This window comes from Lolium rigidum, chromosome 3, assembly GCF_022539505.1.
Source record: "Lolium rigidum isolate FL_2022 chromosome 3, APGP_CSIRO_Lrig_0.1, whole genome shotgun sequence".
Classification (NCBI taxonomy): domain Eukaryota; kingdom Viridiplantae; phylum Streptophyta; class Magnoliopsida; order Poales; family Poaceae; genus Lolium; species Lolium rigidum.
In genome coordinates, this window is record NC_061510.1 from 282,980,027 (window position 1) to 283,052,115 (window position 72,089).

Here is a 72,089-nt window from a genome sequence, read left to right on the forward strand (position 1 = left end):
CAAATAAGATTCCATAGGTTTTTTAATTTTCGCATCAAACAATCCATGTTTTAAATCAGGAAATAGAATAAGAAGCTCATTGTTGTCCATTATGCCAAACTAGTGTAAACAAGAAACAAAAAGATGCAATTGCAGGATCTAAAGGAAATAGCTTCGAGTACTTACAACGGCTCCGGAAAATAGCTTAGTAGCCGAGATCCGGAGTGTGAGTACCTTTTACCTTTCCTCCCCGGCAACGGCGCCGGAAAATAGCTTGATGTCTACTTCCCCTCCTTTTCCTGTAGACAGTGTTGGGCCTCCAAGAGCGAGAGGTTTGTAGAACAGCGGCAAGTTTTCCCTTAAGTGGATCACCCAAGGTTTATCGAACTCGGGTAGGAAGAGGTCAAAGATATCTCTCTCATGCAACCCCGCAACCACAAAGCAAGAAGTCTCTTGTGTCCCCAACACACCTAATATGTGCACTAGTTCGGCGAAGAGATAGTGAAATACGGGTGGTATGAATATATATGAGCGAGTAGCAACGGTGCCGAGAAAATAGCTTGCTCGGCGTGTAGTTGATGGTGGTAGTATTGCAACGATGAGTAACGCGATAGAAACGAGTAAACAAGCGAGCGATAGCGATATTTAGGAACAAGGCCTAGGGATTACACTTTCACTAGTGGACACTCTCAACATTGATCACATAACAGAATAGATAAATGCATACTCTACACTCTTGTTGGATGATGAACACATTGCGTAGGATTACACGAACCCTCAATGCCGGAGTTAACAAGCTCCACAATTCAATGTTCATATTTAAGTAACCTTAGAGTGCATGAAAGATCAATTCGACTAAACCAAGTACTAACATAGCATGCACACTATCACCTTCATGCATATGTAGGAGGAATAGATCACATCAATATTATCATAGCAATAGTTAACTTCGCAATCTACAAGAGATCATGATCATAGCATAAACCAAGTACTAACACGGATGCACACACTTGTCACCATTACACCGTGTAGGAGGAATAAAACTACTTTAATAACATTGCTAGAGTAGCACATAGATAAATTGTGATACAAAATACATTGCAATCATAAAGAGATATAAATAAGCACCTCACTATGTCATTCATCAGTGAATAAGTATTCGTGAAATATAGCCTAAGAGACCCACACGGTGCACACACTTGTCACCTTTACACACGTGGGACAAGGAGTCTCCGGAGATCACATAAGTAAAATTCACTTGACTAGCATAACGACATCTAGATTACAAGCATCATCATATGAATCTCAATCATGTAAGGCAGCTCATGAGATTATTGTATTGAAGTACATAGGAGAGAGATGAACCACATAGCTACCGGTACAGCCCCGAGCCTCGATGGAGAACTACTCCCTCCTCATGGGAGACAGCAGCGGTGATGAAGATGGCGGTGGTGTCGATGGAGAAGCCTTCCGGGGGCACTTCCACGTCCCGGCAGCGTGCCGGAATAGAGACTCCTGTCCCCCAGATCTTGGCTTCGCGATGGCGGCGGCTCTGGAAGGTTTCTGTGGGTTTCGTCGAACGTATCAGGGTTTTCACGACGGAGGCTTTAAATAGGCGGAAGGGCAGCCTCGGAAGGTCGAAGGGGCGCCGACACTATAGGGCGGCACGGCCAGGGCCTGGGCCGCACCGGCCTATGGTCTGGGCCCCCTGTGGGTCCACTCTGGCGACTCTCGGGTGTTCTGGATGCTTCCGGGCAAAATAGGAACCTGGGCATTGATTTCGTCCAATTCCGAGAATATTTCGTTACTAGGATTTCGAAACCAAAAACAGCAGAAAACGAGAACCGGCACTTCGGCATCTTGTTAATAGGTTAGTTCCAGAAAATGCACGAATATGACATAAAGTGTGCATAAAACATGTAGATAACATCAATAATGTGGCATGGAACATAAGAAATTATCGATACGTCGGAGACGTATCAGCCATGAAATCCAAGATAGGTAAATACTTTTTGAAAGTAAATTGATCTATAAAATTGATGGACTTCGATGGAATATCCTTGAATAAGCTCGACTTGTCGAAAAATTGTTTACGACAAAGTTCAAAGAGTTGACTACGATAAGATTAGATCTTCCGTAGCGATGCTTATAGTCTATGTGGATTATCCTAGTAATCGCTATATATTTCTTTTATGAGATATGATAGTAGGATGGCAGAAATACATTCCTTACCAGAAGTGTGTATGAAGAATGTATACTAGATACAAACTAAGAGTTTTGCTAGTCCGTGGAATACTAGATAGGTATACGAACTTCAATTGGATGAAGTGAGTATCGCGGAGTTGGAATCTTCACCGGACGAAATAATCAAAGAGTTGTGATTTCATCAGAAACGATGAAGATGCTTGCATTTGCAAGAAATTAAGTGGGAGCGCTAAGACATATTTATAATACTTTATGTAGATGACATATAGTTGGTTATAAATGATGTAATTATATACTTGATTATAAAAGGTTTCATTGAGAATTAACTTCAATGAAAGGATATGGACTGAAACATATTTAGTTTCAAGATCTATGAAGATAGATTGAAACCCATAATAAGTTTAAGTCAAAGTACATAGAATGGATATTGAAATAGTTCAATATAGAAATATTAAGAAGGTGTTCTTTTCATGCGAAGGTTTAACAAGACTTGAGTGTATTTGACACTCGATGAGTAAAAACACATGAGTGATTTTAGATCACGAATAATATGTACAAAATTAGATGTCCTGTGCTCTAAAAGGTTAGGAGCATATACCAGAATGATTCATGTGATGATCATTGGACAAACAGTAAGAATATCCCCGTGTGCTTTAGAAGAACCACGGATATATATATAGTTTTGTATGGGGTAATTACAAACAAATCGCTGTAAGGTGTTGCACCGATATTTGTTTGGTCACATATAAAAATTAATTTCAAATCTTAATTAGGCTAAGTGTTGTTTAAAAGGTAGCACAATGCTAGTTTTAGAAGAGTTCTAAATATTGTGACGGATTCTACAAACGAAGGCAGAGTATGTCATTGTTTTGACAATGACTAAGGATATTAAGTCGAGGAGTTCTTTGAGAACTTGGTGTAGTTCCGATAGTGTCAGAACTTTGAAGCTATATTGTGTATGACAATATTAGTGACTTATTTCAGACCGCGGAATTAAGGTTCCACCAGAGGACTAAGCATATACTATTAATGCCGACTCATTTGTAAAATGAGTGACGCGTTGAGACGCAAATGAATTGTAAAAATACATACGTTTCTGAGCGTGTCAGATCCGTTGACTAAAACCTCTCCCGTGAGCAAAACATGATAAGCACCAGAAGGCCCAGGTGTTATATCTTTACAAATGTAAACTAGATTATTGACTCTAGTGCAAGTGGGAGAGCTGTTGGAGATATGCCCAAGAGGCAATAATAAATTAGTTATTGTTATATCTTACTGTTCATGATAAATGTTTACATCCCATGCTATAATTGTATTAACCGAAACATTGATACATGTGTGTTATGTAAACAACAAGGAGTCCCTAGTAAGCCTCTTGTATAACTAGCTTGTTATTTAATGGATGATCATTCGTGATCATGAACATTGGATGTTATTAATAACAAGGTTATGTTATTAGGTGAATGATATAATGGACACACACCCAAATGAGCGTAGCATAAGATCAAGTCATTAAGTTCAATTTGCTATAAGCTTTTGATACATAGTTGCCTTAGTCCTTCGACCATGAGATCATGTAAATCACTTACACCGGAAGGGTACTTTGATTACATCAAACGCCATTGCGTAAATGGGTAGTTATAAAGATGGGATTAAGTATTCGGAAAGTATGAGTTGAGGCATATGGATCAATAGTGGGATTTGTCCATCCTGATGACGGATAGATATACTATGGGCCCTCTCGGTGGAATATCGTCTGATTAGTTTGCAAGCATATGATTGGATCATAAGAGATGACATACCACGGTACGAGTAAAGAGTACTTGTCGATAACGAGGTTGAACAAGGTATGGAGATACCGATGATCGAACCTCGGACAAGTAAAATATCGCGAGACAAAGGGAATCAACATCGTATGTAAATGGTTCAATCGATCACTAAGTCATCGTTGAATATGTGGGAGCCATTATGGATCTCCAGATCCCGCTATTGGTTATTGCTCGGAGAGGAGTCTCGACCATGTCTGCATAGTTCGCGAACCGTAGGGTGACGCGCTTAAGGTTCGATGTCGCATAAGTAGATTTAGAATATGAGATGGAGACCGAAGTTTGTTCGGAGTCTCGAATGGGATCCAGGACATCACGAGGAGGTCCGGAATGGTCCGGAGAATAAGATTCATATAAGGGAAGTTGATTTCTAGGTTTCAGAAAAGTTTGGGATTTTTCCGATGAAAGACTGGAAGGTTCTAGAAGGTTCTGGAGGGGTCCACCATGGGGCCCATGACCTAGGGGGGCCTACATGGGCCGAGGGGGTGCTGCCTAGCCCTAATGGGCCAGGCGCACCAAGCCTCAAAGGCCCAGGCCGGCCACCCCTTAGGGTTTCCCCAAAACCCTATGGGGATCAACTTGGGGGCAAGATTCCCCCCTCCCCCTTGTGCCGCCGGCCCTAGATGGGTTTGGGGGGCAAGGGGGCCACCCCAACCGACCTGCCCCCCTATATAAAGAGGGGAGGGGGCAGGGGGGCGCACCCAACCCTAGCCACCACTTCTGGCCGCCCCTCTCCTCCTCCATACGCTGCTCCGGCTTAGGCAAAGCCCTGCATCTTTTCTTCCTCCGCCACCACCACCACGCCGTCGTGCTGCTGGAACTTGGAGGAGATCTACCACACCTCCGCTGCCGCTGGAACGGGGAGAGGACGGGCTTCATCGACACCGTACGCGCGACCGAGTACGGAAGTGCTGCCGGATTGCAGCACCGGGGACGATCGTCTACACCAACAACGAGATCTAATCTCGTAGGCTTTGGAAATCTTCGAGGGTTAGTCTCATATCAATCTCGTTGCTCCGATCTTGTAGATTAGATCTTGGGTGTTCCATAGATTAGATCTTGGATTTATTCGTCTTGCAGTAGGAAATTTTTTGTTTTCTATGCTACGAACCCCATTATAAAGGCCTACATGTCTTGGTCGTTATAGCCTTATAGGTGTCGTGGGATGATAACGGGTGCATATCCATGTACGTAGGGTTACGGTCCAGTTCCACTTATATCCGATAAAGTGCTTTTTTGTTACTTATTACTGAATAATGGTTGACTTTTTAAAAATTAAAATAAAATAGAGTGGTGTTTCGGTGAAGCCCTTGCCCCAATTATGATAGTTATTTGCAATTTTTTTTCTCAGATTAGTTAGAAGAATATCATAGATGGAAATGCAAAATCAAAAAATCATCATTTTGAATTTATAACTCCCATCATATGCAATCGGAGTTCCTCGCTTTCTTGATTGATCAGTAAAACATTGTATCTATGTACTCCGAAGCTACTGATTACTAGTTGTCCGTTACTGGTAAGGATCTGTCCACGACGCGTTGTTGGCTGCAGCTTCCTTCCATTTCCTGTAGAAAATCTACATCTCAGCATGCGATCGCCTCCTCACGGCGACCCTGAAAGCCGCGGCCTTGCCCTCGGTGCCGCCGAGCGTAGTGACTCCCCTGTGGAGGACGTACTCGCTGTCGACGACGCCGACCTTGAGCGTCCTGTCGCCCTGCGCACAGTAGTCGAACTTGTAGTTGAGGCCCCATGCGTGCACGAGGTCGTTCTGGACCAGCAAACAGAGCTTGGCTCTGGTGGTTAGATCCCTTGTGGTGGAACCAGCCCACCTAGATTCAAGTTCTAGACTTAACATGGGTGTTTGTATTTACCTGGATTTATTCCAGGATTTAACCGGCGCTATGCTTTCAGTGGTAGGTGACGTGCCCGTCAACAGCGAGGCGCCAGTGGTGACTTCGTCAACCTCAAGATATGCCGGCTCAGTTCCTCGGAGGTGCTCATAGGGGTAGGGTGTGCGTGCGTGCGTTCATAGGGGTGTTTGTACGTGCGTGTTTGTGAGCGTCTGCGTTGTACTGTGTTCTAAAAAAAAAGAGGTCGTTCTGGACCATGCCCCAGCTGCAGCGCCAAACCACCCGGGAGAACACCGGCACCATCCTCTCCGGCGGCCCCGTGCTGTTGTCGTCGCACCTTCCTCCTCCCAAGGCCGAAGCTGCCTTGTAGAACCTCCGGTGCACGTCGCCCCCTCCTTGGACACCGGGCCTCAGCAGTGCACGCGCCGTGATGCCATGGTGGATCTTGGACGGGCGGTCGAGTGCCGACTGAGATACCTCGAGCCCTTCTCTATTGACGATGTCGAGGTACCGGACAGGGTCGAAGGTGTCCACCTCAACGTCCTCGTCCCACAGCAAGATGTAGTCGTACTCGGCAACAATGTCCGGGTGCAGGAACCGCTTGGCGAACCACCACTTGGTCTGGCCGCGCGCCGACACGTGCACCGCGCGGCGCGACCACTCGAGGTCATCCCACTGCTCCTCCCCGGCGCCGTCGTAGTGGAAGACCATCAGCGTGAATCTGTCGGCCGGGAACTTGGAGACGAGCTTGTCCACGGCGGCCTTGTTCTTGATGCCCACCGGGATTGCTACGAGGCTCTTCGAGGACTGTTGAAATTCGCCCACAGATCTATCACATCAAACTAGACAAACACACGCGAGTATAAAATTTATCGTCAAGGGTGCGTATCGCACCCTCTAGTTTCCCTCTCTTTATTTCTTTTTCTGTTTTCTCGGTACAACTTCTGTTACAAAACTCACGCTGATCCTCGTGTATATATACACACGAGCTGACCGACCTAAGCCAAACTGATAAACCTACTCGTACTTGGACTTCCTAACTCAACCCGTACTAGGACACACTTTCCTACTGGAGTACTAATGGGAGAGGCGTTTTGGAACATGGGTCCAAATGATCCCTATATCTGGACCATTGAGTGTTGTCTTGGGATTGGTGACAGCAAGTAATTACCTGTGAATACATCGAACAGAAATGGGGAAGACATGGGGAATACGCCACAGTTAATGCAGTGGGCCCGTCTATCGGGGTGAACGGTGGTCGAACCAGACGGCCGGTGTTGGTCCTAGTGTGACAGAGCGAATTTGTGGAACAGTGGTCCATGTTGATGGGCACGGTGGAGGACTCGTGCCACAGGAGTAGGTTAGTCCAAGAAAAGGTGTCGTTTTGGAGATCGAAACAATTAAGTGCGATTAAATCCAGGAAGCCGTCCGCCTCGGCGCTCCGCCTCTGCACAAGCGCCGCCCACCGCCCAAGACCCACCGAGCCGCCGGCCCACGGTGCACAACCCGCAGAGCCACCAGCCCCCGCGGAGTCGCCTCTGCTCAAGGCCTGCCCACCCGCCACCTGCCGCGCCGCGTCTGTGCGCCACCGCGACGCCCCTTCTTCCTCGCCCTGTAAGCTAGCCTTGGTGATGCTAATTAACAGGCTGTGAAACACACATAAGCTGACAGTGACTTCCCACTCATGGCTACCATGATCACATAAAATTAAGTCGTCGCCCAGGGAGGATGTTGTCGCGGCAAATCAGTTGCAGATTGCCCACATGAGTTGGAGCAGGATAACCGCCAGCACGAGGAGGGTTGCGAGTGTGTTGGTGACGCGGACTAGTAGATTCAGTCTTCGAAGGTGCTGAACATTTGGAGCTTCTGCTGCTGGCGCTGCGCCCTGCTGAACTTGTGGAGCATTGGCAGCAAGAAGATCAGCGTATTATTCCTCCACTCGAAGAACGGACACTGGCCGCTCTGCAAAAACAGGGGTGCCCGAAAAAAGGGAAGATGAAAAAATTAGAGTGAGGATTAAGTCCAGATTACGGAAAAAGCACACGAACTGAATGGATGGGGTGTGTGGACTCGCGCTGAAAAAACGGCACTTGTAGTATCTAGTGCCGGGACGGGTGCCTTTGCACGAGATCGTGCTGAGACGCGGCTGCCGCATATTGGGCATGGGATGAGCGGCTGCGGGTCGTTGGAGTTCGCCCCTAAAGCTCCGTAGCCATGGATCTAGAACTGGGGGTCTGAGAAGAGGTTGCAGAATGACTTGTGGGATTTGGGGGAAGGGGAACTGTGGGAGGCGACGCGCATGATGTCTGAAATCCCACACAAGTTCCCCTGGTGGTCCGGCATGGTCCAGTTCGTCAATCGACATCCGGACCGAGACGGGATAACGTCTGGGTTGCTTTAAATGAGGACACTACGTGGCAGAAATGCACTGTTCAAAAGTTGATATAGGCTGTGGAATACTACCCAATGTACTGTCTACCACACAGATCACGACGAAAATGGATGGTCCTGATATAGAGATCATCTGGACCCGAGTTTCGTTTCGAATTTCCGAGTACTAATGTACTATAGTTCAAACCGGACTAGACTCACCTGGCTAATTCATCTTGCCTAAACTAGTACGTCAAGGACACTTGCCTTCCCATGTAGTAACCCGGAAACTAACCAAACATCTACTTCATGAAATACTAAGACAAGACTCTAACTAGACTAGGACAAGATTATTTCTAACAAGGACGGCCTGCCACCGTGCTGCTGCTCTGGGTCGCCGACCATGGACACCATCTCGAGGCTGGACGTGCCGTGCACGATGCCCCTCGGCAGAGCCTTGCCGACCGACGTGTGCTTCTTGGGCCCCTGTTCTTCCGTTCCGTGGACTGCGGGTACGTAGCAGTTTACGGGAGATCGCGCCGGAAGCTGCTGAAGCGTGTCTATTGCGCCGGCGAGGAACAATAACACGAGGAGGAATACGAGCAGCACCGGCAGCGAGAAACGTTTCCGCGACGACATGGAAGATGTGCCCGGCGTATTACTTCTGCCAGTCAGCCGATGATGGGTTCGAATTTTTGATGCTGTTGACGCTGGTCAGCACGCAGTATGTATAGCCCTGGACTTGCACGTAGAACAATCCGAAACGGGTCTGGAATCGGCATTGGAAACATGAAATCAATAGATTATACAGCCCGGCCGGACGTGCGCGCAGAGCAATCCGACACCAAGGTAGAATCGGAGATACGAGTAGAAGCAGCGGAGCAAGATGAGTTTATTTCTGACCCCGCAAAAAAAAAGGAAGAATTTGCAACCGAATCGGAGTGAGTACTTTTTGTGTTGAGGATGCCCCACACGATTTCGCGTAAACCTAATTCTGCATATGTATGTAAAAAAAGAGAAGTAATAAAATCCAAGCTAATTTCTGCAGATGTACTGTTCTTAAAAAAACATTCAGGAATAATTTCGTCACTTCACGGACTATAGAAAAAATGGTATGGATAAATGTTACATACTCTTAAAATTATTGATACATGTGAACCATTTTTGTACCATGATCAAACACGCAGAAATCGGCCAGTTAAATAGATCGGATGGCTACGCAGGTGGCTGATAGGTCCTCCAAAATAAAAACAACGATGATCTCCCAGGACCTCCAAACCCTAGCCTATTGGTCATCGTCGCTATGATAGCTGGGTGAGGTCCACAAACGGTGGGATCTCCCATGGCCCATTGGAAACGGTGCAGCCGAAGGGAATGCTGCCGGTGGAGGAGGAGGAGGTGGGGTGCCCGCCGCAGGCGTAAGCCAATTAATGATCCACGGCGATATTAGTGTGGGCGGTGTCTGAGGGGCTGAGGACACCACGGCTCTCTTGAAGGCCTCTTCTTCGGAGATTCCGGGCGGCATGCGGGCAGGGGCGTGCTGGGGAAGTGGCCACGGCGGCTCCGGCTGCTGCGGCATCAAGATGGAGAGCATCATCACCTTATTATCGTCCAAGTAATCTGGCCGCACGGAGAGTTGGCCCTTTGTGCCCTCCACCTTGGCCTTGCGCGCGCAGTACGCGAGGAAATTCAGGTAGTCGTCCTGGATTTCCTCACTCAGGATGTCGTCATAGCCGACGAGCTTCTCCTCGGACGCTAGTGGCTCCTCTGCCTCCTCCATCTTGACGTCTGACGCCGATGGTTTGCCTTAGATGAACTCGTCATTGCCAAGGAAGCCCGAGCTACGCCTCAACGATTCTTGCATTTTGAGACTTCAAAGATCTTTGGGAGCAATGAATTTCGGTGTGCCACCGTCAAGCCAAGAAGATGACCAAAAGGACGCCCTCTTGCTGTCTCCGAAGGTTACCCTAGTTGCGGCATTAAAATGCTTCGAGTCAAATTCATCAGCCGGTGTCTCCGTGCCAAGCCAAGGCTTGACTAGAGCCACCCTCTAATACTTTAGACAGCGCAGCCAGCAAACTTTCCCAAATCAAGAATTCCTAGGAATCCCTCACCTTAGGAGGCAAACCATGGACCATTTGACCACACTTACAGACTCTTTGTACCCTGTAAAATTGTTAAGGACAACAAAGTGCACCGCGTAAACCTGTTAACGATAGTATTATCGTCAGCTAACCGTGCATGTCTTCTATACCTTAGTATGATTACTATTATAAATTCTTAATAAACCCTAGAAGATTTTGGATATCCTACAAATGGATCCCAACGATGTACCATCTAAGGCGGTTTTCAAAGCCTAATCTCTCCACCTTCCTGATATCAACCTAAAGAGCCATCCAATCTCGCTTCCGATGCTGCCATGTACCATCCCTTCAGATGTTGCTACCACCTCTGATGCTGCTTCACATCCTACATAACATCTATGCAAACATCTCAGTGGTCCTGGACTCCACCAACTACTTCTCCTCGAAATAGGTTTTCATCCCGCTTTATAAATAAAGCAACCACACCATATAAAAGCTAAAACAACTAAAAGTGCTGGGAAACATGTCTAACTGAAAAGAAAGAATGGAAAAAAAGCTAATGACAGATCGACGAACGATGGCAGTCCACAACTGCTAACGCCGTTCAAAATTGTACCACCATGCTACAAGCACCACGGATCACCAAGCACCAAGACAAGACCTTCAAAGAAGGGATGTGGCGTCAATACGCCGCTGCTGCTCGGACCAGCGAACTGCATCTAGGGGCGATCTGGATCCAAGAAAAATGGCACCCCCAACCACCTGGTTAGGGATAGCCATTTTTCTTGTTTGGTTGGGAAAATGAGATGTGGTTAGGGATAACCGATTTCTTTGTTTGGTTGGAGAAGGAGATGTGGTTAGGTTGCTGTGATGACTCATTGGTTGAGGTCATTTAATGAACAAAAATATTCACAAGTTTCAAGCCAGTTTTTTACAAGCGTATATGCTCAAAATCCATATATGACCAACTTGCATAGGGGTGTTTTGTACATACATAAATTCATACACCACATCACTAAGGCTTAGAATTGAACACAACCTCCCGAAGTAGTGAGCATGGGCACCAGAGCCGCGATGAGCACGTCGGGGACAAGACGCGTGCGGCTCCTGGCGTAGACGACCGCCAAGATGACGAGGAGAAACGCAAGGCCGCCGCCTCATCGTAGTGGACCCCGCATTGCCGTCGATTCCGGCATGGGAGAGGTCGCGGAAGCACTGTATGAGGTTGAGGTTGCCAGGATCTCCTCGCCGCCTTTGATATCCCGGCGTCGCGCGCCAATTTCTTTCCGCCGCCGCCGTCTCTGGTTTATGGAAAGGAGATTGAGGAGAAATGGGGGCGCGTCGGTGAGCGTTCGGAAAAAATTTCGACATGAGGCTAAAGAGGGAGCCAGAAGTGGTGGCCTCATTGGCAGATTTGGACGGATGGACTGAGCCACCATTTTGATGGAATATTCCTGGAATTTGGTTATCCTTAGCCTCTCTCACCCTCGAAACCAAACGAGTGGCAACCACTTTTTCAGTGGCTACCCCTAGCCACTTGAGGATATCCTCTAAACCAAACAAACCCCTAGTGTTTCCTCCGATAATCGGGTTGAGGTGGTGCAGGGGTACCCACAACGCTCTTCAAGAAGGAATGGCGACACCCACAGGCGCTTTCACGTCGGTGCCGAATGAGCAGGCAAGTATTTCTCCCGAACTCCACTACCAGTACCAACCCTCGGAGATCTGTGGCCTAGATGCCCCACGAGGTCCATACGCGAAAGTGGTAAGGTGCACCAGCCGCAGGATGATGGACAAGACAGATCGCAGAGTGGCCTGCAAAGCTCGGGCCCAACAAGGTCCGTTCCTGGCTGTCTGGCCCGGATCCAGCCCGCAAGCTCGCCGTAGATGCAGCCTCCGCCTCACCGTCTCATCCGGCAACCCACACCATCCCACCCCGACGCTGGGATCTCGTCGCCACCAGCCTGCGTCGCCCTAGTCTTGAGCCACCATCGCCGCCTCTTAGTAGCCAGCACTACCCGGAAGACACCGTCGCGCCGCCGCCGGCAGTTCCAGGCCCACCTTCTGTTGAGCAAGCTTATTCTAGGTTTCAGTGCATTGTTTCTGGCGGATAGTTGTTACAGTATTATTCAATGTAGTCGACAGCATTTCAGTACACATCCCATTGGTTATTGTGGCAACCACTTCTGTTGAAAAAACAAAGAAAGATAAATTCAAAGAGCTTATATATGATACACTTGTGATGCTGTACGAGAACATGTGAAGATCAATCCATCACATACAATCCGAGGTCTGAGCTACACCGGTAAAAATTCATGTGCTACACCTATCGTATATTGTTTGAAGCTACAGTTGACTAGTGGTCGTCGCGGTTAAGGGGCCTGTCTCCTGTCGAATATCTGCTTCTCTGCAAACGATCTCCTCACCACGGCCACCTGGAAGCGTGAAGCCTGCGCCTGCAAGGCAGAGTAGCACGAGGAAGAAGGCGAGCACCACCGGTAGCGAGAAGCGCTTCCTCGACGACATATTGATCTGCCCAGCAAAGCGGTCGATCACGGGTTCAAGTTTGTGATGCTGTTGTAGGTCACGACGTGCTTTATATAACCACTGCCATCCGATCCGAGTCGGCGTTGGGAAGTATGACCCACTACGTATACAGCCCGGACGTTCACGTGAGCGCTCCAAGATCAAGGTGGAAGTGGAATCGGAGGTTATCTTTGAGTTTGCAACAGAGTCGGAGTTGCTTAATCAAGGCGGCGCACGAGCTTTCCAAGTAATGCTATACTACTACTTCTGGACATACCTTAATTATACACATCTGGTGTTCTTTTATCACCAAATACAATCATACTACCTCCGTGCACAATTTAGAATGCATTCTAGGTTTAGTCAAAGTTAATTGTTATAATACCCGCAAAAAAAGTTAATTGTTATAATGTTTAACTAAATATTCAGGAAAAAAGTGTTAACATCTACAATGTATAATTTATACTATTAGAAACGCGATAAACTATTTTTATATTATATGCATTTGATGATCTTACGATTGTCGATGTTTTTTCGTATATGTTTTTTTGTCACACTTGACAAAGTTTAACTTTGACTAAACCTAGAACGCAAATTAAATAAAAACCGAGGGAGTAGCTGATTGCGTTCACTCCACTAGAACAACAATAATGATATGTTTACGGACAACTTCTTACGGAAATTTGCATACTGACGGACGAGGCTGATTCTGCTTCATCGTGTCCTGAATTTGCGGAACAACTGTTTCAGCTAGGGCCAATTGAGCGATGCCACCCTCACTCCTGAAACCCTAGCCGCCTCCCGCCGCCGCCGCCGGTGGCGCCGCCGGGCAAAGACTGCGGGGCGTGGCGGCGGCCTTTCCTCATGGCGCGCAACGGACGGCGGCCGGGATCTTCCCTCGACGCTGCGGCGGCGGTCCACTGACTCCCGTGTGGATGGCTCGGTGGTGGCGGTCGGACGCGGATGGCGGGGCACCGGTGGCCACACTTGCTCTGTGCTATGGCTCCCCCACCTCCCATCGGCGGCACACCGGTGTTGGCTGGTGGTGGTAGGCGATCTGCGCCATCCCCTCCGCCTCTCGCCGGTGCGTGGTGATGATCTCGGGATTCACCCGCGGCACGAGGTCGCCCGGGGCAGCAGCCTTGGGTTCGATGGTGGAGGCGGCCCTCTTCTTCGCCGGAGATGGCCGGTCTGCGGATGGTGGTGCCGGGTCTTTTCGATCTGTCACCGCGTACCGGCGGTGAGGTGGAGAGGCATGGAATCCGGCGACGGATTTCGCCGGTCGACGGCTGGCGTTCGGCTGCGGCGGTGAGCATGGCGTGTGCGGTGTCTCCGGACAACGCGGTCTGCGCTTGGTGTCTCCGGCGGCAGCTGTGTCCAGCCTGGGATGGTCGCCGGCGCGAGGGCCCGACCTGAATAAAGGCGGCGGTCCTAGGGTCTCTCTTAAGCGAAGATGAAGACTGACCTGAGGTTTGCTCTTCTCGATCTGGATGGAGTGTTGAGTTCCGGAAGGCTCCGCCGGCGAATGTAACAGTGCTTTTTGCCTGGAGTTTGCTGGATCGGTGGTATTCGGTCGTGCGCACCCATGCTTTTATTCCGACAGTTTGGTTCTGGAGGGAGCGGCGCGAAGCTCTTTTTCTGTGTTGACATCAAGTGACTATGGATCCATGATGAAAGTCGGAAGAAGAGAATTTCATGAAGGCCGGATGGGAGGACTAGCTAAGGAAGGTTCAAGTCTCCGCGCTTATGAGGGACTTGCTTAATGTTCCGGGCTTCACAGCAGCGGTATGAAAGTGGGGGCGACAACACAGGTGAAGTTCAGAGTTCTACCTTTCAGGGTGAAAACCCAAGGTCTAGCCTTAACTGGTTGTGCCTGGCAATGACCTTGTCGGAGGCATTGTTTTGAGAGCGGGGACTATCTTCATGGTGAAAACCTAAGATCTTTGATCGGGCAACGACGGTGTTAGATCACTGTTTCCTTCTTGAAGGCGTCGTTTTTGGAGAGTCTGTATTTCAGGTGTTGTCTTGGCGGTGAATGTATTGCTGTTGTTAGGCCCGAGATACTGTAGCGGGACATTTGTTTCTTAGTTTTCTTTTCTTTTTTTTGGCTGTGTGCATCCGTAGTGCCATTAGGGTGGTGCGTTGTTGCAGAGACTGGATGTAATTGGTATTTTTTTTATATTAATATATTCCTTTATCGAAAAATTGAGCGATGCCACAACCTGTCCGTATTCTCCATAGGTGTATCATTCTTGCTAGAACATCAGGGGTCATACAAAGCCGGTATGAGAGTATATATTCTGAAACACAATGGCAGCGCCTGTGATTCGTCCACAACTGTTTCTTCACAAAAAAAAAGGAAAAAAATATATATGTGTGACCACTACATTGGGTTGCCGAGTGCCCGACAGATGATACTCGGCAAACACCGGATTGCCGGCGGTATAAGCCAATCCATCGTTGAGGAGTGCAAAACTCGGCAATGGTTTGCCGAATATTTTTGGGCTTTAACAGATTATTATTGATACTCGACAATAAACTGTTTTCCCGTAGTGGACTGTTTTCTTAAACTAGCAGGAAGAACTATACACCCTTTGCGGTTTATGGTAAAAAAATGTCAGCGACATAGTCATTTTTCCTGAAATGGTACGAAATATTTCTAACATCTATGACAGGTTTCACTTCAAGCTATCGTGAATAACTTATTACATTCCACCATCTCAACATAGCCTAAATCCTCAACCTCTAAAATACATGCATACCTAACCATAAGCCTATGTCAAAAATAAAAAAACCTAAGCCCCTTGACCTCTAGAACCTCCTCCTACCTCCCAATTAAGAACTATAGGCGCAACTACTAGCGCACCCCAAGGAGCATCTAAATCACCTGCCTAGTCTGCATCTAAAAAAACACTAAGAAAAGTAGAGGAGAACTTCTGAAAAGTAAGTCCAACTGTGCGTGTACCATGAATGTACATGAGAATTCGTTTGACAGATGTTCAATGTGTTGTTGTACGTGCATGAAGATACTGACAGACCTTGTTAACTGAAAAGGAAAGATCAAGTCTTGTCATAGTCAAATGCTGAAGAGCACCTACAATACTCATGTAATGAGTGATGTCCTCAGAGCCAAGAGGGGAGCCATCTACCAACTCCAAGGAGTCTGTAGTGGAGAGTGGCGTCGGATAGGAGGTGCAAGAGCTCATACCAATTTGGTCTAATAAATATGTTGCATATTTTTTCTGATTTAAAAGCAAGCCATTGGACAGTTTGTGAACTTCAATTCCTAAAAAAATAGTGAAGATCTCCAAGATCCTTAAGAGCAAACTCGGAGCTTAAGTGTTGAAGGAGAGCTGTAATGGCGTGATCTGAAGAGCTTGTCACTATGATGTCATCGACATAAATGAGAATATACTTGGTGATACCTGACTTGTCAAAGAGAAAAAGAGAGGTGTCGGCCATGGAGGTAATGAACCTAAGAGTGTGGAGCTTGGTGTTGAGACGAGAGTACCATGTTCGAGGAGCCTGTTTCAGACCATAGAGAGCTTTATCAAGCTTACATATGTAGTTAGGAGTAGCGTAAGACTCAAAATCAGTTGGTTGCTTCATGTAAACCTCCTCTTTCAGAACACTAGGAAGGAACGCGTTCTTATTATCTAGCTGTCGTAAACTCCAGCCTCGAGAGACAGACATAGAAAGAACAAGCCTAATAGTAGAAATTTTCACAACATGACTGAAGGTATTTCATAATCTATATCATACCGTTGTTTGAAACCTTTAGCAACAAGTCGTGCTTTATATCTGTCAATAGTACCATCAACATTTTGCAATCAATGACATTCCTCTTTGAACTTGGAGGAACAAGATGCCAGGTGTTGTTAGCAAGGAGTGCATCATACTCATCTTGCATAACATGTTTCCATTTTGTATTTGCAAGAGCCTCTCAAATATTCCTTGGTTCTACTCTAGATGTAAGTAGAGCATATCTAATAGTACCATCGGTGTATTTTTTGGATTTCGAATACCTTTCTATAGACGTGTTTGAACATGAGCTACAGGAAGTGGTGCAGCCTGGGGATGCAAAGATGATCCTGGTGCTGTTGCATGCAGCGGTGGCAACTCTGCAGAGAATTAGCTGGGGGATGTTGTCTGCTGTCGGGGAGCAACTGGTGATGTCGGGTGTGGACGACGTCTCCTGGAACCGCGCATGTGACGCAGGTGTGGAGGTGGGCGACAACGACCGGGGGGACCAGGCACCAGCGTCAGGTGATGGAGACCGCCAAAGACGCGTGGGGGTCGCTGGGGTCAATTGCGACGTGGCTACTCCGGGCTGGCGTGACGCGGGCGACAACGACCTAGAAGAAGAGGACAATGCACGACCGGGCGACGTGGCAGGAGCCTATTGGCGCGGCGGAGAACACGCGGGAGATGTGCTGTCAGGAGCGTCAGGAGTAGGATCCGAGGCAGATTTCGTCAGGGGATCTGCCTCAGAATCGGGGTGGTCGGATGTTGTGCTGTTTTCTGCCTTTGTGCTATTATTTGAGGTGTTGTTTTCACCAATGCCTTCACTATTTTGCCGAGAATTTGTAACGAGTCAGTGATAGGCTCTTCGGCAGCTGTTGAGGGTGAGCAAAAGGAAAAATTTGCAGATAATGATCATTAGTGTGCACACCCCTATCATATGATCCGAGGAGAGACTATCTGAAGGAAGAAGAAGAATTTCTTCACGAAGATGACGACCAACGTTAGGATTTAGGCAAGCAAAGGGAAAAATGTTTTCATCAAACACCACATCACGAGAGATATAGACACGACCAGTATCAACATCTAGATATTTGACTCCTTTATAACGAGAGCTATATCCAAGAAACACACCTTGTATAGAGCGAAAGAGAGTTTATGTTTGTTGTAAGGATGAAGGTTGGGCCAACAAGTACAATCAAAAACACGTAGATGCTCATAATTGGGTTTAACTTGAAGGAGTTTTTCAGTGGTAGTCTTAAGGTTGAGAACCTTGGTAGGGAGCAAATTGATAAGAAAAGTGGCTGTAATAAAAGCATCATCCCAAAACTTGAATGGCATAGAAGCATTGGCAAGTAAAGCAAGACCAACTTGAACAATGTGACGGCGTTTGCGTTCAGCTGAACCATTTTGCTGATGAGCAAGAGAGCATGAACACGATGAACAATGCCAACTCTTTGAAAAAAGTTATTTAATTTTTCTTATTCATCACTCCAGTTCGTTTGCATGGTAATAATCTTTCTACCAAATTGACGCTCAATGTATTGTTGGAAATCAAGAAATACTTGAAACACCTCAAAACATTTTTAAGCAAATATATCCAAGTAAATTTGCTAAAACATCAATAAATCTTACATAATATGCATGTCCGCCTACAGAGAGAGGACCTTGACCTTATACATCAGAAAAAAACGTATTCCAAAAGAACCGTGGAAACACTAGTAGAAACAAGATAGGGTAACTGATGACTCTTGACCTGTTGGCATGGATCACATATGTAAGTATTTATTTTTAGGTAATATGACAGATTATTCTTCATAAGAATCCGCAACACTATAAAACATGATGGATGCCCTAGACGACAATGCCATGTAGAGGATGAAGGCTTGATGGTGGTAAGAGCATGCTTGGAGGATTCCGAAACTGGAACACGAGGATACAAGCCACCATGACAAGGACCTTTAAACACGATTTCTTCGTTACATGATTCTTAATCAAGGAAAATAATGGGTGAATTTCCATAAAAGTATAATTATCTAGGTTAAGATGGTGAGCAGAAAGTAAACTTTTAGAAGCATCTGGAACATATAAAATATTACGAAGTTGTATGAATTTATCTGGGGTGTGCAAAACAAAATGACCAATATGGGTAATATTCATACCTTGTCCACCAACATTGTGGACTTGATCACCGTCATTGATAATTTTAATGAACATTGAGCTTGTTCAGTTATCCAGTGATATGATGTGTGGCACCTGTGTCAATGTACCAATTTGTGTCTACCCCATAGGCACCTTTGGTCTCCTTTGGTGGATCTTCATCATCACCATAGCGCCACCAGCAGAATGTCCCTCCTTGCAAATATGACAATACACGCCTTCAAGCCACAATGACGCAACACATCCCTTTTTGCCTCCTTTCTGGCGACGCCCCTGAGGCTGAGGACGAGGCCGATCCTGGCGTTGCTGCTATTGAGGCGGTGGCTGCTGCTTGAAGGGACGTGGAGGACGGTCGGCGGTGGCTGAGCACATGTTGGAGGATGGTATGGCATCGTCGGCTGCTGGTCCTGAGGATAAGCATGAGGGTATTGTTGCTGCATGTAGAGCGGGGTAGAAGGTGGTGGTGCATGAAGAGCATATGGCGGCGGTTGTGGAGGAGCATACGTCAGAGGAGGTTGTGCATAGGGCGTCTGGTGCTGTTGGAATTCATAGGCCGAAAGAGGAGGTGGCGGGCGAGCAAATCCTACCCCATGATACGGTTTTGGACGCCGCACAGCCACATTGACCAACGAAGTGAAGAAGCCAGTAGCATGTCCCGAGTTCTGGAGCATGTGATCACGAGTCTCGCACGATAGAAGCTGGGAGCACATGTCATTGAGCGGTGTGGAGGGGACAACATTGATAGCAACAACCATATTATTGAACGAACTGACGTGGCTATTCATAATATAGTCCTTGAGTTCATCATCATCCACCGGTTTCTAGCAACAGCAAGTTCAGAAGCAAATCCTTTCATCTTTGTGATTTACTGTTGCGCCGTCATATTGAGTTTTTTTTGTGTTGGTGAGAGCACCACGAATAGTGGACACCCTCGACTTGGACTGAGAAGAGTACATCTCATTGAGAGCATGCCAGACCGCAGCCTCTATTTTGAGCGGAACCGTCCCCGCGTCGCTCCTAGGGGGGCGGCTCGGGCGACTCTTCCCCAAACCCAGCCGCCGCCTCCTTCCCTTCCACCTCCTCCCGCCGCCGCCGGAGGACGCCGCCGGGCGAAGGCCGCGCGGCTGACGGTGGCGGCGGGTCCTCCTCCTCTCGCGCGGCCGTGGTTGGGCAGGGGCCTCTCCCCTTCGAGCGATGGGAGCTCCGGCCAGATCGGCGTGGCGACCCTGGTTTGGCGCGGCGTTCCGGCGGAGATGGGCGCAGGGGCGGCGGCCCCGGGTTCTTCGGCTGTGCGGCGGCTGCGGTGGCCGCGTGGGCGGCGCGGCGGCTGGTCCTGGGTGCTCAAATCTGCGGGTGTTGGCGTTCATCTTCGAGTCTCCGCTTCGGTGTTGTTCGGCGCCCCCTCCTTCGTGGCGTTCCGGCGGCGCCCACGGTGCTCCTTGGCGGTACGCTGTCGGCCGCATGATGCGCTGCCCGGCCTCTCATCTCCGCGAGGTACGGTGGATGTCGGTCGTGCTCGTGGAGCTCTCTGGATTGCTGGTGGTGGTGGCTGTGGCGCGGAGTCGGCGCGCCGGGTGGTGTTGGTGGTCTGGCCGGCCCTTTGCGGCGGGTGTGAGGTTGCGACTCTCTACCGGGCGAAAGTCTTGTTTCTGGCTGCGGCTGGAACCGACGGCGGCGGCGCCTTTTTTGGCGTCGTGACCTCCTTGGAGGCGTCATCGTGGTGGTGTTCTTGCGCCTCCGCTTGGGTGCTCCGGGGGAAACCCTGATCCCTCGTGGGATCGGGCGAGGGCGACATTTTCCTGTGTCGTTTTGCCTGCTGGGGTCCTCGCCTTGGTTGCTCCGTCGGCCGGAGGGATCTGTGGAGCGGGTTGGTTGTCGGCGTCGATGAGCGGTTTGGCTTCCTCGACTCGGCGGTCAGGCGAACGCGTCTTCGGTTTCGGTGTGCTCCGGGTGAAAACCCTGCACCGGCCTCGGCCGATGCCGGTGATGGCGGCGCTCTCGGACGTCGCTCCCCTCGTTGGAGGCATCACTGTGGAGGCCCTTCACTGCAAGTTTGTTGTTCGTGTTGTCTGTCTTGTCGGTTTCGTCCTCGGCTTGTCTTCGGCTAGGTGGTGCGCGACCCCGGGGGTCGGCGTGGTTGTCGGAGCGGCGGCTCCGTGCTTTTGCCTCCGCCTTGTGGCGTTTTGAGGTGTTTTTGGGTGTCGTCCTTGGCCACTGGGGTGGCTAGGCCGTCAGCTCGTGTGGTGCGCGGCCTCGGGGCCGGCGTGTTGTGTTGTGTTGTATCGGTTTTCGGCTGGTTTCCCTCATAAACTGGCCATTCTCTTCTCCTATATCAATGAATGGCAAGCCTCTTGCCTAGTTTTAAAAAAAAAGACCGCAGCAGCATTGGTGAGCCCAAAGACATGAGCGAGAACATCCACGGCAAGGATAGTTGACGAGAAAACTGACAACCTGTTGATCCCGCGTGACCCATGTATCATATGCCGGATTGGGAACGGAGATCTTTTACTTGTTTTCATCTTCAGCATCAAGGAATTCATGCGGACAAAGGTCGGATCCCTCAAGGAGACCCATAACCCATGCACCTAGAAGTGTGGGCAGCGCCTGTGCCTACCAGTACATAAAGTTGTCACACGTCAGCTTGGTGGCGGGCAGCGCGCCGATGGTGGCTGGGCCTGAGGTCGTCGAGGAAGAAGCCATTGGTCATGTAGATCAAAGTCGTGGACACCGAAAAAGGCGATGGTTCCTGGTCCTGTCGATCGGAAGATCGTTGTAGGGTCGAAAGAAAAAAAAAAACAGGTATGAAGATGCGATCTAGGGTTGTGGGGTGGGTGTTTTGTGGAGGGTTTTAGGATCAACTAAGCTAGGGAATTGTTCTAGGGGGTGGAGAAGATGGTCCTGGTTGTTTTTGTTTGTCGAGGTCGTGGGAGGAGCCTCGCAGCGACGGTGGCGGAGAGCCAACGGCGGCGGCTAGAGAGGTGGAAGAGGAAGGCCTGATACCATATAGATTTCGGTAGATGTTTGGGTGGAACGGTGTAACCCTTTCAGGTCACCGGCTACGTGTTAATATAGGCCAGGAAGAGCCCCTAGCGTGGCAGTACATGAGAGATACGTATACAATTGGTGTACTACACCATATCGTATATGTACCGGTATTACATCTCTAATACTCCTAATTTGGAAAGCGGTTGCACACACTGACGACCCCAATAAGAAACCCTCAAACCACAAAACAAATTTATTTTTGTGATAGAAATATTACATAGGCTTCATTTAAAGATAGAAATATTACATACGCTTCCTAGCATTCTGAGCAAGAACAGTTTTGCTACGCTTGCTCCCTTTCCTTTCAGAGACAATCCATTGATCACCCATGAGAATCATCCTCCACAGAATTATCATTGTCATCCTCCATACCCTCTCTCCTATAGCCTGAATCAAACACCTCATCTTCAGGAGTACAATTTCTAGGTTCATCATCCAGTAATTCTTCCTCTAAATTGGCTTCATAAACTTTAGCTTTCAGATTACCAAACTTCTAAGATACAGCCTCTCTACCACCCTCTCCTCCCTGACTGTATTCAGTAGTTTCTTGCTCCAAAGAAACTATTCAATACATAACCAATTCAGGCCCGCCTGATGCTCTTTAGTGATGCACGGATGTGGCCTTTTCCACAGAATAAATTGGTCTCAAAGTAGCTTATTGAGAAGAATAACCAAAAGCAGCAAATTGACCTGATCAGTTTGGATGTGTAGCCCCTTGGATGCAGCGTTAAGGTGTTGGATAATTAGGCACAATTTCCATGATTAATTCCAGAATATAAAACATCATGGCAGCAACTACTAACATGTGAAACTCAAACATACTAGATGCATTAATCAACATGAGTAGCAGCAGCGCAAACGGTAAAGCATCCATCGCTAAACAGATCGAGATATGTCGCACGTACCGATCTGGTGGAGGTGGCGGTGGAGGTGTAGCAGATGATGTCGCAGCAGTAACGTTGTTGATGACAACGTTGTTGACGACGGGGACGACGGGTCGAAGTAGACGGCGTTGAAGACGACGGTAGGCAGCACCGCCCGACTTGGACGGAAGGCGACCCGTGATGAAGAGCTTGAGCAGTCGCGCGAGCGCTTCCCAAAAACCTAATTCGCCCTCTCCCGTACAGGATCGCAAGGACGAGCGGTTCCGGAGACCTGCTCTCCCGTTCGCCGATGCACGTCGGCTCGCGGGATGGAGTAGGCTACGATGGCGGCGCAAGCAGAGAGAGGTGGAAACCCTAACTCGTGTATTGGATGTCTTTCTACGGTAGCCGGACAGGAGACTATATAGGCTCGGGAAACCCTAGGCAACGTGGGCCACGCCCACGTCGCACGAACGTTTCGAGTCGGTTACAGATAGCCCACGATCCGGGAGCGACCCGAACCGACTAACTGCGACGCGTCCGTCTAGGACTCTGTTCGTTTTCCTGAGCTGCAAAAGTAAGGAAAGTCTCGGCTCAATCCACTCACCACGAGCGCGGCGCGCGTCGTGACGTGTCGAGTCGAGTCGAGACGAGACGAGCGAGCGAGGAGGAGGAGGAGCGCGCGTGTAGCACTCCTATTCTCACTCACTTACTAGTGGTGCAACAACCCACCTTATAAGGTGGTCTAACTTCCTCCCAACTTTCCATGTGGGACTAAACTTCCCACTTCTTGCCACTCCCTAGTGAGCTGCCACCAACTTGGGCTCAAACTCACAAGGCTGCCACTATGTGGGCTTAGAGATTCATAGGAAAAACTGAAATCTAATTTGGGCCACTAAAAGTGGGCCCAATATTTTAACAATCCCCCACCAGATCTCAAATCCCCATTTAGAGATTTACCAATACTCGCTGCTTGTTTATATACCAGTGTTTCAGCGGAGACTGTTAAGTTGAACTTCCGCCTAGAACCTTAAGCTACATCCACTCACACTTGAACAATGGACTAAGCCTTGAATTGCAAGTTTTGCGTGAACAAGGTTTCACTCAAAGTCATGACCAGTACATGGCTGCCAGTAGCCTACCCCGCGGGTGAAGCATATGCGTCATACTTCATGGTCTCTTCATGAGTTTACTAGAGATCACCCAAATCTCATAGATTGCGACGTTTAACAATCGGACTCATATAGGTGTGTTATTTCAAGAATGCTCTGTAGGACAGCATCTTTGCTAAAATAGCCAACATAAACACATTAAGGCTTGTTGCCAACCTGCCTTACAACAACTGAGAGTTGTGCATCTTCACATAGAGAGGGTTACATAATACTCTCCTCAATTAAACCACTAGTTTGTTCTTCCCAGGTCCTAATTCACGGGATCTCCGATCACAAAGGTTGGGTTACCACTATGGCGTAACATCAACGGGTCTCAAACCCATCTCCCTCGATGCACTTTCTATCACATTACGTGATAGTCCCTTTGTAAAGGGATCTACCAGGTTTTTGTCTGTTTGAATATATGTAACAGTTATTACTCCGGAGTTTCGCAATTTCCTGACAGACTTCAAACGTCTCTTGACGTGTCTTGATGACTTCGCGTTATCCTTAGAATTTTTCACTTTGACAATTACAGCTTGATTATCACAATTCAAAAGGATTGCCGGAACAGGTTTTTCAACCACAGGCAAGTCCATCAAGAGCTCACGCAACCATTCTGATTCAACAGTGGTTGTGTCTAAAGCAGTAAGTTCTGCTTCCATAGTTGACCTCGTCAATATGGTTTGCTTACAAGATCTCCATGACACTGCGCCACCTCCAAAGGTAAATACATACCCACTTGTGGCGTACGGATCAGCTACATCCGAGATCCAATTCGAATCACTATATCCTTCAAGCACAGCTGGGTGCCCTGAATAGTGAATCCCATAACTCATTGTACCACATAGGTAGCGCATGACCCTATCAAGTGCATGCCAATGATCGGTACCCGGGTTTGACATGAACCTACTCAACTTGCTAACAGCAAAAGAGATGTCGGGTCTAGTCGCGCTCGCTAAGTACATGAGTGAGCCAACGATCTGAGAATATCTCAATTGATCTATGGCAACCCTCCGGTTCTTGCGTAGTGTCACACTGGGATCATAAGGTGTTGAAGAAGGCTTGCTATCAATATAGCCGAACCGGCTCAAGATCTTCTCAACATAATGGGACTGCGTTAGAGTAATCCCACTCTTGTTCTTAATCAGCTTGATGTTCAGAATTACATCAGCTTCTCCCAGATCTTTCATATCAAAGCTCTTTGACAAGAAAGACTTGACCTCGTGTATTATTTTCATGTTTGTACCAAAGATCAGAATATCATCCACATACAAACATAGTATAACACCTTCGCCCCCACCATGGCGATAGTAAACGCACTTGTCGACCTCATTGACAACAAAGCCTACGAAGTTAAAGTTCTGTCAAACTTCTCATGCCATTGCTTACGTGCTTGTTTCGAGGCCATATAAAGATTTCAGCAGCTTGCACACCTTTCTTTCTTCACCTTTTACTACAAACCCATCGAGGCTGATCCATATAGATTTCCTCTTCCAACTCTCCATTAAGGAAAGCTGTCTTTACGTCCATTTGATGAACGATAAGACCATAGGAGGCAGCCATGGATAGTAGTACTCGAATGGTGGTAAGTCTAGCGACAGGTAAATATGTGTCGAAGTAATCTTCGCCTTCTCTCTGTGTGTAGCCTTTCGCTACAAGCCGTGCCTTGTACTTTTCAATAGTACCATCAGGTCTTAGCTTCTTCTTGAACACCCATTTGCAGCCTACTGGCTTGCATCCATGGGGTCGTTACGACAACTCCCAAGTTCCATTAGAAAGAATCGAGTCCATCTCATTATGGACAGCTTCTTTCCGATCATCCGCATCCGGAGATGCATATGCCTCTCGCAATGGACGTGGGAGTATCATCCACAAGGTACACAATGAAATCATCACCAAAGGATTTTTCAATCCTTCGTCTCTTGCTCCGTTTAGGAGCTTCATTGTCATCCTTCTCAGTAACATTCTCATGTGATTGTTCAAAATACTCATTAGATGTACTGGACTCAGGAATTATCTCAGTAGAAATTCTAGCAATGCTATGCATATCTTTCATAGGAAACATATTCTCAAAAAATGTTGCATCACGAGATTCCATAATAGTATCAACATGCATATCGGGTACCTCAGATTGAACTACTAAAAATCTATATCCTACACTCCGCGGAGCATAACCTAGAAAGATACAATCCACTGTCTTTGGTCCAAGTTTGCGCTTCTTAGTAATTGGAATATTGACTTTCGCCAAACATCCCCATGTGCGCAAATACGAAAGTGATGGTTTTCTCCCAGCCCACTCCTCGTAAGGGGTTTTATCTTTATTCTTGTTAGGAACTCTATTCAGGACATGACATGAAGTCAGCAAAGCCTCCCCCCACCATGCCTTTGATAAACCAGCGAGTGGCTAACATGGAATTCACCAAGTCGGTCGGCGTGCGGTTTTTCCTCTCGGCAACCCCGTTTGATTGGGGTGAATAGGGAGGCGTCCTCTCATGAATAATGCCATGTTCCTCACAGAATTCATCAAAGATTTTAGGAAAATATTCGCCACCACGATCCGACCTAAGACGCTTGATCTTTCTCTCTAGTTGATTTTCAACTTCGGCTTTATAAATTTTAAAGTAGTCTAAAGCTTCATCTTTAGTTCGCAACAAATAAACATAGCAGAATCTAGTCGCATCATCAATCAATATCATGAAATATCTCTTTCCACCTTTTGTCAACACACCATTCATCTCGCATAGATCAGAATGTATGAGTTCTAGAGGTGCCAGGTTTCTCTCCTCGGCCGCCTTGTGAGGCTTCCGAGGTTGCTTTGATTGCACACAACTATGGCACTTAGAACCTTTGGCAATGGTGAAATTCGGAATTAAACTTAAACTGGATAGCCGAGACATTAAACAAAAATTAATGTGACATAAACGAGAATGCCAAACACTCGGTATCATCACTAACATTGCCACAAATATGGTTCACGGACTTATTACCGAAATCGAAAGCGAAAAGCGGAACAAGCCTCCGCACTCATAGCCTTTACCAATAAATTGTCCAAACTTGGAAACAACTACTTTATTCGACTCTAAAACAACCTTAAACCCATCTCTCGCATAGAAGGGAGCCGCTAACGAGATTCTTGTTCATAGTAGGGACATGCTGCACGTTCCTCGGCTGCACGATCTTCCCGAAGTGAACTTCGGATCTACCGTGCCAACACCACGAACGAAGCATGTGACCCATTCCCCATCAAGACGGAAGAATCCCGGGCGACCTGGTAAGAAGTGAACATGGATATGTCGGCACACACATGAACATTAGCACCTGTATCAATCCACCAACATGGAGATTGAAATACCGAAAGAACAAGTAAAGAGATTACCGTACCCATCGGCATTGCTAGCGGTCACCGTGTTGACTTGCCTCCCCTTTTTCTTGCGGTCTGCCCTCTCTCGGACAGTCCTTAGAAAAGTGGCCAGCCTCTCCACGGGTAAAGCAGCTCGGATCCGCTTTGTTTATCATCTTCTTCTTCCCGAAGGTTGTAGTCTTCATAGGCTTATTGAAGGAGGGCTTGTTATTCCCTTTGTTCTTGTTGTAGGGTTTCTTCCGCACCATGTTGGCGTTAGACCGACCCTCTCCTTTCTCGGTATTATCCTTAGCCCGAGCTTTCTCCTCAACATCAAGAGACGCTATCGGATTTTCAACCGATATCTCCCTGTCTCTTGTGTTTGAGGGTTGTGGCAAAGTTCCTCCATGAAGGGGGCAACTTAGCAATGATGCATCCAGCCACAAACTTGTCGGGTAAGGCACACTTAAGGAGTTCGAGCTCTTTCGCAATGCACTCGTATCTCATGAGCTTGTTCGACTACGAACGGTTGTTTACCATCCCGATGTCATGGAAGCTCTCCATGATGTACGGTTCATCGCTCGCATCGGTTGCACCGAATTTAGCATTCGGTGCATCCCAAAGCTCTTTACCATCCGTTATGTGCATGTACACATCACACGGACGATCGGCAAGAATACTCAGAACGCATCCGACGAAGAGAGTATTGTTTTCCTTGAACTTGTTCTGATCTTGGTCAGATATAGTTCCTTTAGGTAAACCATCACTAACTTCGAACACTTTCAGATGAGTAAGTCAGAGCGTGGCCTTAACCTGCCACCTCTTAAAGTGCACACCGGTAAACTTATCCGGCCTCAGTGCATCAGCAAAACCAGCCATTGTTAACTCAGGAAATTGCCTACAATTAGGTTTTTGGATTGTTGGATAATTAGGCACAATTTCCATGATTAATTCCAGAATATAAAACATCATGGCAGCAACTACTAACATGTGAAACTCTGTTGTCGTCAGAAACCCACCGGCGGGCAGCGACGGGCAACACCGTAGAGCCGGGAACAACCTAGGGCTGCGGCTGGCCGAGGTCCCTCCGAGCGACGGCCCGCAAAGCCTTCTGGTCACACGTCCGATGCTGATTGCAAGGGCGTGCCACCTGACCTATACCCGGTCGTAGAAGGTGATGGAGATGCCTCGCTTAGTTTCCTCGCATGGCATACACGTAAACATTAAATACGAGCCTCGATCGGCTCTCAGGTTATCCTGTGAATCGGCTCAAGGAGCCGATCCACCCATGATTCGTACGGGGTGCACGAATATATGGTGGTCCTGCTTGATCAAGATAAAGCTAATTAGATCTACGACGATTTAGGGTTTTCACCGCATAATCGGAACATCCTACTCGGGATTGGGCCTCGCGGCCACGCACGGTGATCGTAAGTCGATCCTAGACAAGGCCTAAAAACCAACACGAGGTTGATCCCCGAACATCCCGTCTAGGACTAACGAACGACACCCTACGTGCCGCTGGATCCTCCAGCCCCTTGTAAGGCCTAACTATTGCGGATATTAAACTAATCCTTGATGAACAAGGAGCAATCGTAACGGATCAGATCTACTAAATAACGATCAAGCGGGGTGCCGCCCCCACACCCGAGATAGGTGTGAGGGCGGCTAGATATGCAAGGGTTGCACTACGATAGCATGTTTACGCGAAGAACTATGCTAACCCTAACACATCTATGATAACTACGTTGCTCGCCATCAACAAGGCTTCGATACGAGCAACGCATGAACAACGTGGAGCTTGTCTGCCTAGATCGCAAGATGCGATCTAGGCAGCATGTTGCTTACCGGTAGAAACCCTCGAGATGAAGGAGTTGGCGATGCGCCGAGATTGATTTGGTTGGTTGAACGTTGGTTGTTGTTTATTCCATAAACCCTAGATACATATTTATAGTCCAGGGGACTTTCTAATTTAGGCGTGCACCTAACCGTGCACGGGTAAAACTCTAACTTTCAATCTAAGATATAAACTACCATAATTAAAGATACACGGGCAATCTAGCCCAAATTCTTCGCGCAAGGCCGCTTCAGAGATCTTCCACATGTGATCTTCCAAGCCCATCTCTCTCACGGCCCACTTCCTGATTTGGCCAAAATCTGGTGATAACACATGCCCCCCTGGTTTTGGCAATGATAATTTCAAAACCACTCGTTTTTCCTTCGAAGGGTCATGTCGTGGCAGAGCAGACCTGTCGCAGTATCCTTCATCATGATGCCCTGTCTTTCCAGCTTCTCTGCAAAATTCGATAGCTTTGGCATCACTTCCTCGGAAACTGTAATGGCATTAAATTTTCACCAGGCTTCTCATTATTTAACTGTGCCGATCGATCAGCTCTCTTCATCCCCTTCCTCTGTTCCAGCCATCGGCACCCAAAAAACCCTCTTCCCCTGTAACGATGTCTTCATCCTCCTCCTCCCCCTCAAGCCTCCCCCTCCAATCGTCGCCGAAGAACAAGAAAGAGGACGACCTCCACTCCGGGGTGAACCCCCTCTCCTCTGACAAGGAGAAGAAAGTAGAGAAGACCAAGGTCTCCCCCTCCACCAGGCTCCCGCCGAAGAAACGCTCCCGCAAGTGGGCGGACAGCGAGGACGATGATGACGACGAGGAAGGAGAAGAGGAGGAGGAGGAAGATGATTCCTCCTCTTCCGCTGGGTACCCGCCGATGAAGCGCTTCCGCACTTGGGCGGACAGCGAGGATGATGATGATGACGAGGAAGACGAACCTCCGGCCAAGGGCTGGGGTAGCAGCGACGAGGAGCTTCCCGGGAGCAGCGCCGACGACCTCGACGACGGCGATGATGAGGACAGTGACGACTAGTAGAATAGGACTAGTAGTAGCAGGGCACTAGGCACCAGATCCTTCTTTTGAGAGCCATCGGCTCTTTCTTGTAAAGCTGCTCCTTTGAATTAATGAAATCGTTCTTCCAATTAATCCAATTTTACTCCTTCCGCTAGTCATACAAAAACCGATAGCCACGTATCGGATCCCTTCCCTTCGGACGCCCGTGAAGCCGGACTCAAGTATCGATTAAACCGCCAGTCAAGCAATTCAGGCTATGATTTGATATCTGATCATGATTTCTCGCAACCCCTTAGCCGATGACTACTCATCGGCTATTTTGAGAATCGAGTCCCTTTCCTTTTCTTGCAGCGACAGGACGGTCCAAAACCTGTACAGCCGACGGCCTCCTTTTTCGGTCCCTCTCCGTAGCTTTAGCAGTTTTCCTTTGCAACACCTGAACTACTTTCAGAGAAGATCACGATGCAGGGTCAGTCGATGCGACTCCAATCGGCTCCCAAAACATAACATCTGCCAAGTTAGCTGCCCCCCGAGCCTTAATCAAGGCGAGAATGTCGGCGATGATGCACAGCTCGTTGATCAGCTTTATTCCACTGAACGTCGACGTTGCCGTGAACTTTGAGCACATAGCCAGTGGGTCTTGGTCGTACTAGAGTCGATGGCTGCGCCTCGGCTGTCTGTTATAAAAGTTTTTTACTGGCCGATTTTTCTCTAATCGGCCCCTAATGTTTCATTGTACATATGTTTGCTGCACATGTCCATCTGACTATATGCCCCCCGAGCCGAATCTGCCAGGTGACTGCAGATATCGGCTTTTATGGTTGGCTAGGGCACTGCACTTGCACGTCGGCTCCGCAAGGATTCGTGCTGACCCTCATCTGACGACGTGGCCGCTGCCCAGTAGATCGATGCTGCACATAAGCGGAACATGTGGTGAAGATAATTTTGGCCGATTGCTGGAATCGGCCTCCATATTGATTGGAGCGCTGACTGAAGGTTCTGTAATGCTCCTTCACAATTTTTGGGGCCGATCACACGGATCAACCTCGCCATGTCTGCTCATCGCTTTGCTTCAGCTATACGGTCGGGCCAGTGGATAAAACCAGCTTAACCCTCCCCTTCGTCACGTCGATGCGCTCGCAGTCGTCCAAATTGATACCTGAGAGGGGTTCTTGGCCTGCTGCTTCCCATGCATTCATGCCAGCCGTCGAAATTTCGGCTGAGTCGTCGGCCTGGACGACCTCCACCTCATCTCCATCCCACTGTATTATGCATTGGTGCATCGTGGAGGGAATGCAGCAGTTGGCATGGATCCAATCCCTTCCCAGCAGAACAGCATAAGTGCTCGCGCTATCGACGATGAAGAACGTTGTAGGGATAGTTTTCCTTCCTACAGTCAGATCCACGTTCAGAACACCTTGTGCGTTAGATGCTTGGCCGTTGAAATCGCTCAATGTCACGTTGGTCTTGATTAGATCTGAGCTAGAGCGTCCCAGCCGACGTAGCATAGAGTATGGCATGATGTTGACTGCCGCTCCAGTGTCCACCAGCATCTTATTTACAGGCCTCCCATCGATGTAACCTCGCAAGTACAGGGCCTTCAGATGTCTGTAGCTTCTTTCTCGTGGCTTTTCAAAGATAACCGGCCGTGGGCCGCAGTCAAGTTGTGCCACAGGTGCCTCGTCTAATCCTGGAGCACTGAACTCCGAAGGGAGGATGAACACCATGTTTGTGCCAGCCGATGTTTCATCATCGGCTTTCCTTTGCTTGGGACGCCACTCCATTTTCCGTGGACGACCCTCTTCATCCAGGGTTCGCTGAACTTTTGCAGCCAGATCAGGTCGTGCCTTCCTTAACGTATGCAAGTATACCCTTTCGGCTTCCTCCAGACCGCGCAAACGCTGAACCCTGCGCTTTTGTGAACGGCTGAGTCCATCAGGGCACCACCTTGGCCGGTGGTACCTGTCTTCCTCTTCTTGTCCCTCGTCTTCTGAATCCTCGAGATCCGCCCACCGAGGGGACTCAGCGCGTTTGCTCTGCGGCGGGAGAGGCCCTAAGCGCCTGAACACGGACACGTTGGCTGCCTCCTTCTTCTTTTGGTTGCATTCTGGGCAATTGCCGATTGTGGGCAATCGGCTCATTCCTGAATCCCAGCAGTGTCTGAAGAAGGGGCAGTCCCAGTGCCTGTCGTTGTCATCTTGCTCCCTTGATTCTTCTTTGGCACGACGCTCGTGCTCCTCCTCATCGTGATCGTGCCGACGATGTCTTCTGGCTTCTCTAGCCAGACGATCTCTTTCATCATCATCGCTGGATCGTCGGCGTCGGTCATACTGACTCACATACTTGTTGAGGAGGTGATCGAGAGAGGGGTCGCTGATATCCGATGTTCTTCACTTCTCCCTCTGTGACGTAGCGCTTGCCATCATGACGGAGCCGATCGCGTGGAGCGGCTTCCTCTGTGTCCTTGCTACGAGAGCAGCTGCCCTCGTCTCCATCTTTGCCAGAGTGGTGCCCAGGTCCTACCATGTTGATGCTGAACGAGGATCCTGGCTGGCAACCTTCAGGGTAAGTGCATTCTACCATGTTAACGGCGGGGAAGGGCTGGGTGTCGACCTTCATGGCGTACTGGTTGAAAATCAGTCGTCCCTTCTCTATCGCCGCTTGGATGTGCTGACGCCACACCCTGCAGTCGTTGGTGGCATGGGAGAGCGAGTTATGCCATTTGCAGTATGGCTTTCCGTTCAGCTCTTGCGCCGTGGGGAATTTGAGACCTTCAGGAATCGTCAACTGCTTCTCCTTGAGCAGGAGGTCGAAGATTTGCTCAGTCTTGGTCACGTCAAAATCAAATCCCCTGGGCGGGCCTGGTGGCTTTACCCATTTGCAGGACACGGGGGTTCCACCCCGAGCCCATTCAGCCACTGCTACCTCTTGGTCTCCCGCAGGAACTTCGTCTTCCTCTGCATTGACCAGGACTACTGCACGCTTGAATTTGTCCTGGTACAGGTCCGGGTGGCGCTGTTCATATGCCGACAGTTTCTGAACCATGTGCGCCAGTGAGGGATAGTCTGCTTGGGAGGCCATGTCCTTGAGCGGTGTTGCGAGGCCTGCTACTGCCAACTCGACTGCTTCCTTTTCAGTTAAACGAACCGAATAACATCGGTTCCTAAGATTCCTGAAGCGCTGGATGTATTCTGTCACCGTTTCCCCGCGCTTCTGACGCAATTGTGCTAGATCGGCAATGCCGGACTCGGAAGCCTCCGAATGGTACTGCGTATGGAGCTGCTCTTCCAAGCGCTTCCAAGTCCGGATGGAGTCTGGTGGCAACGAGGTGTACCATCCGAAAGCCGATCCCGTGAGGGACTGTGAAAAGAGCCTCACGCGTAGTTGATCCGACACTGAAGCCGGTCCTAGTTGTGCCAAATATCGGCCCACGTGCTCGATGGAGCTGGAACCATCCGATCCACTGAATTTGGAGAAATCAGGGAGCCGATATTTGGGTGGTAGCGGGATCATCTCGTAGTCGTCGGGATACGGCTTGGAATAGCCGATTGCCCTCCTTTTCGGCACCATGCCGAACTGGTCTCTCAGTATGGTACTGATCTGATCCGCTGTGCTGGCTGCAGGAGTTGAACTCTGAAGATTCGCCGGGGTGGCGTACTTAGCCAACCATGTTTGCTTTTCCAGCTCTGAGCCAACTGCAGGAGCCGAGCTCTGGAGGTTTGTCGGGGTGGCGTACCTAGTTAGCCACGTCTGCTTCTCAAGCTCTATCGCTGACGTCCCTCCCGTTTTCCCAGGAGTTCCTGATGCTGTGGCCTGGTTTGTGAGTGTCCAGTTACCACAATCTGGCACATACGTGCACGTGTACCCGTGAGGGATCTCCTTAGGCGCCTCAGGCAAGAACTGGTAGTCACCAGGGTCACCACCGATCTTGTAGACGATGAATGCCGGTGAAGCCGGCACTTCTGGTGCTGCCAACGCATATGGCAGCGGTGGACGGGACTCGGAGTGGCAACTCTCCTTGATGCGTCCCGAGAGCTGGTCCCGACGGCGAGTGCCGGTGCCTCATGATCTCCTGGATCACGCGAAGAGCGACACGCTCCAACGTGTTGACCAGGTTCTCAGGGTGGCGGTGTAGCGAGTGAGCCACCAGGTAGTTGATCTCCTGCCGCAGGGACCTGGTGCGTTCTTCCGATGGGGCAGAGAGGTCTATCCCATCTAGTGCACCATTAGGCGAGAACCCCTTCCATCTGATGCCATGGAAACGGGTTCTGTGGAAAGAGCCGATGAGGTCGGCCTCGAGGATGACCTTAATCTCGTCATACTTCTTCTTGAGCTCATCGGTCAGGTCCTCGTACGTGACTGGCGTGCCGTCCGCCATCTCAGATGTAGATGGCGATGTGGTCGATGTAGAAGCTTGTCCCACCGGGCGTGCCAGAATGTGTTGTCGTCAGAAACCCACCGGCGGGCAGCGACGGGCAACACCGTAGAGCCGGGAACAACCTAGGGCTGCGGCTGGCCGAGGTCCCTCCAAGCGACGGCCCGCAAAGCCTTCTGGTCACACGTCCGATGCTGATTGCAAGGGCGTGCCACCCGACCTATACCCGGTCGGGAAGGTGATGGAGATGCCTCGCTTAGTTTCCTGCATGGCATACACGTAAACATTAAATACGAGCCTCGATCGGCTCTCAGGTTATCCTGTGAATCGGCTCAAGGAGCCGATCCACCCATGATTCGTACGGGGTGCACGAATATATGGTGGTCCTGCTTGATCAAGATAAAGCTAATTAGATCTACGACGATTTAGGGTTTTCACCGCATAATCGGAACATCCTACTCAGGATTGGGCCTCGCGGCCACGCACGGTGATCGTAAGTCGATCCTAGACAAGGCCTAAAAACCAACACGAGGTTGATCCCCGGAACATCCTCGTCTAGGACTAACGAACGACACCCTACGTGCCGCTGGATCCTCCAGCCCCTTGTAAGGCCTAACTATTGCAGATATTAAACTAATCCTTGATGAACATGGAGCAATCGTAACGGATCAGATCTACTAAATAACGATCAAGCGGGGTGCCGCCCCCACACCTGAGATAGGTGTGAGGGCGGCTAGATATGCAAGGGTTGCACTACGATAGCATGTTTACGCGAAGAACTATGCTAACCCTAACACATCTATGATAACTACGTTGCTCGCCATCAACAAGGCTTCAGTACGAGCAACGCATGAACAACGTGGAGCTTAGTGCTGCCTAGATCGCAAGATGCGATCTAGGCAGCATGTTGCTTACCGGTAGAAACCCTCGAGATGAAGGAGTTGGCGATGCGCCGAGATTGATTTGGTTGGTTGAACGTTGGTTGTTGTTTATTCCATAAACCCTAGATACATATTTATAGTCCAGGAGACTTTCTAATTTAGGTGTGCACCTAACCGTGCACGGGTAAAACTCTAACTTTCAATCTAAGATATAAACTACCATAATTAAAGATACACGGGCAATCTAGCCCAAATTCTTCGCGCAAGGCCGCTTCAAAGATCTTCCACATGTGATCTTCCAAGCCCATCTCTCTCACGGCTCACTTCCTGATTTGGCCAAAATCTCATGCCATCATATACAGGCCCTACGACTATCCAGATCAGTAAAAATATATATACTTACTACTAAGTCATTACACCTATCATCTATCTAGTTCGAAGCAACTGATTACAAGCTGTCGTCGTTGGCTACTGGTAAGGGTCTGTCCATGACGCGTCGTTGGCTGCAGCTTCCTTCCATCTCCTGTCGAAAATCTGCATCTCAGCATGCGATCGCCTCCTCACCGCGGCCCGGAAAGCCGCGGCCTTGCCCTCGGTCCCGCCGAGCATAGGGACTCCCCTGTGTAGGACGTACTCGCTGTCGACGACGCCAACCTTGAGCGTCCTGTCGCCCTGCGCGCAGTAGCCGAGCTTGTAGTCGAGGCCCCAGGCGTGCACGAGGTCGTTCTGGACCATGCCCCAGCTGCAGCGCCACGCCGCGCGGGAGAACACTGGCACCATCATCTCCACCCACCCCGCGCACGGCGGCCCCGTGCTGCTGTCGTCGCACCCTCCTCCTCCCAAGGCCGAAGCAGCCTTGTAGAACCTCCGGTGCACGTCGCCCCCTCCTTGAACGCCGGGCCTCAGCAGTGCACGCGCCGTGATGCCATGGTGGATCTCGGACCGGCGGTCGAGTGCCGGCTGAGATACCTCGAGCCCTTGGCTCTTGACGATGTCGAGGTACCGGACAGGGTCGAAGGCGTCCACCTCGACGTCCTCATCCCACAGGAAGACGTAGTCGTACTCGGCAACAATGTCGGGGTGCAGGAACCGCTTGGCGAACCACCACTTGGTCTGGCCGCGCGCCGACACGTGCACCGCGCGGCGCGACCACTCGAGGTCATCCCACTGGTCCTCCCCGGCGCCGTCGTAGTGGAAGACCATCAGCGTGAATCTGTCGGCAGGGAACTTGGAGACGAGCTTGTCTACAGCGGCCTTGTTCTTGATGCCCACCGGGATCGCCAGGAGGCTCTTCCCGCCGCCGTGCTTCTGCTCAGGGTCGCCGACCATGGATACCATCTCGAGGTTGGACGTGCCGTGCACGATGCCCCTGGGCAAAGCTTCGCCGTCCGATGGCTGCTTCTTGGCTTGTTTCGCTCCATGGACTACGCGTAGCAGTTTACGCGAGATCGCGCCGGATGCTGCTGACAGGCTATTATGGTCCTTCCGATGAAGCGTGTCGGTTGCGCCGGCGAGGAACAATAACGCGAGGAGGAATACGAGCAGCACCGGCAGCGAGAACCTTTTCCGCGACGACATGGAAGAAGTGCTTCAATGCCGGCGTATTAGGTCTGCTAGTCAACCGATGATGGGTTCGAATTTTTGATGCTGCTGACGCTGGTCACCACGCACTATATATAGCCCTGGACGCTGAACTTGCACGTAGAGCAATCCGAAACGGTCTGGAATAAGGAAATATAACAACTACGTTATGGAATCAATAGATTATACAGTATACTGCCCGGACGTGCGCGTCGTAAAGCAATCCGACACCAAGGTAAAATCGGAGATAGAAGCAGCGGAGCAAAAGATGAGTTTATTTCTGCCCGCAAAAAAAGGAAGAATTTCCAACCGAATCGGAGTGAGTACTTTTTGTGTTGAGGATGCCCCACACGCAGATGTTGTAACTTGTAAGTATCTACATTTGATCATCATGTAAAAAAAAAGAAGTATACATTGTTCACTCATCATCAAATAAAATCCAAGCTAATTTCTACAGATGTACTTGTTCTAGAAAAAACCTTCATGGGTGATACTTTTCCGCAACTTTTCTTTCACAATAAAATAAAAAAATATGTGTGACTGTTTCTTAGACCGCCCAACCTTGTTTTTCTTCAACTGTCTTGAATAACATGTAATTTGTAGCCAACATATGCTAAAGATGGTCAAATCCACTAAAGTACCTACAAACCTAACCGTAAGGTTCTCAATCCCTCCTACCTCCCTCCCCTACCCCTAACTCATAAAGCATCCACATCTTTCTTACCAGCCTTTTGATCTTACCGTTCCTTATCCTCCATCTCTCAATCCCGCCGATGGCCATTATCCTTCTCCTAGCACATATCTTCCTCCTCATATTCCGCTTTCATCACCTACATCCTCATCGTACAACAACCACCTCCCTAACATGACCGCGCTGGTGGTGGCAGCGACAACTTTCTCCACCTCCGAGATTTCAACAGCAGTGGCGGAGGACTCTCCTTGACTGTAGTATTACATCAGTATTTTCTTCAACCTTGATGTGGTTGCGGCCTTTAGGTAGCATTCGTGATGGATGCCATTGATATCGGGCAAAAGAAAGAAGGGAGTGCAACAAGTACAATATGGACACACTATATACATGTGGGTTCATGTCATATAGGGGTTGCAGAGTTCAGTATGGCCCCAAAAAAATTTAAAAAAGGATGTAAAGCTACTAGCGATAGGTAGGTAAACACAAATTGCTCTAAAACATAAGCTTTTTTCAACTTATCGTGGATAGTTTGGCATAGGTGGCTATGATGTTATAGTAATAGTAGACAGTTTTCCTTGAGAAACATATTGATAAAAACAATTGGTTTAAATCAAACGAAAATGCAAAAACGAACAACCCCTGGCATGTTGACATTCCAACACTATCACCTCCATCCATCCTTTGGACATTCCTGCTACACTTCGCATGCCAACATTTTTCATATAGACCCTTCTAATTTTGGGAAATTAACACGTCGCTTCGCCCTGGGGAGGTTTCGTAAATGTTCAGGTTGTGGTTCCCATATATTCTTGTTTCATGAAGAAACAAAAAAATGTTTAATTAATGTATGGAGATTCGATATAAGTTCATATATGTTGTATACATGTATTCATGAAGGAACAAAGATGCTTGCATTGTTTCATATATGTTTTGCATTCGGTGAAACCTTTTGTTGTTTTTTGTGAAACTAGAGGTGAAATATGTCTGAAACCTCAATGAAACACTTACAAAACCACCTTGAGATGGAGTGCATGTTTATTTCCATAAAATAGAAGGGTTTATACGAAAATAATGCAGGAATCTCAGACCTTGCAAGGGTGGGGGTAGTGAGGAACTCAACATTTGAAAAGTAAATGAGATTATTAAAAAAAATTATTCCTTGATGCCTTGATGTAAAATTAACTTGGTCGTAAATAAGACTTCTGCGATAATGTACAAACCTCCTAGTTAAACCAGTCCAAGGTTTGACGCTCTATTGTGGAAAGGGAGATGATCTCTCGCGTAGGGTTTAATTCGCCACAATTGTACATGTGCTGATAGGCATGCATGCGGCGATACCTGGATATATATATACCCAAAGATGGGTCATTGAGGCCGTATGCTTGTCTAACTCACTTGGTTAGGGAAGAGGATGTACAATCCAGTCAACCAAATTTAAGTACACACGGATGCAGATTATCGTTTTAGGGGCTTCCTCTACCACATTTCTTTTAAAAACAGCTTGTATGTTGCACAGTTGTGGATCGGGTGCCACTGCAACGGGTCTCAAATACCATCAACCAAACTACTCGACGGTGGGATACTGCGAAATTGGACATCTTTTTCTTGCTCATGGATGCACATCTGATCCACTATATCAATCAACATGGTTTTGAAAAATTAACAGACATTTCGACCATAAAAGAATGTTGGAGATCTATCTAAATTCTAATAAATATATACACTAAAAGTATCTAGATACATTTAAATCTAGATAAACTTGCATCATCCTTTTATAAATAGAGGCAGTAAGTTAATAAAAGAAGGGCGATTCTAGAAAAAAAGAAAGAATCACGGTTAGAGCATCTCCACTCGTCTCCCCGAGAAGCCCCCACGAGCCGTTTTTTACATCCGGGCGACGAAATCCGGCCCAGTCGCGCCCCCGGTTCCTCGATTTCCTCCGGATTTGGGCCTAAATTCATCCGACGATCCCACGCCATCCCCGCCCCCCCGGGGAGCGCTCGGGGACTCCGGATGGAGCAAAATCAACCGCCCACGCCCACGTGTCTCCTCTTTCGTCCGGACTCCCCGGACCATCCTCTTTTTCCCCGAGAAATGCCGCTTGGGGAGCGCACGACTGGAAATATACTGCCCGCCATGCCAAAAATTGATCCAATTCGAACGAAAATTTCGCCGGATTTGAGCGTGGGGAGCGCCAACGAGTGGGGATGCTCTTACACCCGCCGCTTGCTGCCGTCCCCATCAACCATTCACCATATAGCACAGAGTCACATCACGGTACCTAATCTAGGTTTTACTCCAACGTCTTTTTTTTTTTTTTTTTTTTTTTGTTTTACTCCAACGTCAATTCTCGATTCATGCCGAACTCACCAGAAGTACAACTAACAATCACCAAACACGTTTCATACTAAATCAACCAAGCCAAAACCAAACTGGAGTAACACGTACGAAACTGCGCAACAGACACGTGAGTACGTCACTCAAGTTTCCAACCACAACAAGAATGTTTACAGTAGGCGGCGTCGTCACTGGCCGCCGCCGACGAACTCGGCGATGCGAGTCATGAGGTCCCGCGCGTCGTCGAACATGGGAAAGAGGAAGAAGGCGTGGATGCCGTCCGGGTACTCCAGCACCGTCACGTCCTTCCCGCTGCCCATCAGCATCTCGCAGTACCGCCGCTGCCAGTCTTGCAGCGGGTCGTAGCCGCCGATGACGAGCAGCACCGGCGGGAACGCCGGGGAGTCTATACCTGCGGCTGCCTCAGGGGTGGTGCAGCACGCGGCCTCGTGAGAACGGTCGGCGCCGTGCGGGAGGAACGCGCGCCACATCCAGTCGGTGCGGGGCACGGACACGATCGGCGCGCCGTGGAGGCGGAGCTCGGAGGGCGTCCGCTCCTCGCCGCCGAAGAAGGGCTGGACGGCGATGACGCCCGCGAGCCGGACGTTCTTGAAAGTTTGGACGTCCGAGGCGTATCGCCTCGCGACGTGGTGCGAGATGTTGCCGCCGGCGCTGTCCCCGGCGAGGAAGCAGCGTGAGGCGTCGAGCGGCACGTCCGCGGGGTGGTTCTTGGGGTCATCGAGGAAGCGGAGGGCGGCGACGCCGTCGTCGTAGGGCGCCGGGAAGCGGTACTCCGGGGCGCGGCGGTAGTCGACGGAGAGCACGGCCGCCGAGGCGTACCGCGCGATGCGGCGGCACACGGCGTCGTAGGCCAGGGACGCGTTGGAGAGGAACGCGAACCCGCCGCCGTGGAAGAAGACGATCACGGGGAGAGGCGCGGTGCTGCCGGCTGGTCTAGCGGCAGGGTGGAAGAGGCGGGCGCGGAGGCGGATGGCCGGGTCGATGACGACGTCGCGGGAGGCGACGCCGCGGCACGGGGAGGAGAGGGCCGGGACGCGAGGGTCCAGCAGGGAGAGCACACGGCGGTTCACGGTGCCGTCGGCGCGGCGGGTCGCGTCGGATACGTAGTCCACGACCCTGAGGGATAGGCGCATGATGTGCGACATCGGCGGCTTCGGCTTTCTCCGCGGCGGAGGCTCCTCTGCCATTGTCGTGCCGCCGTCGGCCTCTCGAGTTCTTGCTGCGGGGTTGTTAAACTATAAGTGGATTGCCTAGCTCTTTCCATCAGATCGGTCTTTTGGAATAGTTGGTTAGTGCATGAAGCTTAACAGGGGTTTAATCCGGTGTGTGTATTTGTAGTGGTCGGGTAGTCGTGTCGTGTGGAGGCTGGAGAGTTGAGAAAGTGGGTTATCGCTCTCGTCAGCACTGCTTTTCCTACTGCCAAATTACTTATGCTAGGTTAGGTGTCTTGTTGTCTGGGCAGGCACAAAGGCAGCATTGCAGCAACTATAGCACGATATTAAATTGTTTAGAAATAATTTCATTAGCTTGCTGAATTTTTTAAAGTACAGACTCATAACACAAACGAATATGCATCAGCTGGAAGCAAACCACCTCTCTATTTTTCTAAAGAGCAAAACCACCTTATGAATTCGAAATATCATTCAAACTCGTGCACTATGCCTAGCATCATGCTCTTTATGGGCTTCCATGGCACTCGAAAGGAGAATGGGCTGACTATCAACAATTGAAGGCCAGATTATCGGTCATCGTGATTTTGTCTCGGGTTGCTGCTATGTTTCACAATTGAACATTATTGTGTTCTTGGCTTGTGAGAAACCACAGAATCACTAAGTAAATGTAGCTTATAAGACAAACAGAGTGATAGAAGATTGTGAGGTTATGTTTAATCTATCTTTTCTTCGTAGTATACTGCTCCTGAACCTTTCTAAATTGCACTGCGGCATTAGCAATGATAGAAATCAAACGATATTAGCATATTAGTTTTGGACAAAAGCATATCATCATCAAAACCTAGATCAAGTTTGTTTAGAAATTGTTTTGCAAATACATGATTATTTGGCTCACAAATTATTTTTATCCTCTAATATTGGGTTGGAATTTGGATGATATATTTAGAGTAAATGTTAATACCTATTTCTTGTGAATTTTTTAATATGTGGCATTACTAGTTTGCCTAAAAAGAACATCTACTTTCACCTTTAAAAAGGAACTTCCACTTTTACGGGTAAGCTCTATTGCACGGTGTCCATGGGTAGGATTTTAAATCTCCCTACTAAAATCCTAATCAAATCCAAAAATTGTTGATACAAAATTTGGTTAATCCTTAAGAAGAATCAACAATATCACCATAATTAAATTATTTTCTAAAAATACAACATCATTGATCCATGAATATTTCCAAATTCTATGGAGTTTATTTGTATTTTTCGCAGCCTACAGAAATTTTAGTGTTTTCACTGAACTTATAAGGATGAAACTTTTAATTCCAAATGGTCAGAACTGAAATTGGCTCAAAGGGCAGAGAGAAGAATAGTAGTGTTTCATCTGGATTTGCCAGAAAAGGGCGACTCTTTGTAAGAAAAAAATTGAACCCGTTTATCTTCAAGTGTAATGGTCTGCTATAATATCTTAAAAAAGATGCCCAATGTGGAGTAAGTCCAAAGCACAAAACGATTAATAGAGTGCAGTACCAAGTAAAATTGATAATGCGGTATTGGCATCGGCTAACCATGCATGTCTTGTATACCTAACTATGGTTAATATTGTAATAAACACTAACAACATAAGTAGTTGGGTATTCTATTTCTGTGAAAGAAGTTTCTGTAAGGCGCATTTTGAACCGTAATCTCTCTATTTCCAGGTATCAACCTAAAGAGCTAGCCAATCTCACTTCCGACGCTACCATGGCCACAACCCCTTCTGATATTGTTGTTGCTTCACCTCCAACATAACAATTGTACAAACATCTCGGTGGTCCTCGGCTCCGTCAACTTACTCCACTCAACATTGAGACCCTTCTTCCTCATTTTCCTCGGCAAGTCTAGCGCCCACCATCTCGTCGATGGCACCATCAACACTAAGCCCAGTGATACAACTTGGGTGTTCTAAGACTTCAACGTCCTCTCTAGGATGCATGTCAACAATACAGTGATAAGTTCCTTATAAACACCTTATATGGTCTATAATTTATATTTTCTTATTACTAACCATACACTAGAAACCACCATCAAACTATGCCGCTACAGACCTCTCCTATGTATTTAGAATATATAAATATATATCAAAATAGACGCACCCTAACCCGCAAACAATTTTGAAACTACATTCATGAAAGTGTTACACAATAGTCCGCAAAGATATCTAATTCTCTATTTGTTAAAGCATATTCTTAGTGAACTTTGGGTATAGATATTTTAAAGTGGAAATGTACGGAAAATAAAAAACTAATTTTTTTCTTAGAAGAACACTGTTTAAGTTCAGCACCATGCAAGTGTCTTTTGTCAACACTGGATGTCATAATTGTATAACAAAATCTCTATAATAATATTTAGAAGCATTGATGTGCTAAATAATCCTAACTAATTAAGTAACCAAAAAACTATACCGGCCAATATAATGGTTTGGTGGAAATATGTTATAAATAATTACAAATGTTTAGTATAAATACAATTTATTTATATTACACCATACTTTTAATGTATGTGGGCTTGATTCTAGAAACCATTAACCGAGATACTTAGGATGTAGGCGGACACGTCCGTGATGTCCGTTGCATCAATTGCATCGGCCACGTTGAAAAGTTCCGCTGTCCGTAGAATCCATCTTTACTATTATACTGCAGTCCGTACGTCATCAAAAATGTTTGATGTCAAAGATCAGAAGAATCATGACTGTACAACAACAGCACCTCAACGTTTGAGCCGTCCGATGGCTTTCTTAGTAATTCGTCTCCTGTCATGCAATCAAATCAGTATCCTTGTTGACTTGTTACTGTGTAAAAAAATTAGTTAATACTCCCCAACATGTAATTGCATGCAATTAAATCAGTATCTCTTATTGCCATGTTATTATATGGAAGTATTTGCATGCAATCAAATCAGTATCCACTGCTGCCTTATTATCTTTCTCTACTTACTTATCTCTACTACTTAAAAAAGGGGAACCTGTTCCGTCGTCAACCACTCTCCCTGGTACGTCGTCGTTTCATCGCGCTTCGTCCTCCATCGCTAGTCTCTACTATACTTAAAAAAGGAGAACATGTTCCATCGTCAACCACTCTCCGTGGTACGTCGTCGTTTCGTCGCACTTCGTCCTCCATCGCTAGCACCCAAATGGACCCAAGCCCAACAAATCATGCACGCGATTACAATGCGTTCATGTCTGATGCGATGACACCGCCGCCCTACCCGACGTGATTACGCCGCAACGCCACCCAGTACCCGCCGCCCATTCTCAAAAAAAAAAAAAGTACCCGCCGCCCTGCATCCCATCGCCGCGACCCTGTCCAACTCGAGGACGCCGCCTCGAGCGAGCGAGACGCCACTTCCGTTGCGCCTGCCGTCCGTGGCCAAGTCCGGCACCACCGCCCTCCCCAACACCTCTCCCGCACCGCCTAGGCTCGCCCAGGTGCCTCTCACGCCATGCCCCACCTGCCCTTCCCTGTAGATTGACATATGCAAAGAGTTGATTCGTGCTTTAGTGCTCCCTGTTTCCAAAATCGTGCTTTGTTACAAACGCCGTGGCTAGGTCATGCTCTAATGGAACCGCCGCTGGCAAATGCCAGCAAGTAGAGTTGTACCAGCTCCACGCCAGGTAAATAATGTCTCCTCCTTCCAAAATTTGTTTCCCTAATTGTACCGACGGCAAGAATTTTCTCATGGCACTATGGTACTTGGTACTGTACTACTGTTCACAGAATGATATTAATAGATAGAACATCTTTGCTGATTTCGTGAATGCAATACTAAGTTTGGTAATTGGTGATTTGATGCGTTGTGATCAGAATTTGTTGGTTAATTTGTTACAAGTATGTGTACAGAGATATGTATCCAGTCAGATAACTGCCTAATATGTTCTTGCAAGATATAGTCATAACACAAATCCTACTCAGGTATATTTTCAGGGTTACTTTTTTTATAATACTATACATTTCTTGTCTGCTGCTAATCCATAGATTCGCTAGTTCCTCTTAGTTTGGCTAACTGTCTACTGAACTAATTTAGCCACTAAAGAGGAAACGAGAAGTGCATGGACAGATTATTCTACGCGACGTCAGGGTTCCACCTACAGAAATAAATGCATGCAGCTTATCAAAACAGAGGCCTTGTGGAAAGAGATCAAATCAGGAAAGCTATTTTAGTGATATTATTCACCAGCTTACAGTTCTAGGGCTTATTTAGAATATTAGGTATCTGCGCTCACACATCGTCCATAATCTGCTTGGTTGGTTTTGAAACGATTGTTAGAAAATAGACGATAGTCATAACAAAGAAGCAAGGAGACAAACTTTGTGGGGCTACTGCATCCATGGCTTCCAATAGATTGTAGTATTCAGCCATGGCTTTAAGGTCTCCAAGGTACATAAATATGGAGCCACCAGATGAAATTTTCCTTATCCTCTTTAACATAAGGGCATGTAAGTTTCATGTTGTTGTGCCAGATGTTGCGGAGTAAATTGTCATAGTAACAATTTTTTGATCACATATATATAAATGAAGTTTAATACTTGTTTCTGGAGTGGTAGCATCATTGTTGATCTAGCAAACACACTAACAAAACAAGGAATTGGTATATTTTGCTTGATTTCAGAGGAAAATGGTAAATTGCTCATGGAATTATCTTGGAGGAAGGTTGTGTTACAAATAAGAGAGTTGAGATTCATGTGTGTTATTACTTCAAGCTTCAGATGTCACATTAATGTTACACCTTTAATTACTCATGGAAAAATAAATTAATAGAAGAATTTTTAATATATCTTTCTTGATATGTCGTTATAATTATGAAACTTACAAATTTAAATAAACATGCATGGTTCATAACCTCATTCCGCCTACTATGCCTTTGATCATCTGCTTTCACAGAAAGCAAAGGCGAATTCCAGTAGCGCAAATTCATCGGACTGCATTGATAAAACAAGTGTGTATTTTTTATTCGCCTATTATTGTCTAATGATTGGAAATTGTGGGATGATAGTTCTTATTTCTGAGCAGCTTCATGTTCCTGGTTCTACAATTATTTGCAGAATAATCGAAAAATAATTTGGTTTGTAGTTGTTTAGACTACTGATCTTTGGAATCTGCTCCCTATTCATCGTCTCATGTCGATGCTAATGCGGCCACCGAGGTCTGCTGCCAACACTGTCCTACCCTCTCCAACTGAGTAGCCACAAGCCCACCAGTGCCTAGGCTGATAGGCTGTCGCTGTGCTGCTCAAGAGGTCTGACCCCTTCGCTCCTCTTTCATTTGTTTCCATCTGTAAGTTGTTTGAACGATTGCCAGTGATGAATAGCATACAAGATCATCTATCTAGAGTATTGATCTTTTACTTTTCTTGATTTTGACATAAAATCGCAGGTGAGTATGACTTCAAGACCAATATCTGCACATAACCAATGGTATGGTATTACGAGGTGCTTTGAGCATAAATTACAAATTTTTGAAATGGTTTTTGGTTTGATTGTTTCGATATGCAATTTCGTTATTATAATCGGTTAGTTCACCGGTTGATGGTGCCTGCAACTTTCGGTTTCCTGTATGCACGTGTTTTCTTTCGCGACAAACATTTATATGCATGTTGGTATTCAGAAGTCTGCCACTAATCTCTGTCTCTGCCTGTCGTAGATTGCATAGACATAAAGAATTAGGAAATCGATAATTATCCTTGGCATGATTACCCATAAAGCATTATGTTTCGAGAGATAGGCTTAAAATAGGCCCGGTTCCAAACACATAAAACAACTTATAGATCTCAAGAACTGCCCCTTCTAGCATTCCCATAGGACTACAATTATGCAAAAATAAAGCATGTACTTCATATTTAAGTGAAGCATGGCTATATTTAATTCTTGATTACTAGAACCTTGTATATGAGGGAGGATGCTTTTTTCTACTAATTAGGTGTGTTCTGTATATTTGTGAACTTGTGTTCCTTGTTGATGTTTAGATGGCGTTGTGGAAAATAACCACTCAAAATGGAACCATACAACCTTCTTATAATCTAAATCTCAATTTTTTGTGTGCACGTTCGTGGAACCACAGAGAAACTGCGAAAAAACATTAATTTCTTCTTCTCTAAATCAAAAGGGGAGCAGCAAACAGCAAAGCACATCCAGCATAGGTAAGCCATATTTGTTCTCTCATTAAATGGAATTGCACACAAAAAGTTAACAACATATGTGAGAAGCAGGGCAATCTGTATTAGTCAATGAACGATCTAGTCACTATGGCACATTTGAATATTGTTTCTTACACATTGAGAGCTCTATTTTGTCGGATATTTAGTTTGCCTGTTGTAACATCCCAAAAATTTCAAATCAATAAAGAGACAATTTCCAGAATTCAAATTTTGGAGCTAACAAAAAACCTTGAGTGTGTTGCATAGTATTAATGAATGTTTGTGTGATATTGCCATGAGGTGTGTTTGAAGTTCTTGCTAATGTTGCTAAACCCTAAACCTTGATCATAGGATCAAAGGAAGAGAAAGAAAAAAAAAGAAAAAAAAAATAACACCACATATGGGCATATGGCCATTTTTGCAAAATCTTAACCAAGACCTTTCTACTTTGCACAAGTGGTTTGGAAAAACATCACTAAACTCTTAATAAACACTTTGGACTCAAAGAAACCCAAAACAAATCAAAAGAAAATCAAAAACCAAGTGACATGTGATAATGGTCAAATCTGCCATTTTTAACATGTTACCTACTTTCAGCCCCTGTATCAAGAAATTTTTAAACTAAACTCTCTCAAATCTTTGCACCTCATCCAAGACCTCATCAAGTTGAACACTTTTGATGTTGACCACTTTGACTGGTTCCTTTCCCATTGCTTAATATAATCAAGCCAAGATGCAACATCAAATCAGATTCAAGATCATGTCACATTTGAATTTTTCCAAATCAACTCCACTTTGCAAACCAAGACCATCAAAGTGTGCCAAATATTATTTGAATCACATCCACCAAAAAGTTTGGCAAAATTCAAAAGTCAAGCTCTTGCGTCCATTGTGTCGAACACTTGGCATGCACTAATCTGCCAAACCCTAGACATGCTATTACCCAGTAGATTTTTGCCTCAACCATCAAGCTTTGGTCAACATTACCTTCCTGGTTAACCCCTTGGACAATGCCAGGCCTTGGTACCCCCTGTACCTTAGTGATTTTGACCATGCCAAGCCATGCCGTGGTGGCCATGACACCACCATGCCAACTCCCCTCTCCTCTCACTTCTGCCGTGAACCACCATGTCCTGGACCTCCCTCTCACTCCCCTGAACACGTTGGACACGGCCTTCGACCAAGGAGAAGCCAGCAGCAGCCAGCCCGGGACGTGCCTGTGACGTCCAGAGCATGCCAGACGCTGACGTGTGCACGCCCGGAGCGCGCCAGAGCACGCACGCGCCCCGTCAGCCTCGTCCTCCCCTTGACCTCTCCTCTCGCACACGCACGCAACCGTACCCCAGCAACCTGCCAGACACGCTTGCTCGTGCCGGAGAGGACCGTCGCCGTCGTCACCATCGGCGACTTCCGCCACGGTACTGTGAGCTCGCGTCACGCTCCTGCTCGCCACAGACCACCATTTTCTGTGTCGTCAAGCGCTCCGTACTCGCCATGACATCGCCAACACCCCTGCGTCATCGCCCAACTCCCTCCGCCACTGTATCGCCGTCGCCATGCTTGACCTGCCCCGCGCGCCTCGGGCTCGATCGCCCGCTATAAAAGGAGGCCACCCCCGTGCTCAAACTCCACACCAATATCATCCTCCCATCTCAGAACCCCTCCTCGAGCCTCGCCTCTTCCCAATTTCATTCGTAGCTAGCCAATTGATCGTTGGAGTCCTGCGGAGCCGCCGCAGACGAAGACGACGATTGCCGCCGCTCCAGGAGACGCCGCAAGTACCTGGAGCTTCGCCGTCATCCACAACGTCGCTGCAGCAACTCGCCGACGATCGCCGGAGCGTCGGTGAGCCTCCAACCCCTGGTGCTCGCCGCCAGTGAGCTCATGCTCGTCGTCGATGACGACGCACGTGAGCCGTAGGATCTGCTTCTAATCCAACGTCCCCCTTTGATCCATACCGTTTCGGCATTTACAGGTCACTGACAGGTGGGCCCCCCGTGTCAGGCGGCCCGCGTGTGCGAGACACACTGCTGGGCCGTCCTTTCTCTCATTTTCTATCACGGGCCCATTTGCGTTTCCCGCCCAAGCCCACGATTCAAATTTGAATTAATTCAATTAGTCTAAATTTAATACTAGTGCCATTTTCAAATTTGAATAAAAAAATCTACTGGGCCAAATTTTATGAACTTGATATTGTTGGAAAGCATGTGAAAATCTCTAACCAACTACACTGGTCTAAAACCTAGATTCTTTGTAGAACTAATATAGTGAAAATAACAAGTCAGTACCTTTTCAGTTTTCAAACAATTATTAAAAATCAACCAGAAATAATTTTGAGTTGATTCCAACTCTCATAATTCACATTTCACATACTCTACATGAATATGTAAAAATATAGCATAGTTGTTACCATGATCATGGGCTAGAGCAAAGTAATGGCTATGTGGCCATTTCTAGTCCATTTAAATTACTCCAATTAATTAATTAAATGGTATGAGAGTTGTTCTCTCATTTAAATCTTTGTTCTAATTAATACAATATGAGGAAATGATCTTAGTTATATAAACTCATATTGCATTACTTAGTGATATTAAATTGTTCCTAAAGTAGCATTTAAATTGCATGAGATGATGAATCTTATTTAAATCATTTTCCCAAATGATAATTATGAAGTGTTGACCTTGGTCAACATGACATCATACTTATGATTTGAGGAGATTAAATCTTGATAACATTTAATGAGAGGAAATTATTTCTCAAAAGAAATAAATAGAAACCCTAATAAATATGTCTATGAGGGAAAAGTATTTTCTTAAAAGAAAACAAAGCCAACCACATGTTGTGATGCTAGATTAGCTTGTGTGATCCCTTGAGTGTTAAGTCTAGCACTTAAGCATTGTTTGGTGATTGTATACCTCGTATCCGTTTATAGACGCTAGTACCGAAGACTACCATGAGGAGGTTGTCTTGTACGAGGAAGAAGAAAACTTTGATCACTGTACCAATCAAGGCAAGCTATACTCTTGCAAGCTACCCTCATGCAAGCTCTACTTGAGCAAGGCATCAATACCAAACTACTTTGTGTTTTTACTTTCCAAGTCCCAGCTTTTATCTTACAAAGGTTTTACTTTGATTATCAAGATTTACTATCATAGTTAACTTGAGTCTAGATATGGACATTCGCTGGCAATGATTGGCAGGTTACAACGCAAGCACATTCGCTGGCAGAAAAAAAAGTTTACAAGCTTCGCTAGCTCGTGTAGCGTTCGACGAATCGAGCTCGAGCTCCTCTCCAAGCTCACGAGCCAAGCTCGAACAGAACTTTAGGCTCGTTGTGCCAATCGAGCTCGAGCCGAGCCTACCTATATTCGCTCGAGTTCGGCTCGTTTACACCCCTAATTACCAGACCTAAATCTCCAACGCGTGATGTTAAGTTCGTCCAGTACACATGCGGGGATTATACCCAAATATTCTTCTTGCTGTAGGACAAAGAACTAATTCAATTTATTAGGGATCAGAATGGAAAAAAAAATCACACCTGCTCCAGCAGATCACAGACTAAAACCAGTATCAAACAGGTTGCAACATGATGGACAGATCGTGTATTGCTTAAGTAAACCAAAATCACCAGTATTGTTTCAAACCGAACATCACTACTATTAATCAAACCTCCGTTAGAAGCACTACAGATCCACCACACCTAGCCCTGCTGTGTCATCCTGCCTGCACAGATTAGAGAAACACCAATATCAGGAGCATCTTCCTACCTGTATTGCCTGGTTACACCGGCGTGGAATCTAACGGCTGCTGGAGTGTTGGTGCAGCGACCCCATCAATACATCCGCTGTCCAAGGAGTGAGAGGCAAGCCGATCTACCGCTTAGATGGCCAACGATGAGGACCGTCATATTCCTCTCGAGACGACGATGAGGGCGGACAATGGGGATGAGGAGGAGCAGGAGAAGTGCGGGGGAGGAGAGGGTACGTCACGGCGGTGGGAGGCGGCGTGCAAGAGTTTGGTAGATCGGACTAGCAAGATCTGGATTGCAGTTGTAGGACCTCGTAGAGGATGGGAGTAGATAGATATAGGTGTGCATATGTCTCAGTTGACTGAGATTTTCTTAAGTCTCAGTCAACTCAGAAAAGTGCAACTACAGTTCAAAGAAAAGTGCAACTCGGTTCTGTTGCACATTTCTGTCAAAAAAGTGCAATTGCATTTTTTTAAACAGAAAAATGCAACTCAAAGCACATTTTTGTAAGTGACTTAGACTTAAGAAAATCTCAGTTGACTGAAACATAGCAAACCCTAGATATAAGGTAGAAATTCCCTCCAATCATGGGCCCATATATAAGAGGAATTTTCGTGTAGGCAAAGCCAAAAACTGACTTTTTTTTGTAGGCGCTAATACCTCCCGCTGCGGGATCTAAAATTTTCAACATGCGTGCTTTTCCACCTTTTTCAACTAATCAGGTGTTAAATGGAACGGATGCATGGACAGCGCATATATATGTATCTAAGCTAAAATTTTGCAACGCATATCCAAAGGGTTGTAAATCAAGTGTTGTTGTAGGGTGGGTTTTCTTGTAGTGATTTTACCTAACCATACACTAGAAACCACCATCAAACTATTTCTCCATTGACCTCTCGTAGATATTTAAGAATATTGAAATTGAAATCACACACACACGCACATCATAATTCACAACGAATATTTTTGAGATTACAATTAATTCATGCAAGTGTCACACAATAATCCACAAATATATATGTTCCTATTTTTTAAATATCATACTCTAGTGATTTTGGGTTGTAGATCTTTGAAAGTGGAAATGCCTCAATAATAGAACTAATACTTTTTTGTTACAAATATATTGTTTAACTTCACCGCCATGCAAGTGTATATTTTATTATTTGTCAACACCTGACGTCATATGTTCATAACAAAACCACTATAAAAATATTAGCAGCCTTGATTTGCTAAATACACTAACTAAGTAACCTAAAAAATACTATCCAAGATAATGGTTTAACACAAATATGTTATAAATAATTATAAATGTTTAGTATAAAAACAAACAAATTGACTTGCACATTGGCCTGAACTAATATTACACTATGCTCTTAATCTAGCTAGGTGTTAGTTGACATCATCAGCTGACATAAGCACGGCGACACAACTTTAACTATTAACAGTTGCTTGATCTAGATTCAAAGTATATAAAAACCACTAACATCAATTGCACTTGTCTGATAGATCTATCAAAATCTAGGCTTACCTTAGAGTACCATCACCGTAGAATTAAATATACTCATTATATAATTGTGGGTAATTCATTCTAGGGAAATAATAAATGCCAAATATATATACCACACACATACCACAATAACACTTTGGAACTACTAGTTTCTTGTATCGCCTAAAAAGTGTTATAAGTAATTTGGCTATGATATTGTTTGTCAAGGAAGATGATTTGTCAGTAGTTCACCATCCGAATGTTCTTTGCAATACTAGAAGATTAATTATTTTTATTGAGGTCCGAATACTAAACTACTCCTATTTGTCCTAAAATAAATTGTAAATATGTAACTTATCAAGGTTACGAGATAACTCTAAAATTCACGACTATCCTTGTACCCTGCTTGTTTGTATTTGCATGCAAGAGCTTTTAGGCCCCACTTGGTTCACAGTAATATAGTCAAATCCGGTGTAAAAGTTACGGATTGTACCTACTAATAAAATCTGCGCTTGGTTGGTCGTATTCTTTGGTGATCCGATTTTTTTCAACGTAACTTTCATGCATGATCGAGGCGTAAAACTCACATACCCTCCACCCTCCCCATAATATCTGGCTATAACCATGTGCACACCAAAACGGGGCAAACTAATTTCCGTAAGGGATATTAATACGGCATTCCAATTGGGACCGTAGGGAGCATTGCTTTAGAATCACATAATTTACTTTGCGCCATGGAAATCACGTAGTTTTATCATGTGTCTAATCTCCATGTTAATTTGATGTTTTGGAAACTAGTGCATGATACTCCCATAATCATTTATTTTATTTTTCTAGACATAGTGAAATGCATTGTAAAATTTGTAATATTAGTTGTGTAAGTACAATCTTGATTCGCTTATCATACCATCTCTTTTGTATGTTACACTCTCTTTCATCTGTATGATCCTACATGATGCTAAAATAGCAGAGCAATGATAAGCAATGCAACACGGTGCGTGTGGGTGAGCACCGGACTGTTTGTTCTATTTATTTTTAATGAATTGAATAGACTAATTATAATTCATATTCTTAGCTTTTTGTGAGATTTACATACATTGAGTATACTTTATAGTGTCTCTGAGTCTGGAGCACCTGGTTGTTATGGCATCTTCCTCTGCTGGAAAACTGAAAAAACAAAAAGAGGAAAGATAAGATCACAATTGATATGTAGCCATTTCTTTTGGTCTGTCTCACCTCACAACTTCATGTGACATCTCTTTGCATTTCAGGCAAAATAACAGACCCGGCTGAAGCCATCTTAATCTTGGAATTTTCGAAATGGCTACCATTGTCTGCGCTGTGGAAGATAGCTACGAAACTCAAGAGACTGCAAGACAATCAATCGGTCATATTAGGTTGTGTTTGCAATCTCTAATCTTGCCTGATGCGCTCTGCTGATGATCGTGGCCTTTTTGTTGACACAGTAACTTGGCAGAGCTAAGTTGCTTACTGAGCAGAACCGTCGATGGGAATGCAAATATCATAAAATCGATCTTGTCAATCTATGCTTCTTTTATTTTTATACAGAAGTTTTAATGTGTAATCCCTCGCCAAACTGCAGAGCTGAGGTGCGTTGATGGGAAACATTAGATAGTACATTATTCAGGTTTCTAGTGCATTGTTTCTTGCAGATAGTTGTTTTTACTCAATCTACTCGACAGCAGCTCGGTACACATCCCTTTGGTTATTGTGGCAACCACTTCTGTTGAAAAAACAAACAAAGAGAATTCCAAGAGCTCGTATATGAAATTTGTGATACTGTACAAGAACATGTGAAGATCTCATGCCATCACATACAATCCGAGCTGTGAGCTACACCAGTAAAAATTAATGTGCTACACCTGTCTCTAGTTTGAAGCTACTGTTGACTAGTGGTCTTCGCGGTTAAGGGCCCGTGTCCTGTCGAATCATGTGCTACATCTCTGCGAACGATCTCCTCGTCATGGCCACCCGGAAGTGTGAAGCCTGCGCCGGCAAGGAAAAGCAGCACGAGGAAGAAGGCGAGCAGCACCATCAGCGAGTATATATATATATCTTTTTATCGTGAAAATCCAATATCTTTATCGGGCCTTGTTAAATGAATTGTTTTGAGGGTATTGATCTTCTTTATGATGAAAACCTAAGATCTATGATCAGACAGCGATTGTGCTTGTACACTGTTTTCTTTTTGAAGACGTCACTTTTGAGAATTAGACTCAAGTGATGTCTTGGTAGTGGTTTGTGTTGCAGCTACAAGTTTTTTATCATCGTAGGAGGATCTTTTCTTTTTCTTTTTTCTTCTTCTTTTATTTCGTAGGGCTGCATGCATCCGTGATTTTAGAACATTTCGTAGAGGCTAGGTCTAATAGATATGTAATTGATATCTTCACGATATTAGTATATTTCGTTTGTTGAAAATAATATCATCGGATACAATCAGTGGTGAAGGCTCGCGGTAGGGCGAGGTCTGGCGCCCGCCCTACCTTGGCTCGCGACTAAATTTTTTTAGCCCTGAGCATCGTATGTATCGATCGATTGAGCAGAGAAAAACTCAGTGGGGAGGAAAAGGATTACTGTATGTATCGATGGATTTGACTATTGGGCAGCCGACCGTGTAGTCTTAGCCTACTGCCGAATGATTCGGTCGTTCTCACTGGTGGAAAAAGGGCCTTTGGTCGCGGTTCGCAACTGTCATTAGTCGCGGTTGCGCAACCGCGACCAAATTAGCGCGACTAAAGGCCCCCCCCTTTAGTCGCGGTTGCTTACGAACCGCGACTAAAGGCCCGTCCACGTGGGCGCCAGGCGACCGTCGGGGCGGAGGACCTTTAGTCGCGGTTCTTCCGGCCAACCGCGACTAAAGGCCGCCGCAGGTTTAGGGTTTTAGGCCCCCCTAAACCTGCCCCCCTAAACATATTTTCTGTTTAATTTGTATATTGTTTTATTTCTTTTGTGCTTTATTATAATTTTGAAGGAGTTTCACATATTCTACGGTACTACATATATACATGCATATGAATGTACAATTTCAAACAAATTTGAAATTAGAACCAAAAAGAATTCAAGAGGAATATACAATATATATTCAATATCATCGGATGACCATATACAAGTTTGAACAAGTTTCCATACATAATTTAATGCATGTATAGTTCTACGTCCTCGCAATGGTGTTCTCCTTTAGGATCGAGGACTTCCCTCCTGAACCATCCAGCTAGTTCCTCTTGAAGTGGTCGGAAGCGAGCTTCTGGACTAAGCATCATCCGGAGGTTATTCCTCTGAGCATTGAGATCACTCGGAACGCGCTCAGAGGTGTATCTCCGGATCATCTCACAGACATAGTATCCACACAGATTGGTTCCCGGTGGCTGAATATCGCTACCATTCTTAGCCTTTGACCGCATGAAATTTAGTTCTTTTTTTGAATTCACCGACCTTTGTATCTGCGAACCGTCTCCAAACCCTACGAGGCAAAGAAAATTAAATGAACAAGAGAGTTATTAGTTAATTACTTGAAGCTTAATTAGGATATGAACGAAATAGGCCGATCGATATAGAGTGCAAATGAATGAAAACAATTACTTTTGAATCATTTGTCTCATGTCGGCCCACTCCGCCTTATCCATATTCAGAGAGTCGTGGACGATACATTCTGATTTGTCAACTTTAATTACTAGCAGAATCCAGTGGAACCTGCGGACACGATACATGCACAGTACGTCATGCATAACTCATCGATTAGCCGGCCACATACCATGCATGGAGTAAACAAAAGAGAATGTGCTCAAGACATAAACACTCACCCAAAATGGTAAGGAAATAGAATATCACTTTTGAGTTCCTGCTTTTCAAGAAACCGCCACAGGTCTTTCTCCACGTCGGCGGGGTGATGCTTTAACGTATATCCATTAACGATGTGTGGGTCAATGAACCCAACATCATGGATGCTCCTTACTCGCATTCCTTAATCTTCAATCTGCATGTATAATAGCGGACACAACAATATAGTTAGGACATATATATATATAGTGCAAGCAATATGAACGAGATGGGGTAGAAATAAATCACTTACGTAACGTAGCAACCGATGATAGATTTGTCGAGCTCGCGCAGATTGAAAAGCCGGAACAATTCACTCGGATGAATTTGTACAGAGTATTGTTTGAAGTGATGCTCATATCCAACTTCCGCAAAAATATAATCTTTGGCGTTTTTATGTTTTATGTAACCCTTGTACCGGTTCAAGCAGACCTTTCATTTGTGGAGGTAGATCCTCTTCTCGCGCAGGCTCGACGAGAGGCCCATTCTTCACATATGTAAGTACTACCTCCTACACCGGCGCCTCATCAAGGCCTAACAGTTCACGAAGAGTAATACCTAAGTTGGCCGCTTGTTCTCCGGCACTCGTTACGATCAATCCCCGTGCTGCCGCAGCTTCTATGATTTCGGGGGCATCCGGACCGGCGGCTGTCACTATAAGCGGGGCAATCGATTGTTTACTTTGTTCCCCGAGCTGGGCAACAACTCGTTTCCCGCTTTGTGCACTTTGTAATTCCGCTTTATCGGCCTCCTCTTTCTTCTCCTTGACATGCGTGCCTGATTCTTTAGTTCACGTGCATAGTCGTCAGGAAGATTCTTCGTGGCTTGGTACGGTGTGTTCAAAAATGACTTAGCCCACTTCTTCTGCTCATCAGAAAATACTGGCTTGGGCTCGGGCTCTCTTTTCTTCTTGCAGCCCGCCTTCCATTTCTCTAAATCAGCAGTCGCGGCCGCCTCGACTTCCTCGGCACTATGTTCCCAAGGCCTCGTGGGGAGAGGCTTCAGTGATGGCCCCGGTACCTTTGTTTTCTTAGGCACGTAAGGGTCCGGGTTAATAATCCAGGACTGCTGCTTCTGCTTCTTCGCCGGAGGTGGATTGGGGGGGCGGCGTCTGCTTACCCGCCCGGGGCGGACTGGGGGGCGGCGGCTGCTTACCCGCCGGAGGTGAATTGGGGGGCGGCGTCGGCTGACGTGAAGGAGGCGTAGGTGAAGCACCACCACCACCACCGCCACCGCCGCCACCACCACCACCGTAGGGGGGTGGACTTGTTGGCGCCTCGCCTGGAAACTTGATAAACTTCTTCGCCATAGACCGAACCGGCGCTTGACATCTCCAAGTCTTGTCGCCCCTTCGGGTGTAGCAATGTCAATGTCCGGGTCCTCAAACCCTTGGACTATGTCCTCCACCGTGACACGAGCATAGCCATCTTGAATGGGGTTGTTGTGGTGGAGTGCTCCGGGTGGTAAAGCACTCGCCGATGGCTACCTTCATGGACATGTTCCCGATAGGATAATACAGATGACATGCTTTCATCTCCTTTATATCGTCCACGGGGTAGCGAGGAGGCTCCGGTGCAGTAATTTCGACCACCAGAGGATCCGGTGCAGTAATTTCGATCGTCGGTGCACCAGCCGGTGGGCCCTCCGTGGAAGCCACGCTGCTTCTCCGCTGCTGGCTTCCGAGATCCAATGGATGATCTTCATGCTGCGCCCGAGCTGCATCTCTTTCGGCTACTACTACACTCACGGTTTTCTTCATGACATCCATTTCCGATGCCAACCGCGCCACAACATCTGCTTCCCGATCCATCTTTCTCTTACGGCTTCTGTAACCGTACGGGTCATCGTTCTGGGGGAACCCTACTTTCCACGAATGTGCCCCATGCCTCGTACACGTCCTCCATGTTCGGGATTCCCGAGGGCTTTTGTCGTGGCGTCGTTCTCTCTCGTTGAACTTGATCCTCCCCTCTTGAGCATCCCTCATTGCCTCAATAAGCTTTTGGGTGGGTTTAATTATTTTGCCCTGGTAAACACACTCCCCTGTCTTCGGGTTCAGCGATCCCCCATGCCCGTACCACCAGCTTTTGGCCCTTGGGTCCCATCCCTCCGTACTCGGACGGATTCCTCGCGCCCTCAGCTCGTTCTCCATCTTCTCCCACCTAGGCAGCCAAAAGCGATACCCTCCTCGGCCCCATAATATGATTGTACTCCTTCTTGGCCGCATTTTCCTTATTTTTTTCGATATTTCAAGGAACTTGCTCCGATTTCTTTTGCTTCACAAATTCTGGCCAATCATGTTGCAGTTTCTCATATTGTCCTTTGAAATCCGGAGTCTTGCCCTGCTTGACAAAGTCATGGGCTAGATTTTGCTTGTATTTCCGGAATGCGTTGGACATCTTAGAAAGAGCGAACTCGTTTGACTAGCTTGCACCTCTCCTTGTTTTCCTCAATCTTGTTACCCTCCTCATCGTATTTGCAGTATTCCGGAGGTAGAATGAAATGTTCCATAAGCTTGTTGAAGCAATCTTTTTTTGTTCTCTTATCGACAAAAGTGAAACCAAGACGTGCCTTCTTTGGCTCATTCCACTCCTGGACGGTGATCGAGACGTTGTCGTTCTTGCGGGGCTCCAGCGGCCTGCCGGTTGCTTCCTCGACAACCTCGATGGTGCATGTTTCTCCTGGTTTCATCGTCTTGGTTGCGCCACGCTTTGACGACGTACTCGATTGTTTCGACGATCCGGCCGAGGGCTAAAATAAGAAAGAGAGTCGCGCGCGTTAGTACACTCATATTTATTCAAATCAGTTAGTTTGTATCACCAGAGGCTCAATGTATACATATACCTCGGCGCCGGAGGTGGTTGCTACTTCCAATTGAAGATCGTCATTTATCGATGTTTCTTCGGCATCATCTTGCTGACGGCGCCCTTCATCTTCACCCTCAAGGTTCAGATAAGAAGAGATATCATCTTCTTCTTGTCCGGTCGGCACATATAGAATATCGCCGTTTATGATGCCGAACATATGGTCTTCAAGGTCCGGATCATAGTTGTCCATAATCGGGTCAGCTCTATCGTCCGCCATATGTCAGTCCTGAAAACATGTAGTCAAAACAAATTAATTGTGTATATGCATTATCACATCTCTTCTACATATAAACAGAGAGGGTGACGAGGGAGGCGAGAGGGGGGACGCAGTGACCGCGTGACCGAGAGACCGGTGGCGGTGGCGAAAGGGCGGTGGCGGTGACGCGTATTAGATGTGTATATGCGGACGATCGACCTCGCCTTGCAGTGACCGCGTGACCGAGAGACCGGTGGCGGTGGCGAAAGGGCGGTGGCAGTGGAGGTGGCGGTGCCGATCCTCTCTCTCGTAAAAAAACAAAAAAAAAACCGCGCGTATACGGAGGGGGCGGCGAGGGCCTCGCCGCCCCTCCATATACACGCGGGGTCGGTGGCGAAAGGGCGCTGGCGAAAGGGGGGTGGCGAAAGGGCGGTGGCGGTGCCGAGGACACATAACCCTCGCCGAGGACACATAACCCTCGCCGCGGTGGCGGTGGCGGTGTTAAGTAAAAAATTTGTTAAGTTAAATTTTTGTTATGTCAAAATTTTGTTAAGTCAAGATTTTGTTAAGTATACAAAATTTTTATGAATAGAGGTAGCGTTGGCGCGTTGACGACGTTGGCGACGGTACGGCGGCGTTACAATTTTAGTTCATTTTTTATTAAGTCAAAATTTTAGTTCATTTTTTATTAAGTCAAAATTTTAGTTCATTTTTATTAAGTCAAAATTTTAGTTCTTTTTTTAAACAAAGTTTTTAATTAAGTCAAAGTTTTTAATTAAGACAAAGTTTTTAATTAAGTCAAAATTTTAGTTCTTTTTTTAGTACCCATTTTAGTTCAATTTTTATTAAGTCAAAGTTGTACGTAGTTGCATTTTTACTAGTTTTTAATTAAAAAAACTTATAGTTAAACTTATAGTAAATTTGTTGTTCAGTAAACAAAAAAGTGTGTAATTAAATTACAATTTTAATTAAAAAAAGTTAGTTACGATTTAAAAAAAACAAAAAAAAAACCAAAAAACTTTTCCCTCTCCTCTGTACTAGTTCTCTGCCGAGCGGGGCGCAACCCGCGCGCGCGGCGAGGGCGCGCCGGCGGCGCGCTGTGGCGCCTCGCCGACGGCCGGCCGGGAGAGGCGCGGCAGCGGTCACGGGGGCAGCGGCGAGGGGCGGCGGCGGTGCCGCGTCGTCGTCTCCATCTCGTCGATGCGGCGGCGGCGGCGCGGCAGGAGATCGAGCGGCGGCCGGGGGGGGGGGGCTCGAGATTAGCGGATGCGCGTGTTCAGCGACGGAGTGCGGTGTGTGGCGGCGGCGGTCTTGCGGCGTGTGGTGGCGGCTGGCGGCGCGAGTGCGCGCACCCGTACGGCAGCCGGGGAAACGGCGAGAGGCGGCGCGGCGAGCTGAGCGTCGACGACGTACACACGGCGAGGCGCGGCGCGGCGAGAGACTGCGAGATCGAGGCGGCGTTTCGGCGTCGTCCGGCGGCGTCGTTTGCGGCGTGTCGTCCGGCGGCGTCGGGCGTCGATCTGTGAGCGCGTCTCTGTGAGCGGCGGTTTCGAGCGAGAAGACGAAGTGTGGATCGCGCGAGGCGCGCCGCGAGCTTTTATAGGGGAGGCCTTTAGTCGCGGTTGGCGACACCAACCGCGACTAAAGGGCACCCTCCGCGACTAAAGGTATTTTTCGAATTACTTTTTGTTTTTCAAAATGTTAAAAACTCAGAAAAATAAAACTAATTCAATTCAAAAATTTTAAAATACAAATAATATATCAAAAAATTCAGAAAAATAAAACTAATTCAATTCAAAATTTTAAAAACACAAATAATATATCAAAAAATTCATAAAAATAAAACTAATTCAATTCAAAATTTAAAAAATACAAATAATATATCAAAAAATTCAGAAAAATAAAACTAATTCAATTCAAAATTTTAAAAATATAAATAATATATCAAAAAATCAGAAAAATAAAACTAATTCAATTCAAAATTTTAAAAATACAAATACTACATCAATAAATTCATAAAAATAAAACTAATTCAATTCAAAATTTTAAAAATACAAATAATACATCAATAAATTCATAAAAATAAAACTAATTCAATTCAAAATTTCTTCCCGCCCGCCTCTGTCTTCTCGTTGGCCCCCTCTTCCCGCCTCGTCTTTCCGCCGACCCCTCTTCCGACCTCGTCTTCCCGCCATTTCTTCCCTGTCTTCCCGCCTCTTTCTTCCCGCCAATTTCTTCCTGCCAATTTCTTCCCGCCTCTTTCTTCCCGCCACTTTCTTCCCGCCTCTTGTCTTCCCGCTCCCATTTTTCCCGCCATTTGTCAGTACATATATGTAGCCCGGCTTGGCCAGCATTATCACATCTCTACAATCTCTCATCACTCTCTCATGGCTTCCACCGCACCCACTCTAACCTACCAGCGAGGTGGAGGAGCTTTGCGCCTCGAACTACCCTTGCCCACCGGGCTACCGCGTTCCCGCCGGCCGGAGCCTAGCGCCGGCGGCGTGCCGGTCCCTCCCGTCCCTCGGTGGTACCGCGCGCCGGGCGGCCATCATGAACCACTACTACCTCGACCTCACGCCGGAGCAGCGGATGAATCCCCGCCGGCATCCCGATAACCAGCATACTTGGGACGCCTTCTTCATCAATCGGCGTGAGAGGGCGCTCGCCGGGTATGAGGAGGACGGTCTACCTCCCCGGGAACTTCCACGAGGCCGGCCGTCGGCTATGGTGGTACGGCCGGACTCTGCAGAGCGTCATGGACTACATCACGGCCGGCGATATCCCCCGCGTGCGCTACCCTCAGTTCGAGCCACGAGCGCCGCCCGACGACAGCGACGACAGCAGCGACGACGACGGCGGCAACTTAGAAGGCGACGACTACCAGTACAACGGCGGCGGCTATGAAGACTACGAGTATGCATATTATACGCCTAGGCAGGAGTATGACTGAATCACTCCAAATTTCATGTATCATCAGTGCTATCTCGAGTCAATTGAATCATTCGAAAATGGACACCAAACACATCACGGGTAATATAATTCACATGATCATTCAACAAAGTTTGGTACAATAAATTATTACACATCATTTCTTCCCTTGTGTCCCTGCTTGCTTACGATTGTGCCGTATCCATGGAGCATCCTCATCATTTAACTTAATGCTTGGGTCGGTGTTCACTTTGAAGGGCGGAATTTCAGCAAACATATTATAATCTTCTCGACATGTCCGTCTTGTCCTCCACTCCCACGATGTTTCTTTTCCCCGAAAGAACAATGTGGCGCTTTGGATCATCGCATGATCTACTGATCGTTTTCTTATCTTTCCGTTTCCTCGGTTTGCTACTCATGTCCTTCACATAGAAAACCTGAGCGACATCTTTTCGCTAGGACGAATGGTTCGTCAAGGTAACCAAGATTGTTGAAATCCACCATTGTCATTCCGTATTGCTGGTCCACCTTTACCCCAACTCCTGTTAGCTTGAACCATTTGCACCGGAACAAAGGGACCCTAAAGGAGGGTCCATAGTCAAGTTCCCATATCTCCTCTATGTAACCATAATATGTGACCTTTTGCCCATTCTCGGTTGTCTGCATCAAAGCGGACACCACTGTTTTGGTTGGTGCTCTTTTTATCTTGGGCGATCGTGTAAAATGTATTCCCATTTATCTCGTACCCTTGGAAAGTCGTTATAGTCGAAGATGGTGTCTTGGCCAACATGTACAGCTGATCTACAACATGATCGTCATTCATTAAATGTTTTCTCAACCAACTGCCGAAAGTCTCCATGTGGGCCTTCCTAATCCAGGATTCGGGCTTCCCGGGGTTGTCCGAGCGTAAAATATTCTTGTGTTTCTCAAAGTACGGAGCCACCAAGCTGGAATTGGTCGGAACCGTGTGGTGTGCTTCGGTCGGAGAATGGCCGTCCATACATGTCGTTGATTTCCTTCCGATCGTGCCTTTTCCACTTAGTCTCCCCTCATGCCGCGATCGAGGAAGACCAATCGGCTTAAGGTCAGGAACAAAGTCAACACAAAACTCAATTACCTCCTCATTTCCATAGCCCTTGGCGATGCTTCCTTTGGCCTAGCACGGTTACGAACATATTTCTTTAATATTCCCATGAACCTCTCGAAGGGGAACATATTGTGTAGAAATACAGGACCGAGAATGGAAATCTCATCGACTAGGTGAACCAGGAGGTGCGTCATAATATTGAAAAAGGATGGCGGGAACACCAACTCGAAACTGACAAGACATTGGATCACATCGTTCTGTAACCGTGGTAGAACTTAAGGATTGATTACCTTCTGAGAGATTGCATTGAGGAATGCACATAGCTTCACAATGGCTACTCGAACATTTTCCGGCAGGAGCCCCCTCAAAGCAATCGGAAGCAATTGCGTCATAATCACGTGGCGATCGTGAGACTTCGGGTTTTGGAACTTTTTCTCCGCCATGTTTATTATTCCCTTTATATTGGACGAGAATCCCGACGGGACCTTCATACCTGCTCAGGCATTCAAAAAAGATGACCTTCTCTTCTTTGGTCGGAGCGTAGCCGGCACGACCTTGAAACCGTTCCGGATGCCGGTCATCGTGGTCTTTCAAACTTTGTCTGGTCTCGCCGTGCTTCCTTTGTATCATTTGACTTCCCATACACGCCCAAGAAGCTTAGGAGGTTCACGCAAATATTCTTCGTAACGTGCATCACATCGATTGCGAAGCGAGACTTCTAGGACTTTCCAATATTCTAGCTCCCGAATATAGATTTCTTCTTCCACATGGTTGCGTGCCCGTCGGCCTCCCTTCGGAACTCGATTGTCCGCCAGGACCCTTTTCAAAGATGACTTTCAAATCCTTGACCATATCAAATACCTCAGCACCAGGTAGTGTTCCGCAGGCTTCGGCCGGTGATCTGCCTTGCCGTTGTAATGCTTGCCTTTCTTTCTTATCGGATGACCTTTCGGAAGAAATCGACGATGCCCAAGGTACACGTTTTTCTTACAATTTGGCAAATGTACACTTTCGAGTCTCATGTAAGCAGTGCGTGCATGCATTGTATCCCTTATTTGACGGTCCCGAAAGATTACTAAGAGCGAGGCCAATCGTTGATGGTTACGAAAAGCAATGCTCGTAGGTCAAATTCCTCTTCTTTGTGCTCATCCCACACACGGACACCGGTCTGCCCCACAGCTGTAAAAGTTCATCAACTAATGGCCTTAGGTACACATCGATGTCGTTGCCGGGTTGCTTCGGACCTTGGATGAGCACCGGCATCATAATGAACTTCCGCGTCATGCACAACCAAGGAGGAAGGTTGTAGATGCATAGAGTCACGGGCCAGGTGCTATGGCTGGACCTCGGCGCGCCAAAAGGATTCATGCCATCCGTACTTAGACCAAATCTTATGTTCCTTGCGGCAGCTGCAAAATCTTTGAACTCTCTCGTCGATCTTTCTCCATTGCGTTCCATCTGCGGGGTGTCTCAACTCCCCGTCCGACTTACGGTCCTCTTTGTGCCATCGCAACAACTTGGCATGCTCTTTGTTCCCGAACGGACGTTTCAACCGTGGTATTATAGGAGCATACCACATCACCTTGGCGGGAACCCTCTTCCCGGGTTTCGGCCCTCAACATCGTCACCAGGGTCATCGCCTCGATATTATAACGCAATGCGGTGCATACCGGGCATTCATTCAAATTCTCGTATTCACCGCGGTAGAGGATGCGATCATTGATGCATGCATGTATCTTCGTAACCTCTAAACCTAGAGGGCAGACAACCTTCTTTGCTTCGTACGTATCGGCGGGCAACTCGTTATTCTTTGGAAACATATTCTTCAACATTTTCAGCAAGTTTTCAAATGCCGAGTCAGCTACACCTGCCCGTGCCTTCTATTTCAGCAAATCCGGTGTGCAGCCCAGCTTTTTCGGACCATCATCGCATCCGGGGTACATCGCCTTCCCGTGATCCTCTAACATGCGATCCAAATTCTCCCTCTCCTTTTCAGTTTCGCAGCGTCTCCGTGCATCAGCAATGGTCCGACCAAGATCATCAACGGGATCATCACGTGCCTCTTCTTCACCTTCCCCTTCACCTTCCCCTTCACCTTCAGCATCCTCCATGAAAGTATCACCGAAATGAGCAAGATAGCTTTCATCGATGAAATCATCCCCTTCTTCATCTTCTTCCATTATAACCCCTCTTTCTCCATGCTTGGTCCAACAATTATAGCTTGGCATGAAACCGTGCCGAAGCAGGTGCATGTGAACATCTCTTGAGGAAGAGTAACCCTTCTGATTCTTACAGTTAACACATGGACAGATAACAAAACCCCCATGCTTGTTCGCATTAGCCACTACGAGGAAATCTTTCAAACCCGTAGTGAACTCGCCGGAGAGTCGGTTACCGTACATCCATTGCCGATTCATCTGCATTATTATAATATAAAATATATAATTAACCATCATGCATTTGTTAAACTAACTAGCTACAAACAATATAAATTAAACAATGAACTACACACATGCATATTTTTATCAATGACACATGAAAGGTTCAAGTTGCTAACCGCGATCGAGGAGGAAAAAATAAATGAGAAAGCTCAAGTGTGGCTCCAACACTTCATAGGCATTTCATCAAACACCTTATGTGCATAAGAGGAACCAAAAGCAAACCTAACACCCACTTGTGAAGTTTGTGAAGAGAATGGCTCCAAATGGCTAAGTGTTAGCTGCTGGATGGGTATATATAGGGAGGGGCTTTAGTCGCGGTTGGCCTGGCCAACCGCGACTAAAGGCCTTCGGGCACCTTTAGTCACGGTTGGCCAGTGCCAACCGCGACTAAGCCCCCCACGTGCACCAGCTGGCCACCGAGCGCCACGGGCCCGGTGCCTTTGGTCGCGGTTCGCCTCCCGAACCGCGACTAAAGGTCCCATTAGTCACGGTTCCTATAGCTTCGCGACTTATGAGGCTGGACGGAAGCCTATTTTTCTACCACTGTCTAGCCTCAAACTGCTCCACCTTCGTCGCTTCATCTAATCGCACGAGAGAAAAACCATACGACGACAGGCAGTTCCTGCTCGAAATGCTGCCGGCGGTGGCGTGGTCTCCAGGCTCCAGATCGAAGGGATTGGGAGCCGAGCCAGGCGCTGGGTGGAGAACGGAGGAAGCGGGACTGTGTCTAGCAGGTAGCAGGCGCAGCAGGCTGACGGCACTGCTGAACGGCCGACTGAGCTGTAGATTCAAGATGAACAGGATAGAAAAGGGCCTGAAAAGGGGAAAGGTACATTTTTATTTGATGAATTTGAGTAGAACACTAGTGATGAATTTGTGAATTGTATATTTAACAAGGTACATTGTGCCACTTTCTAGTGATCTTTTTATATGCTTCAGAGTTCGTCTGACCTCAAAAAAATTTCGTCCTTCGCCACTGGATACAATCCTAGCTCATTGTGTTCACTCCACTAGAACAACAAGGGTTATACAAGGCCTCTAGGAAACCATATTCTGAAAAAACCAATGGCGACTGTGATTTGTCTGCAACCGTTGTTTCACCAAAAAAGTCTGTGTGACCACAACATTGGGTTGCCCTATATAAAAGAAAAGAAAGTTTGTTGATGATTTGTTTCCACATGACACAAGGTGCAGGTCTCATCCGTTCAACATAAAAGGGAAAAAAAACAAGAATTAGCTGATTCAACATGTCGCGTTCAACATAAGGGAAACAAATAAGTTATTTCCAAAGAATGTAGATGTAGGTACGTCCGATCAATTAAAAGAAAACTAAATATTGTAGCTAGCTTAGCTAGACCACGGTTACATGGCAGATGTGATATATAAGCCATATATACATACTCTATGCCAGTTTATATTTGTCTGCTAAATTCACCGGTATTAATATAATTTTCTCAAATTTAAAACTTTTGGGAAATTTTGAAAGAATTTATGAATTTGTTTTGAATATCTTGGACAGAATACCAGCCAGTATTTCTGATAGTTATAATGGTGCCTCGCAATATTTTTACCCAACCGTGAAAAAAAAACCAAAAACCTTGATTGGCCACAGAACTTTTTCCCACGGGAGAAAAGATAACACAAATTCAAAAAATATTATTCAGAAGATGGGTACGAATCCATGCCGACCTACATGTACATCTACCCGATTGGATCTCGCATCAAAAAAAATTCACAACAATTTTTTTATGTCTATTTTAATATGATTTTCTCATATATAAATAAGTTCAGAAAATTTAAAAAGAATTTATGAATTTATTTTGTATATCTCAGGAAAAATACCAGCCGGTATTCAAGTGCCTAGAGGCAATTTTACAAAAATGAGGAAAAAAAAACCTTGACTGTATGTAGAATATTTTTCCGCAGGTGGAAAGCTACCACAAATTCCAAATATATTATTAAATAGATAAGGTATGATCAATGCCAACCTACACATATATCTACCAGATTGGATCTCACTTCAAATGGGTGGAAATTAGGGAGAGTACACATTACTACCTTCTCTTCCTGCAAAAAAAAAACTCACTATAGAGAGTTGTCAAGGGTTATCTTCGTAGGTGTATCAACAAAAAGGAAAGAAAAAAGGAAATTTATACACAAAATCAGCTATATCTTGGTGGAAATGCAAATTAGTGCTAAGATATAAAGTATAAACTGTGCACTAAACGTGTGATTGGTTGAGTATAATGATCCGTAAATATGCACGTTTGAGCCAACTGGTCAAAAGAAGTGGATTTCTAATTTCCTCTATAACACATATAAAGAGATATAAATGTTTATACATTAATCGTGCTCTAGGATGCAAACCTTACTTGATGGATAGGAAACCCCGGATTGCAGCTTTTTATTCTCATTCACGTTCAAATGAGAATAAAAAGCTGCAATCTATTAGATAAAAAATATCAATAGATTACAACACACAAACTATAATTCTGAAGTTCTCACATCTATCTATCTATCTATCTATCTGAAAATATGGTGGAGCACGTGGGTGCCAGTGCACCTGGTTTCAATTTTTTTGAAAAATGCGGTTTAAATATTTTAGAAAATTTTGAAATAATTCACGCGTGTATATGCCACCTTCATACTTTCCTGTGCAAATTTTCAAGTAAAATTACGACCGTATGTGACCTACACAAAAAAGAGAAAACTGAACTTTGTTATATTGTAAATAGTGTACGTGTACTTCTTATACTGTAAACAGTATGATTTGTTATTTTTGTGTAGGTTACATACTTTCATATTTTCGGTTCAAACTTGACATGCCCATACCTGAATACATTCTCTACACACATAATTTATGCCGATTTTTTATAATTAATTTTAGTATTTTTTAGAAATTTATTGTTAAAAAGGGGTTCTGGCGCACCCGAGAGCCAAAAATCTGCATCCTCTATCTATCTATCTATTTCTGTGTACTATGTAACTATATTACCCCCTTCAATAGAAATTGTCATATTCGACAAATTAAAGAGGATGTCCTCACATTTGCGAGAGCCACACCGCTAGTTTTGTTGAAACAACAAAGAGAATGAAAAGAGCTTGTGTACAGGGCGCCAATTTGTGATGATGTACATATGAAGATCTCAAGCATTCATATACAATCCGAGCTTCGAGCTGGCTTGGTCGATCTGCTAAATATACTTACATAAAGTGCTAATTAAGTTACACCCATCTACTATCTAGTTCGAAGCTACTTATTACAAGCTGTCGTCGTTGGTTACTGGTAAGGGTCTGTCCATGACACGTCGTTGGCTGCAGCTTCCTTCCATCTCCTGTCGAAAATCTGCATCTCAGCATGCGATCGCCTCCTCACGGCGACCCGGAAATCCGCGGCCTTGCCCTCGGTCCCGCCGAGCATAGGGACTCCCCTGTGTAGGACGTACTCGCTGTCGACGACGCCGACCTTGAGCGTCCTGTCGCCCTGCGCGCAGTAGCCGAGCTTGTAGTCGAGGCCCCAGGCGTGCACGAGGTCGTTCTGGACCATGCCCCAGCTGCAGCGCCACGCCGCCCGGGAGAAGACCGGCACCATCATCTCCACCCACCCGGCACACGGCGGCCCCGTGCTGGTGTCGTCGCACCCTCCTCTTCCCAAGGCCGAAGCCGCCTTATAGAACCTCCGGTGCACGTCGCCCCCTCCTTGGACGCCAGGCCTCAGCAGTGCACGCGCCGTGATGCCATGGTGGATCTCGGACCGGCGGTCGAGTGCCGGCTGAGATACCTCGAGCCCTTCTCTCTTGACGATGTCGAGGTACCGGACAGGGTCGAAGGAGTCCACCTCAACGTCCTCGTCCCACAGGAAGACGTAGTCGTACTCGGCAACAATGTCCGGGTGCAGGAACCGCTTGGCGAACCACCACTTGGTCTGGCCGCGCGCCGACACGTGCACCGCGCGGCGCGACCACTCGAGGTCATCCCACTGCTCCTCCCCGGCGCCGTCGTAGTGGAAGAGCATTACCGTGAATCTGTCGGCCGGGAACTTGGAGACGAGCTTGTCGACAGCGGCCTTGTTCTTGATGCCCACCGGGATCGCCAGAAGGCTCTTCGAGGGTAGCCTGCCGCCGTGCTGCTTCTCAGGGTCGCCGACCATGGATACCATCTCGAGGTTGGACGTGCCGTGCACGATGCCCCTCGGCAAAGCTTCGCCGTCCGATGGCTGTTTCTTGGCTTGTTTCGCTCCATGGACTACGCGTAGCAGTTTACGTGAGATCGCGGCGGATGCTGCTGACTGGCTATTATGATCCTTCCGATGAAGCGTGTCGGTTGCGCCGGCGAGGAACAATAACCCGAGGAGGAATACGAGCAGCACCGGCAGCGAGAAACGTTTCCGCGACGACATGGAAGAAGAGCTTCAATGCCGGCGTATTAGGTCTGCTAGTCAACCGATGATGGGTTCGAATTTTTGATGCTGCTGACGCTGGTCACCACGCACTATATATAGCCCTGGACGCTGAACTTGCACGTAGAGCAATCCGAAACGGTCTGGAATCAGGAAATATAACAAATACGGGGCGGCCCTAGCCGGCGCTCGATCGCCAGGAAGAGAATGAGCGATCGGTTTCCCCCAGCCCAATTAGGGAAAGCCATGTTAGCAACTCTAAATCCGTATTTGAAAATTCAAAATGTTTTATCTCACAAACGACAACTCCGATTTAAGATCTGTTTTCACCAATAAATCCGTCTCGACAAGATCTTCAAAACTAGCACCCATGTTGATATGTTTCGAGAAACTTTTAATCGGGCTAAAAGTTATCAACCCTCTCTATCTGAATAATCAACCCCTGCATACTTGACTGATCAACGGTAAATGTATAAAATTATCAACCTCAGTGCAGGCTATTGAGGGAAAGTTCTGCATGCATGCACAAATAGACGAATCTGCTGATGTCAGCGGAATCTTTTCCAAATTTGTGAATTCAAAATGTTTTAACTTTCAAACGATAACTCCAAATTGAGATTCGCTTTCACCAATAAATCCGTCTCGACGAGATCTTCAAAACTAGCACCCATGTTGATATGTTTCGAGAAACTTTTTTTCGAGCTAAAAGTTATCAACCCTCTCTATCTGAATAATCAACCCCTCCGTACTTGAGTGATCAACGTGAATGTATAAAATTATCAACCTAGTGCAGGCTATTGAGAAAAAGTTCTGCATGCATGCACAAATAGACGAATCTGCTGATGTCAGCGGAATCTTTTCCAAATTTGAAAATTTAAAATGTTTTAACTTTCAAACGACAACTCCAAATTAAGATTCGCTTTCACCAATAAATCTGTCTCGACGAGATCTTCAAAACTAGCACCCATGTTGATATGTTTCGAGAAACTTTTTTTCCGGCTAAAAGTTGTCAACCCTCTTTATCTGAATAATCAACCCCTCCGTACTTGAGTGATCAACGGTGAATGTATAAAATTATCAACCTAGTGTAGGCTATTGAGGGAACGTTCTGAATGCATGCATGCACAAATAGACGAATATGCTGATGTCAGCGGAATCTTTTCCAAATTTGTAAATTCAAAACGTTTTAACTTTCAAACGACAACTCCAAATTAAGATTCGCTTTCACCAATAAATCCGTCTCGACGAGATCTTCAAAACTAGCACCCATGTTGATATGTTTCGAGAAACTTTTTTCCGAACTAAAAGTTATCAACCCTCTCTATCTGAATAATCAACCCCTCCGTACTTGAGTGATCAACGGTAAATATATAAAATTATCAACCCTAAATTTAATTTTATTTGAAACAGTTTAACGATATTTTTTTAGTTTAGAAGCTATCAACCCGGTGTCCTGTTATTTATCAACAGTAAATATAAATAACTACCAACCCTAAAATCTTATTTTATTTTGAATATTTTGGCGACTCTTTTTAGTTTACAATTTATCAACCCGGTGCCCCGTTATTTATCAATGATAATTATAAATAACTACCAACCCTAAAAAGTATTCCATTTAGAATATTTTAGCGAACATTTTTTTATTTTACAAGGTATCAACCCGGTGCCTCATTATTTATCAACGATAAATATAAATAAATAATAACCCTAAAAAGTATTTCATTTAGAATATTTTAGCGACTCTCTTTTAGTTTAGAAGCTATCAACCCGGTGACCCGCTATTTATCAATGGTAAATATAAATAAATATCAATCCTAAAAAAATAATTTAATTTAAAAATATGTAACGACTCTTTTTTGTTTACAAGTTATCAAC

At 46.6% G+C, this 72,089-nt stretch overlaps 3 protein-coding genes and 1 pseudogene across 3 annotated transcripts; all 4 read right to left on the minus strand.

Moving 5' to 3' along the window:
* Window positions 1-5,520: 5,520 nt before the first annotated feature.
* Window positions 5,521-8,869, minus strand: LOC124696597 (annotated as a pseudogene).
* A 26,859-nt stretch (window positions 8,870-35,728) lies between these two features.
* On the minus strand, window positions 35,729-36,838 carry LOC124696599. The gene has a single exon (XM_047229305.1). The coding sequence runs from the start codon at window positions 36,836-36,838 to the stop codon at window positions 35,729-35,731; it is 1,110 nt and encodes a 369-aa protein (XP_047085261.1).
* Window positions 36,839-40,057: 3,219 nt separating this feature from the next.
* On the minus strand, window positions 40,058-41,077 carry LOC124696600 (probable carboxylesterase 18). The gene has a single exon (XM_047229306.1). It carries the CDS (start codon window positions 41,075-41,077, stop codon window positions 40,058-40,060), a length of 1,020 nt encoding a protein of 339 aa, XP_047085262.1.
* A 28,018-nt stretch (window positions 41,078-69,095) lies between these two features.
* LOC124696601 lies at window positions 69,096-70,214 on the minus strand. The gene has a single exon (XM_047229307.1). It carries the CDS (start codon window positions 70,212-70,214, stop codon window positions 69,096-69,098), a length of 1,119 nt encoding a protein of 372 aa, XP_047085263.1.
* Between the last annotated feature and the right edge of the window lie 1,875 nt (window positions 70,215-72,089).

Bases quoted from the DNA above. Each gene is read 5' to 3' on its own strand.
- LOC124696601 (XM_047229307.1), bottom strand. From the start codon at position 70,214: ATGTCGTCGCGGAAACGTTTCTCGCTGCCGGTGCTGCTCGTATTCCTC.
- LOC124696600 (XM_047229306.1), bottom strand. From the start codon at position 41,077: ATGGCAGAGGAGCCTCCGCCGCGGAGAAAGCCGAAGCCGCCGATGTCG.
- LOC124696599 (XM_047229305.1), bottom strand. From the start codon at position 36,838: ATGTCGTCGCGGAAAAGGTTCTCGCTGCCGGTGCTGCTCGTATTCCTC.